Consider the following 72089-nt stretch of genomic DNA (forward strand, 5'->3'; position numbering starts at 1 on the left):
AAAAAATATTTAGTTATGTAGATAATATTATAACATGTTACCTAATGTCTTAATACATATTTTTAAATAATGAATTTATAACGGTGTAGGAAAACCAACGTGGTTGTCCGACATACATCCCGCGGGTCAGAATCCAGCCCGCGAATGGTTTCTATCCGTCTTGCCAACCTATCCTAGCTTGTGCCTATGGTAGTAAAAAAAAATGCAGGTGAATTATACAAATGGTTCAGTGAGAAAGTAAGAAAAAAGCAGGGTTGTCCATTACTCGAAAAGGCTGTACACTCCCGATTAAACATATATACATTAAGAATTTCAAGCGAAAAGAAAACACACCCACGCCCTAAATGCAATAAGCTGGAGAAATAATATACAGTTTGCCACTTCATACAAATTTATAAAGAAAAGTCTCTTTAAATACTTAAATTACTTTACAAATTTTAAAAGAAAATTTCAAAATAGAAAATATATATAAATCTTTAAGTGCATATAAAATGATACATATTTAAAGCCACATAAATTAAAACAAAGAAATGATATTGACAAAACATTGATTTTTTTTTTGTTGTTGTTAGGTAAGTTGAGTCTGTTGCTAAATAGGGATCATTTTGTTTAACAATTACAATGTGTGAAGTGTCGAATTTTGAATTACATAAATTTTAAAGTTTAATGCATTTAGCAATTGAAGTCTTATCACAGTTAAGCCAGAGAAGTCTTTGTGAAAGGTCACTTCGAACTTTCGTCGTTCATCTCCCCCCATGTCAGTGTAAACTTCAAAGGAACAATATTTCCGACCAGTGAAATTGACCGGGGTATCTTAAAACGGTCCTTAGAAGTAAACATTTCAGCTACCGGCCCTAACCACTTGGTAGGAACCTATGTCCACTTAACATATTTTCAAAGGGAATATTGTCACGTACTGTCGTACACAGATTCTGAGCTATCTAAATCTGATGAAAGAAATTATTTCTTTGGGAAATTTTAGGGACCCTTGCCTACGATTGGGTTGAATAAATTAGGGCGTACACTTTAGAGCGATCTGACTTTAAAGTGACGACCCTAGTGTAAATTCTTTAGTCTGGAAACGTCCTAGAAGAGGAAACTTTGTCTCGACTCCGTGGAGGCCTCAGATTAGTGCTTTCCTCGTCAAACAATAAAGGGACCGGTTGGTCGTCGTGTAAAAGGAAAGGCATGTTTAGCGCTAGGACGCGAAATCCAGAAAGAAAAGCAGCGACGAGGAACAGCTTTCGGAGAAAAGGACGAGACAGTCCGAAGACAGGAGTACGGGAAAAGAAAAAAAGAAGGACGAGGTCAGAGTAAAAGGACCAGGAAGTCCATGAAGGGGCAGAACCTAGAGTATGGAAGGCTGAACTAGGATACATTGATATACGGTCAAAGTGAATGAAAGTGATGCAATCAATCGTAGACATTACGCTCTCTTCACCTCTCGTTATGATGATGTAATAAATCCAAATTGGACACACCTGTTAAATTCTACTTATATAATCTAACTTGAATTTGAATTACCGTTTTAATTTGTTCTGATTAAATTTTGTTATTTTCTTGTCAAAAGGGGGCTCTTATTATTCTGTTTCTCCCCAGTATTCTCGCTCAGTTCTCTGTTGAAATTCCATTCTTCTTTCACTCCCGCCCGGCTATAATATCGAGGGAGGTCATCCTCTGGATAACGCAGCCAAACCCAATTAAACACCCCTCTTTATAAGAGGGCGACGTTACACAATGGTATTTCATTAGAATTGCAAACCATAGACCCATGATGTCACAGCAATAGTTCATTGCCAATGCAGAACATATACCCATAAAGCCACGACTATAATTTATTGATAGTAAAGACCATAGGTCCATAATGTCATGGTAATAGTTCAATCGTAATGCAGACCATAGGTCCAAATTGCCATGGCAATATTTTGTTGGAAATGTAGACCATTGGTCCATAATAGTTTTGCCCGTCACCCCTGCCGGGGTAAAGGCCACCCACAAAAGATCGCCAGAGGCTTCTGTCCTGTGCCATCCCTTGAAGCTGACTCCAGGTGTGACCCATCTTAGTGGTGTCCGCCTCAAGGTCGCGTCGCCAGGTGTTTCTTGGTCGTCCCCTTCTCCGCTTGCCTTGAGGGTTCCATTTCAATGCCTGTCTGGTAATGTTGGTTGGCGGCTTACGTAGGGTGTGTCTTATCTAACCCCACCTTCTCTTCTTGATCTCGTCCTGTACCGGAAGCTGGGAGGTTCTTTGCCACAGGTTGGTGTTGCTGATGGTGTCTGGCCAGCGGATCTGGAGAATTCTTCTAGGCAGCTGTTGCTGAAGGTCTGAACTCTCTTTACGGTCGACTTGGTGGTTCTCCAGGTCTCTGCTCCCTACAGTATACATTGTCCTCACATTCCATGTTGCGATGTTAATTCTTCTGTTTGATAGAAGGGTGGTCTGCTTTATGGCTTCTGCGGGCTCGCGGATTTCACCACATAGCATCATAAATCTTCCAGAAGAAGACCCTTCCTCCCTCAGGCTTTCAGTGTCTGGTTTTTCTTCTGTTGGCGTTTTTGTAGCCAGTTGGGTTTTTACATGGCAATAGTTTATTGGTAATATAGACCATAGGTCCATAATGCCATGGCAATATTTCACTGGTAATGCAGACCATAGGTCCATAATGCCATGACAATAGTTTATTGGTAATATAGACCATAAGTCCATAATGACATGGCAATAGTTTATTGCCAATGTAGACCATTGGTCCACAATGCCATGACAATAGTTTATTGGTAATATGATCCAATTGTACAGGAACCGACAATGCTCCAAAATTCGAAGACAAAATGTTTGTTTTGTTGTATTTATTGCTTTATTTTGCATCTCACTCTCTTTCTTTTTTAGTCAAGTACAGTTCCAAAATTTCTGGTCCTCCACAGTAAAACCTGAACAAATATCACTTTGGCGTAATTAAAGTGTGTTTGTGGAGATGTATTTTAAAAAAAAAAATACGTCGGTCAAAATTGTGTATACCGGTAGGATATTTCTCAGCACGTACCGTGATATCTTAAGCACAATATTACAGATTATTACTCAGATGTTTGGACAAACAGCCAGAAAATGCTACATACTGTGACTTAAAAAGAGTAACGTGGTACAATGACTTAATATGAGTAACGCGGAACAATGGCTTAATAATAGTAACGCGGAACAATGACTTAATAATAGTAACGTGGTACAATGTATATAGTCGCTGCGCAAAACCATGGGCGGGTAAACAATTAAAACTATCACCGCATGACATCCTATTTGGTATTTTACTTGATAAAGAAAATATTTCATTAACTTTAAGCTATGAAGTAAACTTTGTAAGATATCTCATAAATTGATATATATCGTCGCTGCTCAAAACCATGGGTGGGTAAACAATCCAAATTATTATCATCGCATGACAAATCGTTTTGTATTTATCTGATAAAGAAAATATATCATAAACGTTAAGATATGAAGTATACTTTGTAAGATAGTTAATTTTGTAAGAAATATTTTATGTAACTCCTTGTATATCCCATATTTTCTAAGATATTTCATCAACTTCATATAAACTATTTTACATACAGTTTTAATTAACATTAATTATGAACGTTGCAATATATCATATATAATTGTTTCATATAATATATATATATATATATATATATATATATATATATATATATATATATATATATATATATATATATATATGAATGATATGTGAATTAACTCTGTTCATAAAATATTTAACTTATTTTTTTGTGATATCGCCTATAATTCATCTAACTTGAATCCTAACATCACTATTTGACGAAATGTGATTTTGTTTTGTCCATTCTTGTTTTTGTAATTTTCTGTTGATTTCTTCCTTGGTATATATATATTTTTTAATATTCTGTCTTTTTTACTTAAATAGTTGCTCACAATAAATCGTCTGCGTGAAAACCGGAATAAAAATAAATAACACGTCAGTGTAATTAAAGTTTTTGTTGAGATATATCTAAATATATGTGGGTCAAACTTAGATAAATAGGCATTCATCTCCACGGGATGCTGTTACAAGTAGACTTTTCTCGGCATGTGAATAGGATAATATGAGCGAACACTCATAGACTTGATGAAATTCATTGTTCCTACCAGCACTCAGAAATTGTAGCATACTGTGACCAAACAAGAATATTTGTATTATTTGGACAATGAAATGATAGGATGATATTCTAATTATTATCTGTCTATATTTCACCGTAAATTGACCATTTATTTCACTGACGTACACAGAGAGAGAGAGAGAGAGAGAGAGAGAGAGAGAGAGAGAGAGATTGAGCAAATGAAGAATATTTTGTCTGACTCTAAGATGTAGCGTATCACGACCTTCATTTAACCCCCGTTTCAAGATGGCTGCCTGCAGAGGAAAGTCACTGTTAACCGTAAGTTAAATTATGTACACTAATTTTAAGCATACAATAATGTTTGGGGGATTTGTATAAAAATAATTACTGATTAATCTTTTGAATATTTTTCCATCCTCAGCGACAGGCATGGAGACTCTTCCAGAGAAATTTCAGCCAAACGACTCCCGTGGCAGCACAGGTCAGTTTCATTTTCAATTTGTTCTTCTGCGCTATTTATCAGGCTTAACCAACATAGCCCATGGATAGAAAACAGAATATCGTTTATTCACTATTAATTTAACAAGTCTCTTGAATGCAATATTATCAATGAAGAGCTATTTCACTTTGTTGCCTGAGTTGTACCCAGCGCAAGTTCACATGCACTTAGTCATTCAAAGTAAGACGTCTCCCCCGTGTTTATTTAGGTCGCCTAAAAGGGTTAGGATTATGCGACCTAAAAATACACAGATACAAGTGGAGGAGGACTAACCTGCATTTAGAATGTACTCATTGGTGCATTGTTTAAAATTAAATTTGTGTTCATGAAAATTTCTCAGGATAGCAGTGAAATTGTAAATAAAGTTACAAAATGTCAATACAAATTAAAAATGTACATAAGTAGAAAAGAAATAATTATCCTATTCTAAGAAGATTTATACACTGTAAACTTTTTCAATAAACATACAATATCATAAATTAATCAGGTGGATATAAACAGTATTGCCTTTTCAATCATTTTACATTTTAAATTTAATTGTAAATAAATTGAAAACATAAAATTAGTGTTTGCACATACTTTTGACAGCACTGGTACTTAATTTTTCTAATATTTCTTTTGTATTTTGACCAAGAATATTATTTCTGAAAAGATTACATTATCAATGACTGTTATTATTTGATAATTGTTTGGTCTTAATAGACATTTAAAGCAGTATACCTATCTCGTTTATCTGGTGTGACAAGTACCAGCAGTATGATAGAGTTCTCAAGGGAAGTAATTTGTTGATAACTTTTGAGGAGGTTTGGATGGTGGATATTGTGCACCTTGGTTAGCAGAAAACCGCAGCATTTTGATCAAAATAAAGTGTGCTATACATGCAGATAAATGTTTGAGTTTACTTAAAAACTATGTTCTTTTCAGTTCTATTGTATAGAAATGGAGTATGAAAATGTTCAAGTTTGGTCTTCATTAGAAAAATATAAATTATGATTTTAGAGTGCTTTTTTAATGTACTTACCCTTTGTTGCAAAGGTAATGATTGATTGCCTCATTCCACGCTTTCCTTCTGATTAATACTACATGTATTTCAGATTTTTTGTTTGTTTTAGACATGTGGGTTTTCAGTGATTTTCCTATATGGCATCCTAAATTCACCTAAATTTTTCTCAGCATGTATAACTTGTGCATTACAGTAAATAATCAAAATTAGGTATCTGGTACTTAAAGTTTATATTTATATGTTTCATTCATTCCATTTCAGACATGTAGTACTGAAAAATATTTATACAATTTGGATAAACAGTGTAGTTTGCATTGTGGTAGGTACAAATGGGCATAACAGGGAAACCACTGAAGTTGATACTATGGCATTTAAACATTTTTGTTCAGTAAATTCACCATGCATGACATCTGAATAATCTTATGCAAACATAATGTCACAAAGTTAGCATGGTCGTGAATATTAAACATTTGAAAGTTAAATCTGTTTAGGGCTTTACAAAATCATAGATTTCCTATACATGTACAAGATTTAAGTATGTGAAGTAATCCCATTCATACCATATCCAGTTCTGATCCCTTTTGTTTGTACTTTTCAATCATAAATGAATAATGTCTACAAACCTTCTGCTTCACAGTTTAATGCAAGCAGAACTGGTGATATGAGTGGTTCTCTTCGATAATTTATTTTAGTCTTGCCTGTGAAGGGGAGTACAATTATTGCCAAATTTGTGAGCTTTATTTTGGTGTGGGTTCATAGATTAATAGTTATAAGGGTAAGTTGATTGATCCTGTCATCCCTTCCGATTCATAAAATGTGTTTTCTGTTGCATTGTAACTACACAAACTTTGTATTCTCTTGTATTTTGACTTGACAAAACTGTTGTATCACTACTGAACAAATTTTGTATGCCCTAGTATTTTAACAATGCAGACTTTGTACACTGTTGTATCATGACTAGAAAAACTTTATATGCTCTTGTATTGTGACTAGACAAACTTTATATGCTGTTGTATTATTACTAGACAAACTTTGTATGCTGTTTTATCATGACTAAACAAACTTTATATGCTTTTGTATTGTGACTAGTCACTTTGTATGATGTTGTATCATGACTAGACAAACTTTGTATGCTATTGTATCATGACTGAACAAACTTTCTTTGGTACTGTATCATCACTGAACAGACTTTGTATGCCATTGCATAATGACTAGACAAACTTTGGATGCTGTTGTATCATGACTGAGCAAACAGTGTATGCTATTGTATCATCGCTGAATAAACTTTGTTGTATCTTACTCTTGTATCATGACTTGACAAACTTTGTATGCAGTTGTATCATGACTAAGCAAACTTTTTATGCTCTGGTTTATGACTAGACAAACGTTGTATGCTGTTGTATCATTTCAGTTAGAAAATATTTAAACATTAATATATTTGTTTGTTACTTCTAATTATGCTGTCTCTAAAATTTGAACAAGCAGTTGACAGTACGTGATGCCCTGAATGCTGCCATTGATGAGGAGATTAAAAGAGATCCTCGTGTCTTCTTGATGGGGGAAGAGGTTGCACATTATGATGGTGCTTACAAGGTTATACATATTTCTTAATTATCAGTTGGAATTTAAGTGATGAATTTGCTTCGTAGATAGTCGTAACATTTTTTCAGATGTTTTATCCCAATAAGTTTCTATTTGTCTTAAGTTATTGTTGTGATAGTTAATCAGAATAATGTAAAATTGGGTGGAAAATTCAAGCAACAAAGGTAATTTCATGATAAGTTTTCATAATCACAAATAGACAATTGATATATATGTTTTTTTAACTTCTGCACATTTTGGAACAAAATCTTCCTCGTTGAGTTAATTATGGGAATAAAAGCTTCCTGTTAATATAGACTTTCAATGTTTAGTACAATCCAAGTTTCAGTTACCTGGCATTTAAAAAAATGTGCCATTAAATGTTTTGACTTTCCTGGATATAAACAACTTAACCTTTTAGAATTATATTGCCCATGAAAATACATGTAATATAGAAAATGTCTTCCACCAATTAGAATTGATAGTTGATGTGTTGTAATCAAGTGATCATAGATCTTTTTTTTTAATCCATTCCAGAAATTGCAGTTATTGTACATGAAGTTTTGAAGTTGAAGATGATTGACACCTTTCTAGGAGATCATAAAATTTTTAGCTTGACTTTGAGATTGGGGTTTTATGCAAAGCTATAAAAAATGTTACCGAAATCTTTTACATCTGAATGATACAAAACTCAGTCTCAAATTCAAACTTGGAAAAATCATGATTATCAGGTCTGGAGTTGAAAAAAAAACACACCTGACTGTCAGTGCTAAAGAATTTCAGCAAATGATAACACTTAACCTACTAGTTTAGTTTGACATATTTGAAGTTTGAAAATTTCAAGGAAATTTTTTACACCATGTATGAGTTGTTGTTGTTGTGGGGTTTAACGCCATTTTTCAGCACATGATTGGCTATATATGGTGGCCAGTATTAATGGTGGAGGAAGAACCCGGGAAAATCCCGGAAAGAACCACCGACCCACGAGAAGCTACTGGCATGCTTTCTCACATATCTACATTGGTTGAATCTGAGACTCAAACCGGTGCAGACAGAGGTGAGATGGCAGTGATCTGTAACGGCGAACGCTTTAGACCACTCGGCCACTTGGGGCCCCCATATATGAGTTGATTGAAATAATAGTTCCATAGAGAGAGATCGACTAATGCAGCCTGATTGTGTTGGTTGCCAGCTTGCTTGGCTGAATATATTTCATTCAGGGCTCAGTTTGATATGTTTTAATCAAATTTATTAAAATGTTTCAACCTGAATTCTACCAAACAAGGATGTTTTAGACTACCATTAATCTCCTCAGTCTCTTCTTTCAGGTCAGCAAAAATCTGTGGAAAAAGTATGGTGATGGTAGAATCATCGACACACCAATCACAGAGGTATTTTCTTTTTTTTTGTACCTCCCTTAATAATGGGGACTAAGATAAGTTACTTTCCATGAATCCAGTAGGTGGCATCAAAAGAAAACCCGATTTCTCTAACACTTTCTTTACCAACACAATTTTGTTACTTTCTATAATACTTTCTTTAGCAGCACAGTTTTGTTAGTTTCTATCACACTTTCTTTGTCAATACAATTTGTTACTTTTTCTAACACTTTCTTTAGCAGTACAGTTTTGTTAATTTCTGTAACACTTTCTTTACCAACAGAGTTTAGTCAAAGTAAAGACTGCATTTTGTCCACACTATTTGAATGGTAGGTTTCATTTTAAGTCTGAAAAACAGTAATAAGGACCAAGATTGAGATCAAGTGCAATGATTATTGCATAACACAAATTCCAGAAACAAATACTGTAAAAAAAATCATTTGCTTATGCCAGCCCTGTTCTGTGGAATGAACTTCTTAAAGCAATTAGATCAGATTATAATCTAAATGTGTTAAAAACAAAATTGTATGATTGCTATCTCGAAAGGCAGTTTTCATTGTAAATGTTGAAGTGCATGAACTCCAGTTGATTCTGTTAATGTATTTCATATACACTTTATTTAAGCTTTATTTCCTCGTTTTGTTTTCTTTATTTTTTTCTTGTATTTACAATAGTTTGTTCATCGTGATGAGAAAAGTATAAAACTGAGATAGCCTCATTTAAAGTTTAAACAAATGATGCCTATCAAATATGGTCACCATTATTATATAGTATTAAAAAATAGAAAATCTTTTAAATGACTTTTCCAAAACTGCTAAATAGAATTTGAGCAAACTTGATAGAAAGCACCCTTGTATGAAGATCTCACATTTGTATGAAGATCTCACACTTGTATAAATGACACATCTGCTATGAATTATGAATTATGATAAATGTTGCTAAATAAAGAAAAACCTGTAACTAACTTTATTAAAAATAAATTAACAGAATTTGCCCAAATTTGACATAAAACATCATGGCTTTGAGAGCTTTCAAGTTTGTACAATGATACTAATCTGCCATCAACTCTGGCTGCCATTAATAAATATACAAAATAATGTTTTAGCGAAATTTACAATTAAAGCATGTGAAGTACAGTAAAAGCTGTGATGAGGACTAATAAAATCTTTGGGTTGTGATTATGCTGAGTTGTCCCTATTTGCTAAAAATATTTACAGAACTATAGGCTTAATACATTGCGTTAAATAAGTTACATAATTAATTAAATAATCCATTTTAGAAATTAAAATTGAAGCTGAAGAAAAATACCAAATGTAATTATGGATAAGAGTAACTGGGAAAAATATAAGTATATGAAATCTTGAGGAATGAATTTGTATTGTGTCAAAACCTCATGGACCTGCTGGGTGTCTACATGACAAAATCTGACAAGTCACTAGGCAAACTACATTTAAAGCAGGTTTATCCTATCCAACCCAGAAATGATGTACATCTCGTATGCACACCAGTAATTTTTGACAAAATACCTTTATATGGGCTCAGCCCAATCCATCCTGGTATTGTTTCTTCTTTTGTGATGTACAACACTAACCTTGCTTTCATAGCCCAACAAAACTATCCCAAGCCACAGCTTACTTAAAAATAGTATTGTTATATTAAAATATCTTAACTATTTTTTTGTATTATATTATTACATGTATATGCATTATTTTATGGCATTTCATGTTTTAAATGCCATTAATCGGAAATGAATTGAAGTTTATATTTTGTATTTGGAAAAAAGAAAAAAAGAACTTGATATGCTTTTATCCAGAAGCACTTCAAAATGTAAGTACCACAGTCAAGATAATTGAACTGTTCTAATTGACTGGATGATGACCACAGAAATTTTCCATTCATACAAATTCAGGATTTTCTAAATGTTTTGAGCAGATTGCATTTTTATTTGTTTAGAGATAACAATATTAGACATCACACTTATCAAGATGCTTTCTGTTTGTCCCATTGTATTTTTGCATCTGCTGGATGCAGACTAGAATGCAGAATTTAAATATGGCTACCTTTGCATGCTGTTTGATAATCATAGTTGCTTCAGATTTACAGGAAATTATATAAAATGGAAATTACTGAAGTAATTATATTGTGAATGCCTATCAAATTGTCATATAGCCATAATGTTATTGAGCAATACAGACAAGGTCTTTTTACAAAGGAATATAACGAGTTCATGCAACCATTGTTCACTTTGAGTAATGGGCAGCGAAAAAAATTAGTAACAAATATAATTCTTATTCCGATCAACCAGTCTTTTAACATGAAGCTGGAAACACATATATTATTATTCCTGGGCAACTAAAAACGTGGATACTGAGTGCTGCAAACTTTTCTTTCCACTTCCCATTTTCATACATTTTTGAATTTGCTTTCACAAGCTTTCATGTCAGTTACCATGGTGAGCATTATCAGTACTGCTTGAGCTTCATGTTGTTGTTGTTATATTATTATTATTATTGCTGTTGTTGTGGGTAGTGTTATTGTTGAAATTATTGTTGCTTGGTAAATGTAATGAATATTTAAATTTGTTATTTTCTTGTTTTTAAAAAATTGTCCTTTATAACTGTTCAAGGCTTTGAAATTTTATATTTTTGCATCGAAGAAAAGAAAAATCTGATTCTAAAAAGCGATCTCCAAGATAATGAGAGATACATAAATGCTAGAAATTTCAAAGTGATCTCAGTTTCGTAGATGCCATGTTGAAAATATAAGAAATAAATATTTTAATGCATTAGTGTGAGATAAACATTTAGAACAGTTTAAAGAAAGAAATACAATCTATTTGAAATTTTTATTTTTGATGATAGCTAAAATTGGCATTCATTTAAATGTAAGCAAAATTTTACATTAAAGTACCAGCATAGTTTAAGAGAATTAAAATGCTATTTCATGTTTAGGATTTAAATTAGTTAAAGATTAGAGATAACCCACAGTGATCAGGATCTAGATGTGAAACAACTGTACTGAAGGCACTTGTTGCTGAGAGTGAAATATCTCTCATTTTATTATTTTGTTCTTCCAGTTGTTTGATCCAGTTATTTGGACTGTATCATCTTTTTTTCAGCTTTCATTTGATGTCAAAGACATGTCATACTTCAAATTGATAAGTTGGTTCAACATGCAGAGTTCATAAAATGTCCATTTAATGGATACCCTTTCCTCCTGATTTTTTGATCACTCATTGGACAATTCGTACCAGTGATGTGTTCTCATGAATACATGACTTATTAGCTGCACACTTATCAGTTAATTCCTATGATTCTGGATAATTAATGTTTGTTTGTACCTTATGGAACAGTGGATCTTCAGTAGCTATTCTAATTAGAAGTCAAATGTATATTTCACTGTGGTCAATCAAAGCTAAACCCTGTTCATATTTTCTCTCTTTCAGATGGGCTTTGCAGGTCTAGCTGTTGGTGCAGCCATGGTAATTTCTTAGCTGCTTATATACAATAGGGTTTGTTCTAGAACTGAACATTAAAGGGCTGGTTACCCTCCATTTGAAGATGGGGTGGGGATTCATCAGGTTACAGGTGGATGTTGATTGGTTGTATGGGTTTAGCACTATTTTGCAGTACATGATAGGCTATAAAGCGTGACCAGTATATTTAGTGATGAAAGAGCCTGAGAAGAACCACTGACCCATGGGAAGCTACTGGCAAGCTTTCTCATATATTCATGATGTCTGAGCTGAGACTCAAACCCATGCAGACAGAGATGAGATGTCAGTAATCTGCATAGGTGAGTACCATAGACCATTTGGCAACCCACTGCTTCCAGGAGGGTGTTAATGAAGAAATAATTGTTAAGTTTGCAAAATGCATTCAGTTATTTTTTTCAGCTTTATTTCTTTTAAATTATTGTGAATCCAGTGATAACATGTCCCTGATAGTGTAAACATTCTGTGGTGATCTCATTCCCCCATTACATCATTGTTGATTGAAGTTTTATCAGTTGGTTGTTACAAACATGTTGGATGTTGTATTATACTGTTCTAGACTTTATTGAGTTAAATACATTGTTTTTACTGAGCTGTTAATATGATACAGGATGATGTGAAGTGGAGGCCAATATCTGTATTTCACAACTCACTGAATCAGACTATCTGAGTAAAATGGAAGCCCATAATTGAACTTGTATATCCATACAAGTAGAATATGTTGTTATATAGACCTTAAATCACTATGAGGCAACCAAAACTAGTGGTTTTATATGTAATTCTACTCTTAGGAGGAACCAAGTACATGTACATTGAATAATTGTTGAGTGCATGTGACATTTTCAACCAATCCAAATTCAGAATAATTTTTCTTAAGTAGTTAAATATTCATTTGTGAATAATGCACATCCCAATCTGCCATCCCGTGGCTTTTTCTTGGATCTGATGGCTTATTATTGGATAGCAGATCTGCTGTCCTGTGATTGATGGCTTATTATTGGATAGCAGATCTGCTGTCCTGTGATTGATGACTTATTATTGGACAGCAGATCTGCCTTCCTATGATTGATGGCTTATTATTGGATAGCAGATCTGCCGTCCTGTGATTGAAGGCTTATTATTGGATAGCAGATCTGCCGTCCTATGATTGATGGCTTATTATTGGATAGCAGATCTGCTGTCTTGCGATTGATGGCTTATTATTGGATAGCAGATCTCCTGTCCAGTGATTGATGGCTTATTACTGGATAGCAGATCTGCTGTCCTGTGATTGATGACTTATTATCAGACAGCGTATTAGGCATCCTGTGATCTGATGGCTTATTGGGTAGCAGATCTACCAGCCCATGATCTGATGTCTTAATATGGGAATAACTGATCAGTATATGGTATTAAAAAAAAGAAGAAAACAAAAAATACTTGAAATAACAACAGAAATAACTTTCTTTTTCATCATCTCTTTTAATAATAACTGGTTTGACTCAATTCTTCAGGAACTATCAAGAATTTATCCACATACAGAGCTTCAGTCACATCTTCTGTTTTATATAACAAGCTGTTTATTGATAAAGTCATTTCTGAAAAACTTAATTTATGTTATTTGGTTATTGGTTCCAAAATCATGTTCATTGAGATAAATGAAAAACTAATCTTTATTATAGAATCTTGATTCTTGAACAATTTATCATTTTGTTTCAAATTATTGATTTTGCTGTTTGTATGAAATACTTTTTAATTTCAGGCTGGCTTGAGGCCTATCTGTGAGTTTATGACATTCAACTTTTCTATGCAAGCCATAGATCAGGTAGGTTGAAATGTTGGCTTACTTATCGAATATACTCACTTATAATATGAGTCCATCTGCAAACTGCACATATCCAGATCTACCGTCTCATGCGCAGCAGATCTAGATCTGTGCAGTTTGTAAGGAGTAATCAGTAGAACAAATGGCATAGACCCTGATCTGCAGGTGCATTATGAAACAGCAGATAAGGATCTTTGTTGTTTGTATTTTGACTTGATTTATAAACGAGTTTTTATGGTATCTTCTTATTCAGCACATTATTGTCACATCTGCAAATGCACAGTATATTCTTTGCTTTATGCTTTGTGAGCATGAAGGAGGGAGAACTGCCCAAAAATTTTCAGGATTCCATTTGCATATTGAATTCTTGATATCAAGATAATTAAGTTCATAAGTTTCTTTTCAAAAATCTTTATTGTTCGGTCTGAAAATCAAATGTACAATATAGTGATTGCATGAGTCTACATTTTATACTTATTATTTATTTTCATTACATGAGAATCTGTGTTAATTATAGACTGCACCACTGACCTGTATTTTTCATCTTTGGAACAAAAGAGTTGCAAGACCCTAGAAATTAAAGGGAAAAGGTCATCGTTGTTGATTCAGCTTGAATGTTTTGAGTGCACTTAAGGCTGGCGTAATGTGTGATTCTTGCCAAAGAAGCATCATGTGATTAATTTCATTGGCTGAAAGAATGGTTATACTGATTTTAAGTAATTTGGGCACTGATTAAGATCAAGTAGTCAATTACGGATGGAAAAGTAAACAAGAGAAAATGAAATCTTCAGGAAAATCACTGCTACACTTTTTTCCCAAGCTCCGTGCCAAATAAATGTTGACTTGAGTCGCCAGAGTCAGATTCTAAAGAGTGATGGCTACTCCAGCATGAGAATTTGAAGTCTCGTTATAGAAGGCCTATGGATGGGGAGGGTGATAATGGAACGTATTTGAATTTGATTGCATAAAACAAGAGACAGGTAAAGGCTATTTGTAACCCCATTTTTTAAAAACATTTTAAACACCTCATTTGTTCACCATAATATGGTCCCTTGGATCCCACATTTATTATTTCTATAATGAACTTTAGAGGAATAATTCATAGCAATAATAACAGAAAAGTTCAGTCTCCTGCAGCAATAACCTAATTACATTTTCGTGTATGTGCCAGTAAGGAGTAAAAATATCTGATACTAGGTTTGAGTTTATTTATATTGGTTCTCATCGTTTGATTATTTCTGCACTTTTTCTGATATTTCAGTCCTGTCTGTCTCTGTATCTGTCAATTATTGTTGTACACATTCTGCAGTAGAGTTGTCTGCCCACATTTTAGGCATTCTGTTGATCACCCATTACTTTTGGTGGATTCCACATAGTGAGTGACTAGAAGGCATAGGACTTGAAAAGTTTAGTGACCAAAAAACATGCAGAAGCATTGTAAAATTGAAATAATTTTGGCATAAAAACTGATTATACTAAATAATAAACAGAAATGAAGAATGAAAGTGATGTCTGTAAGCAATTGATCCCTTTAGTTAGGTTTCATTCATCAGAAATTAACAAATGGATTTACTTGGAAGAATTCTTGTGACATTAACATAAAAACAAACAAATGATAATATTTTGAATACTTTACACTTTGGGGATATTAAATATTTGACTTTTATGCTTATGTGGCAAATTCATTTATTTTGCGTTTCATGGATGGTTGTAAATATGGAGAGGGTCTGTACAGTGTGACTTATTATAACTATAATGGTATCAGCAGTGAAAGATGTTTATGAATTATGAATGATGCTTTTTGAGCTGAATTTAACAGCCATAGTTTTTGCCATTTAAGTGCAGTCCATGCTCTCCAGAGACACATATACCACAAAAACCCACACCCTACTCAGTGATGTAAGGGATTTTTGCATGCCATAAATGTATGGTGATTCTCATTTATTTTACTGTTATTTTTTTTCATATTGAGAAGTCTATTGAATTTTCCATCATTTTATTCTCTGAATATTTAACTGCATAATATTGTACAACAAAAAAAGAGGGCCATATGGCTTACTAAGAACAAAGCACAGCATACAATTCTAGCAGTCTTAAACCTCTGTATTTTTGGATTTCTATTGAAGAGAAATGTGAAATAAAATTTAAATTAAAGTAAAATGGTGATCAGCATAATAATAATTACTGTCAATCAAAATAGTATAGAAGCCTTTTAAAAAAAAGAAGATTTGGTGTTGTTAGTTTTTGATAAGGTAAGGATAATTTGGTTAACTTAACAGTTTCATTTATGCATATATTATCAAGGAAATGAATACATAATATTCAACTATCTTCACGTTTTGTTCAACTGCAGTATAAAATTTTTTAGCATTGGGAATGCATGTTGGTAATGTTAATATTTTTGACATCAGCAAAACAAAGACATTTAAAACAACAGTGGAATTCATCGAATAAATTATCCAAGCTACATAAAAAAACATTTCTTAATTGGTTTCCACTGTTGAATAAGTGACAATATTCTATATTTAGTCTGTGATTGATGCATCTGAATCTACATATGTATACACAAAGTGACTGATGTATAATGAAAAATATGTATAATGAACAACATAGTTCAGAACAGATAACTGAGAAATCACTGATTGAAGAATGGATGTGTTTTTCTCCTTGTAGCCAGAATTCCATGTAAAGCTGTTAAGAGAGGTGATAACTGGTATGATTTTTCATAAGGATAAGAAGATCACAACAAAGGTTTCACATTCTGGATACAGCCAAAAGGGTTAAGTTGAGTTAGTGATAGTTAATAGGTGGCCAAAGTATTTTTTTTAATTGGTTATGTTTGTGGTGGCTTACATTTCTGAACAGCATTAAATGACATGAATAAATTGATTGTCTCCCTCGCTATAAACATATCCATATCCACTTCAGCTTGTGGATATGCCTGAGGTTTTAGCACACCAATAAATAATACACCAACAAATTAGACTGTTGGGTTAAGCTTACCAAGACCGTATTGTAATATTTACTGCTACATAGAAGTTCTCAACTTTACAAGGTACTTTCTGTTCATTCCAGGTCATTAACTCTGCAGCCAAAACATATTACATGTCAGCAGGCATGGTAAGTCTTCTGTTCCAACAGTATCATTATTTATTCACATTGGGTTTAATATCTTTTGATCTCCCTGTGATGTATATACAGGGAGATATAGCTGTCTGCTTGTCTATCTGTAATCCATCAGCCTGTCTGTATACATTTTGATTTGCAGATCTTAACTTTTTAGCTGATATTTCAACCAGCCTTGGTACACATCAAGTGAGTTTAAAAGAGGTGACTTTTGATACTTAGAATTTTCTGCGTTCAGTATTTTTTGTGTTACCATCCAAACAAACTTGCATAAGTAGTACATAAATCAGAGCGCATGGCTGTAAGTAGTATATGAATTAAGAGTGATTGTCCTTAGGGACCATCATAAGTAATATACAAATTTAGAGTGATGAACCATATGGTCTTTTCAGTAGGTATATGTACATATGCACCGGACCAGGGAGATATCCAGTCCTATCCAATCCTTAGATGTCTTTTGTCTCTAAATGTTTTCTTTGCAAAAAGAGAATAATTGCAGAATCATCATGTTTATGATTTTTCTCATGATACTTAGAGCATTTCAGATAGTGCAGAAAAACACGCATTTCAATTAGCTGTCACCTTAGCAGAATGTGTAAAAGTTCGTAAGAAAATATAATTTAGAAAAAGATAGGTTACATGTTACAATACACAGGAAATTCACTTTTATATATCCTGATAAATGGCAGCAAAAACAGATTAGTCCATCCAGCCTATCTTTTGTTAGTTAAAAAAACCCACTTGGCTGATTAAAATGCAAATGACACTGAAAATAGAAACTGTCTAGATGATCTCTTAGGGCTCATTTTGGAAGCCAACTAATTATAAAGTGAGTGTAAAACACCCATTAGCCTTCTACAAATTTACATTAGTCACCCCAATTCAATGCTAATTATTTATCCTATCATCCATTTCAGAAACTGATAGCATATATCAGTGTAGTTTACTGATCATTTAATAACCACTTCTGTGCTTTATCAGTGGTTTTGTATCTTGTCTACATGGATTGAATTTGAAGGCCACACTTCCAGTGTGCCACATAGCGAAATATTTTATATTCAGTTTTGATTGGTGGTAATTGTTCAGTTCCAGGGTCAAACAATAACTACCAATCAGAACTATGTTTTGTTTGTTCACTACATGACACACCAAATGTGTTGACATCCAAACTTAGTCCAAAAAGATACAATGCAAAATAGAAACTTCATTCAAAAGTGGATTTTAAATGTTCTGTAAAGTACTTAAACTTTTGATAGGGAACAAATTTGGAATGTCTCCTTCTATGTTGGTATCTGTAATCAGCAACTGAACGTGCTTACTGAATTAAAAAGAACAAATTAGCACAGAATCAGCAAGGAGGCAGATTCCATACTGCACAAGTTACAAGTTATAGCCAGCTTGTTAATTTGTAGAAGATGAGCGATGTTGTCATTAATTTCCTTTTTTCACTGACAGAAATGAGTGCCTGTGGCATTAGTACTTGTTTTGCAAATGCTGGAAGTACAGTTTGAAGATTTTTAAAATATTCATGCAGTGCAGAACAAGGGGCATGTTAGCCAAGATGAGTCCTGCATCTTATAAATTGTAGCAGCCTGAAATGGCCTAAAAGGGTAAATTAAAAAAACTAACAACTAATGGGTATTCATTTTGGAAGTATGTTTTTAATATCTTGTCTAGGATGACAGTGGCATATGAATAGATCACATAAGTCTATATCTGTCTGTAATTTTCATACTGGAAATAAAACTATGTCAACATAAATGGCCCCACCCTACAGCTGACAGACTTTCTAAATATGAAAAGACTGACATGTATAGGCTGTGTATCTTGAATCATATTGATACACAGCAGAGGTGTAGCTTTTCACCCCTACTATTCCATGTTAATATTTGTGTGTTTTAGGTCCCAGTTCCCATTGTATTTCGAGGACCAAATGGGTCGGCAGTGGGAGTAGCAGCTCAGCATTCTCAGTGCTATGCAGCATGGTATGGCCATTGTCCTGGGCTGAAGGTTATCTCCCCTTGGTCAGCAGAAGACTGCAAAGGGTTGCTCAAATCAGCTATCAGAGATCCTAATCCAGGTACACAAAAAAGAAAAAACTTAGCAATGATGTGTACCCATTTGTAATATTGATAAAATTAAAAATATTTGACATGAAGAATGCTTGCAGATATTCTGTTCTTAACCTTTCCATTCTTTTTTATTTACATTGAAAAGAATTGACTTTTCAGTATATTAATGGCTGCCACATTATCAATTCCTCAAAAATGCTGTGTCTGGAAATAAGCATGCTTCTTTTAGTAATTGCAAACTGGTGTATAGTAAGAATGATGGATCAATTTCATACTTATTGCATTGATAGATGGAAAGAATTGAGTTAATATTGTAGAGAAAATGTGGAAACAGGTTACACACATAATAAGTTATCCATATTCAGATGAGTTTTGTGAGACTGTTGGAAATCTTGATAACTTGTAAAAATATAAAGCCTAATTTGTTTTTAAATTAATGGTCACAACATCTGGATTATACATGCATGTGATAAATATTTTACTCTTATTTTATTTTGTACAATGTGATTCCCTTGCTTGATTTTTTATGAAGATAAATGCAAGAGATGGCAGTGTTGATGTTCAAGTTTTTGATGAAGTCATTCTTTGCTTATAACTCAAAAAAATGCAAGACTCAGCAGAACCTTTGTTTTTGTGTCAGTCTCTCTGATTTTCTCTTGAATTGTATGATTTCTTTTCTTTTTTTCTTTTTTTGTTTTAGTTGTATTCCTGGAGAATGAGGTTATGTATGGTCACCCATTTGAAATGTCGGAAGAGGCTATGTCTGAGAATTTCCTTCTTCCCATAGGAAAAGCCAAAATAGAAAGAGCAGGTAATAGTCAGAGTACAAACCTGAGTATGGTTATTGTCCCATTTGGTCAATGTGAGGGGGTAAATGATTAAGACGCTTTCTCCCTCTATCATTGTATCTCTGCAACAATTCAAGCTGGTAAACTCTTTGGCATCCGTAGTTTTGGTTAAATTATAACCAAACTTGGTGTGAAGTTTCATCCCAGCAAGCAGTGAATGAGTTTGATAATGAGTAAATTGTATCTTTGTTTTACATATTTTAGAATGTTATTGTTGACTTATTCAAGCTTATTAACACTTGAGCATCCAGACCTTTACCTTTCCAAACTTAAAGTCCAAGTGAGCATGTAGATGCCCATCATAATAATCCATCTGCTTCCATCAGAAGTTGCTTATTATCAATTTAGAAACTTTATTTCTTAACATATTTTGATCATAATGTGTTTCTGGTCAGCCAACTGTCCCTGTTTCTTGTTGCAGTTCTAGCACTTCTTTCCCTCTTGGTAAAAAGGACCTTCCCCAATATATATATATATTGTTGTTGTTGTAGGGTTTAACGCCATTTTTCAGCACACAATAGGCTATACATGGCGGCCAGTATTAATGGTGGAGGAAGAACCCAGGGAAAACCCCAGAAAAAGAACCACTGACCCATGAGAAGCTACTGGCAAGCTTTCTCACATATCCACATTAGCCAAATCTGAGACTCGAACCCACGCAGACAGAGGTGAGATGGCAGTGATCCATAACGGAGAGCACTTTAGACTACTTGGCCACTGGGGGCCCCCTATATATATATATATATATATATATATATATATATATATATATATATATATATATATATATATATGTATATATGTTTTTAAAAACATTACCTGCCTACCCTAATTTTAAAACCAGTGCAATAGGAAACATACATATTGGGGGGGGGGAGGGGGGCATACAAGTTGCATTTATGTATGTTGATGAAGCATGCCTTAGCAGAGAGCAGCTTAAGAGGCATCACTTCTATACAGATTGTTATCATAGTTTATGAGATCAGTTTTGAATGATGACATTTATGGATATTAATGAGGTGATTGGTAACCTGATTGGTCAAGCTTGTAGCCACCCCAGAGGCTGTATTTCTGTACATATTTTAATTAAACTTGATATGTTTTACAGTATCAGTAAGATCACCGATGATGTCGATAATGAGCAATATCAGCGTATATTAAAGCAATGACTTATGTCTGATTGGCTGACTTTATTACCAATCAGGAGGCCTATTTATTTTCAGGTGCTGATCATCCTTGAAAACCAAACCATATCAATACCAACTTCTTAAATGAATATGAAAACTGGCATCTGTTGTAATCAACCATATTTAATGGAAATATACACTTATTTAAACAAGGTTACAAAACTAAAATAAAAGATTTACAAATAAACATTGACTGTTGTGTATATTGTGTCCAAAAGATACAATATAAGATGATTTTTTCAGCAGTAAGCTTCATAGTTGCTTGTTAAGTTTCATCAGGGCTTGTCAGCTGTCATAGCTAAATTCCACACAGAAAGGTACCACAATGGAGGAGAATACCACTGGGTATTTAATGGTTGATTTCCTTTTTTAAAAAGTGGGTCCTGGACAAAAATTAGGTACATATTTAAGGAATAGGGAGGGGCCTGTTTTTATCTACATGTTTCATCTGGATTTGATAAGGGGCCAAAATTGGCACTTATTCTGCCTTGCTCATTCAGATGTTATGTATATTTGTTTTAATTTATATTTGATTTAATTTAATTGTTCATAAGTTTTAAAATCTTTTTATTTTTAATTTCATTACATGTCAAAGTAATGTAATTTTGTTTACTAGGAATATGATATTTTCCAGAAATTAGATTGACCGGACTGTTAGTTGAAAACAACTAAAAATAGAACTTTGTATCTTTTTGCTGACCTAGTTCCTGGCCTTGATTGAGAATCAAGTAAACAACTTCTTTTCTTTATTTATTTTTATTGTGGGATACATAGATGAAGATTGAGGCTGTACTTGAATACGTGACCTTAAACATGTAAATAGTTTCTATCCTGTTCTGGAATGTGATCATGTGACCCTCATATGGGTATCTATTTTGCGTCTTCTTTGACTGTATAGCCTTTGTCATAGAGAAATTATTTTGTTGAGCATTTACCCTGAAAGTTTTTATTTGTGACCAGTTTGGAGTTACATTTTAATTTGTATTCAAATTATTTGGTCTTTAAGAGATTAATTCTTTTTCCTGGAAATATTTGAGTGCTCGTACAGAATTCTTGGACAAAAGACTTTTCTTGAAATTTTGGAAATTCAAACACTGGAATATTATGTTCTGTGGATAAACAAAGAACTGTAAACCCAACAGCACAATACTAGGTACAGTATACGTCATCACCTTCCATTTTGGAATTTTCGTTGGGACTCGAACTTGAATTCATTAGAACATTTCATTACAAGGACTTCTAAAATTTAATTCGTGGATTATTCTTGGATTATTTCTGGATTTGGTTTCTTAAAACTATAAGTTCTTATTTTTTCATTTTTACATTGTTTTTCCAGGGAAATACATTGTTACATTTTTCAAAGCCTGTTGTTTTCAATCTTTCTTTGATACTGTTTATTAGAGCTTAAACATGTAACATAAGACAGCTGTTAGAGAATCTGTTCATGTGTTGCAGTTTAAGGTTCATATTAATTTGGCCACATTCTTGCATGTATATATTATGTTTTTACAGCCATATTGTAAGAGTCGGCACAGTGGTACCTGACTATAAGGTTACCTCACTATTAGCTTATTATATCACTTCTGTATCTTCCATTGACAGTGTTGAATAGAAGATTCAATTTGTGTGTGTGTGTATATATATATATATATATATATATATATATATATATATATATTTTTGTGTGTGTGTATATATATATATATATATATATATATATATATATTTTTATTTTTTGTTCTTCAGGAAATCATATAACGTTAGTGGCTCACTCCAGATCAGTTGGTATCTGTTTGGATGCTGCAAAAGAATTGGCAGGAATTGGCGTTGAATGTGAAGTAAGCATATTTATTTACTGTTGGACCATAAAGATATTGTACAGTTTTAAGTCGTCATAAATTTTGATACATATAGATTTGATAGGTTTCCAATTTAATTTAGATTTTGTTTACTTATTTGTGTATATAATTGCTAGTATTGAAAAACAAAACAAATCTGCTATAAAATTTGAATTCTTTTGTCTGAGGTTCATGTATTGAATGCATCAACTAAGGGATGAAACACTTCACTAAACACATGAATACACATGCAAGACTTGTGCATCACAAAATTTAATCTTATTATGTCTCCCCAGCCCCACCAGAATGGAGAGAGACATATTGAAATCATTGTCAGTCTGTCTCATTCAACTTGTAAGCTAACTATTCAGACAAATCAGATCAAACTCTAGTAACTTTAATCTTATTTTCAAGAATACAAGGTCATACTTTGTGTTAAGAAAAGCAACATCAGCTTGTAAGCAACATATCTCACCAGATGGGACCAAATTTAATAATACTGGTGCTGAGAGGTGCAGGGATGAGGTAGGGGGAGTCAGGAAATGAATGTTTTTTTATATGACCTTGACTAAATTTGCAAGGTTGCAACAGTGACATATGTCACATCAACAATGTCAAACAATAATTACAACAAAATATTTAGCTATGACAGAAGCATTTATTTTACTATACTGAGCATACTTAAATGATCCCAAAATCTTTTAGGTTCCTGGTGACTATAATCTAATTTTCAAGGTCACAAGACACGTTTTGATTTACATTTATTTTGTTCTTAGCATTCTTGCACAATTTACTGCGATACAAATTACACATTTTTAGTGGATAAATTGAACTTGTCCCATAGTGTTCCGTTGTATCTTTATTTTCAGTAAAATCTTATTGTACATATAAGACCATTTGCAATGTGTTTTGTTGTTGTGGGGTTTAATGCCATTTTTCAGTACACAATAGGCTATGCATGACGGCCAGTGTTAATGGTGGAGGAAGAACCCAGGAAGAACCACTGACCCACAAGAAGCTACTGGCAAGCTTTCTCACATATCCATATTGGCCGAATCCTAGACTCAAACCCACGCAGACATAGGTGAGACCACTCGGTCACTCAGGGCCCTGCAATATGTTTTAAAAGGTGCATAAATAATAGTAGCCTATATTACTTGCAATAATGTGATGTGTCCAGACTATTAGTTGTGGTCACTAAGTTATCAAGACATTTAATTGTATCACTCAAGTCATGTGGCAAGCATTTCATTGTTAAAGATTATCTTGTGCTTCTATTGTACTCCAGTTAAGTGAATACTTTAGAATTAAAGAATATTTATAAATAAATTCAGACTAATTTTATTTGCCCTAACTAACTGCACAGACCCAGATTGGTCAGAGAATTATCTGACAGCAGATCTGGGTGTGTGCAGTTTGCAGTTGGACTTGTCTTATAAGTAAGCATATAGGCTGATTAAACATAAAGAACACAGAATAAAAATTGGGGATAATTCCATTGCTTGTATCCCAAATTAAAATTTGGGTTAAAAATAAACAATGAAAGATGCGATTTTCTTTTGCTTAAGGTGTGAAGCAAATGTAAATGAAAACTCGTTATTTAGTTGTCTATAAGCATTTTTATTTCACATCCAGTGTATCTGTACAAATAAGAACTTGTGATAATGAATAAAGAATCATTTATTATTTAAGAAACTAGTACAAATCTATTGCAGTAATTTAATGTTCATGGTTTTGATGATGTAATGTCTAATAAGTTTAAGTAAATAACAAAATAATAGGGAGAACTACATGAATCTGAGAAGGGCCCCATGAACATGACCCAGGGGACCTTCATGGTCCGTTTCTTGGAAAGCTAAGAAAATGTTGGTCCCATGTGTCTTCTTTTATAGAAGAGATTCACAGTAACTAAATTGCTAACCCTGACAGTTATCAACATCAAAAGATGACATTTGTCATTATAAATGGTTTCCAGGATATCTTACACACAAGTGAACATTCCTTTGTCCAAGATATCTTAACATGCAGTATTTTGAATTAAATCCAAAATAAACCTAAATGTTCTATCACAAGTCCAGAAGAATATAGTATTCCAAATTAATTCCAGATCAATATCTGCTGAGGTACCAATAGACTTGAATGTGCTGAAGTGCCAACAGTCTTGATGTATCATAATGGCTGTGATGGTTGCACGCATTGGGGTGGGGTTCTTCCAATATATTTTAATTATGATGAAAGTTCCACCCGGGCTCGTGGGGTTAGAAAGTTAAATTAGTGACGAGGTAGATTTACAGCTCTGAGCCCCCAGTCAGCAATGCCAACGGTTAAATTATAGAGAACATGAAGATGAAATTCAATTAATAACAATTTAATAAATTCAATAATTTAAAACAATAAACTCTCAATCACCCGTCTTTCCCTCGACCAAATGACAGACTAATTCATCCCGTGATTTACAGTGTGAGTTCGATTTTCCCCTGTCCTTGTGTCTTCTCATCTCTTTCTTTCCCACTAATACCTTCCTTTCTTCCATTCCTCCAACACCTCCTTCGACTCCGTTTCCCTCTCGACTATCTCCTCCTCCAATTTCGCTCCCAATTTCCTCTTCCTCCCTTCTCTCCCTTTTTCCTCCTAGACTTCAACTTCTCCTGACTTCTCTCCTTTCTTCTCCTTTCCTCCGTCTCTGTATCTGAGACTACGGAACCAAACTGTAACTGGTCTGTCCCTCAAAGCTTCCTGTGAAAAACCACATGGTGTTAACATATGCTTTATCGAATCTCACCTCACACTAGATCAACAATTAATCATCAGATAAGGCTATTACGGTTTCTGTCACGCATGCGTACACATAAAAATTCCCACACACTTCTTGCAGGGTAAACAATGGCGTAATAACACGGTATCAGCGAATTGTCATACAGACATAAATACATTGCATCACATCAGTATATACACATATATATTTAATCTCATTGTACTACAGTATGACAACAATCAGACGCATGTCTGTACATTACACTCCACAAGCGTACACAAATATTCAACAATGGCAAAATCTATAATCACATGAACACACGTGCTAGTCTACTATAAAATACCCACATAGCGAATTACAATATTAACTCTTACGACGGCTAGCAACCTATATAATTCTTTACAAATATCAACTCATTTCTTCAAAATATGCAAACATATTAACACCACAAAGTAATTCTTCGTACTACGATTCTAGTAATAATAAAGTATACATACGACCTACAATTAAAAATGCAGTCGCATTCTGCAAAGACCGAACAACTAGCTCACTGACCTTATTTGAAGCTGTCTGTACTTAGAATTTCCTGTTCTAAGATATTCCCACCAATAACGAATGGCTGTTCGGAGTTACGCTATCCTCCTCTGAGCAATCTCTTTAGCGAACTAATTCTTGCCGGAAGACACAGAGATATCATTCTAGCCAAATCAGGGTCTCTCCCCTATCTCGATTCTGATTGGGTGGCGCTGTGACCCTGTCCAGTCGTCTTAGCGGCCAGTTCAACCTGGCTGTCTGTCTGCAGGGAAAAGAAGTTAAGACACTCCCACTTCTTTGTGCAACTTCTTTTCATCTGGACAAACGTTTCCACATCTAGGTGATAATTGACTATCTGGCGGTCTCACAGCTCCTAGGTCTGGCTCTCCACTTCTAGCCACGGCAAGGGATTAGCGCTAGCCTGCAGCAGTGTTTAACATCAAACAATGGCTTGTCAGAATTACCTTGATTATACATGTTTCAAACTGGGGCTACTCTTGGTCGGGGTAAACGTGACAATGGCATTGTCCAGAATGTCTTTGCATGAATTCACAATAATCCCAAAATAGTATTTAGTCCAAAGAGACATATGAGTACTTTGTAATTCCAGTAAGAAATTTAAATGATTCCTCTCAAATTAAATCTAAACAAAACATTAAATTATTCTGCAAACTGAACATAAAATAAGAACAGAAATAGGAATTAAAAATCTTCTTCACTTCTCTCCTTATACACATCAGCGCAACTATATTAACATTCTATCGCAACTCATCCCCGTGTGACATATTTCATGATATATCCCAGTGTGATACATATCACAATACTTAATCATACCAAAGGGAAACTACCCCAGACTGGACACAAGTTCATGATCATGGCTGTAAACAACTTATTTATAGCATCACTATTCCAAATAGAATCTATGACTTTGGACAATAATTAGCAATGTAATATGTTGTTTATAATTGATCATTACAATCTGCAGCCATGGATAAAAATTAAACACACCATATAGATATATGTAATGGTATGTTTATTTTTTACAGCTCCTTAAGTTTGTTCATTTAATTGTATAGCTCTTGGCTAATGAGAATCAGTGGTAATGTAGTTCAGGTTTATAGATACTGGGTTTGATTGAAAAGTAATGCAAATTTCCATTTGTATTATTGATTTTTGACCAAAGCATTTATTCATTGAAATTCTGATCTGTATCATCGATAAGAACAAAGGATTTATTTAATTAAAATATAATCAAGATAAGTACCAATTTGTATGATTGATAAGAACAGTGACATTTTTCATTTGTATCATTAATAAGAACAAAGGATCTGTGCATTGAATAAAGATAGAGTGAGTCTATTTTAGTATTGTCCCTTCATTTTTAGCATGTGTAAAGTAAAACTGCTATAGAAATCATTGGAAAAATTGTTACTTAAATCATATTTTAATATTTTGTGTCATTTTCGTCATTTAAATCTTTACTGTTATGTGTTTGACTTTGTATAGGTCATTAACATGAGGACCATCCGACCTATGGATGAGGAGACTATAGTGAAATCAGTAATGAAGACAAACCACCTGGTAACAGTAGAAGGTGGATGGCCTCAGTTTGGTGTCGGAGCAGAAATCTGTGCAAGGATTATGGAAGGTAAGATACAACCAATTCTGTTATTTGTTTGGTTTTCTTCATACAATTTTGATACCATTTCCTTTCAGGATATACATTAGAGAGTGGAATATTCACATCTCTTTCAATGTTGACTTTTGTGGTGGAAGGCTCTTCCATATTAAGCTCATCCTAGGCTCTGTATGTCAATATATACATCTGCCATTAAGGTGATGATTATGGGTAAAAGTGTGCCTGACCTAAGAAAGAGTTATTTTTAAAAAATTGATGCAAAAAATACTTCCAATTTATGGATTACCATGAAGAAACATCTTCATAGAAAGCTTTGAATATTTGCTCTCAGACACTAGAGTTACATATAATTACTCTATTATTACCAAATGCTTATTCACAGAATTTCATTTTTAATATTCTGAAAAGTCATTGTGATGGAAACTTTAGCAATAACCCAAATGTCTCATTAATTTAAAGAAAATTTGGAAATTTATTTAGATAAGCTTTGAAACTTTAATTTACAGATAAATTATGAAATTGGACAAATTAATAGTCCTAAAATGAGAACAAATTTTTCTAGTTAGGCAACATCATCAATTTTAAGTACACATCAGTTTCGTTTTCAGCCTCATGATATATTGTCACTAACTAAAAAAATATACTTGAGAGTGTTATGACTATTGTTGCTGTATTACAAAAATTTTAATGAATAAACTAAAATATGTCATTTGCAAAATAAGGTTTATCACTTACAGGTATACTGAGCGGAATTTTTATTATTGATCAGCTAATTATTGTAATTATTTATTAATTTGTTACTAAATTTATTTGTGTGTTAAGGATTTATTCATTTATTAACATAATTATTTGATATTATCACAAAGATTTCAAAGAATTAGTGAATTAAGAAGTGTAAATAAAAGTGAAAGTATGAAAGTTGAGACTTATTCTAGCTGTCCTATTTGGTAAGACAAAAACTTAAGTGAAAATTTATTTTGAAGTCAGTTTGTTGTAATTCGATAAATAATTCAGAAAACAGAACTGTGACATGAACAGTTGAAGAAAAGAAAAGTCATCATGAATTACTGTCTTGGATTATGAAAGGAACTAATCAGACAAAGTTATATGGAGAACAAAACCAAATTATGACAATAGTTGAATTTTATAGGTTTAACCAGATATTGTTTCACATTAATGGATTGTTAAATACTTGAGCAAATAAGTTACATTTGTACCAGTACAGTTCCTATAGTAATGCGTACTATGTTAACAGTGAAATATCACTTCATATGAATATAGAAATGTATATTTTGCTAGTTAGATGACCTCTTGTCTGTCATCCAATGTCCATCCATCGGTTACTCTGTTACTGCTAATTCTCCCAACTGCTTGGAGGACTGCCATGAAACTTCATCCACACATTCATCCCATGGTCCGTAATGAAAATGGTGCTGCTCAGACATCCAGTATGGCTAGCACAGCAGCCATCTTGAAAATCTTGTTATCACTAGTCCTGCAGAACAGATGATCATATCAACATGGGGCTTTCAAAAAGGATTCTTTGATGTCCAGATGGACCTTAATAAACATGGAGACAATCTCATGTCCAATATGGTTATCATGGCAGCAATCTTGAAGATCTTGTTATTGCTACAGAAGTCATATTTGCATGGGATTTTCAGCAGAATTGTTACGATGATTATTTGGACCTAAATGAAATTAGTGCCACCTGGACATACAGTTTGGACCCCAGTGATCAGCTTGAAAACTTTATTAATGCTACTCTACGTGAATGGATAATTATATCAGCATGGGGTTTTAATGATATGTAACTAGTCCTAAATGAAAATGGTGACAATCTGATGTCCAGTAAGGCCACCACAGCAGCCATCCAGAAAATCTTATTGCTACTCCTGATGAATCAACACAGGGTTTTCATAGGAAGGCTTCTTACGATGTGTGGTTTGTTCTAAATAAATTTGTGGCAATCTGATAACCAATATGGTGTTGAAAATCTTGGGTGTATTTATGTAGTATGTAGTAATGTTTTACAGTATCACAGCAAATAACGGCAACATGTGCCAGCTAATGGTAAAGTTCACAAAGCTTAAAAAAAAATGAATTGCACACAAAGATGCACGATACTACTTATCCTATCACCATTGCATTTTTACCTAAACTTCATAGGATGAAAATGGTGAAGTGATAACTAGTACGGTTGCAAAGGCAGCCATCTTGTAAGTCCTTCCATTGCAACTCTTCTTAAATGTAAAGTCATATTGATGTGGGGTTTTCACCAGAAGATTAATTATGATACATAGATTGGTTCTGAACCAAAATGGTGCTAATCTAACCTCAGATATTTCAGCCACAATGAACATGTTGAAAATCTTGTCACTAATCCTCTTGAATGGATTGTCTTATAAAGAATATCAAGCTGTTTTCAACACTCAGCAATTTCAAAGATGAAATAGTCATATTGTAAATTGTTGGTAATAATTTTTGGACAGTATACCATCAGTTCCTTTGAAGGTCTTTTCGATTTATCTAATAGCCATAACACAAATTTCATAAAACCAAGGTGGTTGTATGGTGGAATTTTACTGTACATTGAATTCTGATCTAACTTGGTTTTAATTTTCCTTAGCAGATGTATTATTTATGCTCAACTAATCATCTTCCATTTGCTTTTCAGGTCCATCATTCAACTACCTTGATGCTCCAGTCCTGAGGGTCACTGGTGCGGATGTCCCAATGCCCTATGCTAAAAACTTGGAAGACAATGCTAACCCTCAGGCTGGCAACATAATTAGATCTGTCAAAAAGTCACTGAATATTAAATAACATCATTTATGTCCAGGATAGATATGTGCTCTCCTATGCCATTGTTTGAGTAATACTGCAGCAGTTGAGTGAACTGTTTTTGTGTCTGATCAGGGTTTTCTTCATAAACACACCGTTAGTGAGAGCTGTTATACTACAGCTAGTATTAACTTAGGGATTCTCTAAAGCAATATACTGTCATTCCATGCACTAAACAGTAATCCATATGTCAATATATTTTATACTTTATTATTGTTGTAGTATCTATTTTCAAATAACTACTGGATACAGTGTAACACTAATATTAATGACTCCACACTCAAGTAAATAACTGGTTAGAAAGTTGTATTTGTCCATAAAATGTTACATCAAGCTGTCACAGTCTGGAACTGGCCACCAATTTTAAAAAACATCCTGGAGTATATAGCTGAATTTCCACTTTTCTTTTTTTATAAATTGGTGTTTTTTTTTTATCAACATGCTTTGAATATTTTCATTCTTTTCCTGTCACATTCCTACTTCAGGGAAGCTTGTTTGTTTATTTTAAGAGGTGGTGGTTTGAATTCTTTATTTTGAAACTTCTTGAAGGGAAAGGATTAAATGTTAATGAATTAAGCTTTATTTATTTGTGTTTTCACTAAATATTATCTTGCACTTATTTCAGTACTCATGATTGAAATTTACCTCTACAGTATCGAGTAGGCTGACAAAGTGGTTTACCAAAACTGTGATATGCACAAGTTTTTTTAGGATCTGTTAAAATAGAATGAATGGCTGACTGCAGCTTTTAAAATTAGTGCATGATGGATGACAGGAATGATGAAACTGAAAATAAATTAGAAATGTACCAGTCTTTTATCAGGAAGTATCTGATTGTTTTTACTCACTAGCAGTTTGTTGTTTTTTTCTTTCTTTCCATCCTTGCATCTCATCTCATTGCTTTATTGGCATGAAGTTATTTATCCATTTCAAGTCTATAACATGCTGTCTAATCTCAGTTGCTAAGAAAGCACATTTCTTTAATGATATACACTTTTCTATATTTAGCTTTATTTGTCTTTTGGCTCTGGAAAAGCGAGTCTAGCCATGTAAAGGGACATAACTCAAATTTTAATTCTTAGTTAAATTATACTCTTAATTCCCATGGTTTTGTTTGATAGTTCTTTGTGGATCATTTCAATACAAAATGATTGTCAGCAATAATTGCTTCAGTATTTTCTCCCAAAAATTTTTTTTATGAATTTTTATTCAATGAAAATGAGAGAAAAAGTCGAAGAGAAGGGAAGATGAAAATAATTAAATTTAGATCACATTTTTTTTTTGTTGGGGTGGGGGATATTGGTTTTTGCTCATGATCATGAAAGAGGAACATGATTATCATATATTCCACAATTCATATTCTTCTCTTTGTTCCAGTTTAATGTGCTGTATTTACCTTAACCTTCAAGCCTTCAGTAATCACAGTCATAATCCAGGAGAGTTCATGGGATAGCCTGTTGTCTCTAGTCTTTCCCTCCATTACCACAAGTTTGTTATTGCTGCTCCATCTAAACTGCTTGGAGAATTTCCATCAAACTTTACACAGATATTCAACCCAAGATCTAGTTGGTCCTAAATAAAAATGGTGCTGCTCAGACATCCAGTATGGCTCTCACAGCAGCCATCTTGAAAATCTTGTTCATGCTATTCCTCCTGAATAGATTGCCATACCAGCATGGGGTTTTCACTGGAATACCTCTTATGAAATATAATTGGTCCTTTATGAAAATGGTGCCAATCTAATATTCAGTATAGCTGCCATGGGAGTCATATTGAAGGTCTTGTTATTGCTACTATACTTAAATGGAAAGTCATAATGATATGGTTTTCACCTTAAGACTTCCTTCAAATGTATTGTTGGTCCTAATGAAAATGGTGCCACGTGGACTTCAGTGTAACCACCGCAGTGGCCATCTTGAAATGTTGTTATCACTACTCAACCTATATAGATAGTTATATCAGCATTGGGTTTTCACAACAATATTTCTTATACTATCTAGTTGGTCCTGATTGAAAATGGTGCTGATTTGACACTCCAGTATGGACCACTACAGCAGCCTTCTTGACAACCTTGTTATTGCTGCTTTACCTGATCATAAAGTCTTATCTTACTTTGAAAACCTTGTCCTTTAAAAATACCAGGAAGGGTTTCAACACACAGTTAAAAAAAAGAAATGGCATCATTTCCTGGAATTCTTTTCAGCCCGTAGAGCAACAGTGGACGTGTGTTTAACTTTAATTTTTTAGGTCTGCACTAATTTTTAACATTTGCTTTATTTATGGTCTTGTTTAACTGTGCACTAGAAAGCATACATTACTTTTTTTTAATATAACATACCTTTTAATCATGAATAAAGCCCTTATTTTTGGAAGAAAGTATTTTTAACCAATTCAACATTAAATCAAGTCTAATTCTTTATTGATCATTTTGACACAGAAATTACATTACCCCATCATGTTTGAGGAATTATGAGAAAGTTTTTAACCAAATTTAATATAATTCCAAGGTTCTTAACAGAAATTAATTTGTAACAGTTTACTGGATTATAGACTTGTACTTCAAGACCTTAATGCGAATTAATACTTAATGGATATTTTTATAGGTAACATCACATCAGGAATGATAACCCAAACAACCAGCATTAATTAAGTACCTTGGATATGCTGTCTGGTATGAATTATCCAACATTTGATTTCATTTTATTTAAAAGTTCATATATTCAGCTGCAATATTTAAAATCCAGATAATTATGTTGTTATCATTGTTTTGTTGACAATCTATACTTTATCAAGTCTATGACCAGATATACTGTTATCTCATACTATGAGAATAATTTAGGATAATAACAGTTGAACATTTAAAGTAATGTATTCAAGGTCATTTGGCACCATGGAAACAAATATAAGTTTATAAGCCACTTGTTGGGTTGGGAAGTCTAAAACTTTTTGTAAGACCCATCATGACATGTGTGCATATAGTGTAACTTAACATTATCCATCTGTTCGTCCATTGCTCCTTGAGGTTAGGTAATTTCCAGCTCTGTGGCGGGGCATCTGTGTTCTGTGATCACATTTATTTCTATTTTAACAATGTAAAACAGTATTCATTTTGAAAAAAATTCTTTCAAATGGAACCTATAGTCAGATCTGTAAGTAGTGACCACATATAGAAAAATTTAAACTAGCCTTTCTACACGAGCGACCTTTGTATGCAGGTTCATTTTTCAAAGTTAATTATTGAACAAATACCATGCACAGAATATTATTATTGTTATTCCTGTTAATGTTCTATTCAACAAAATCTTAAAATGTATATGTTGTTTTCTTCCAATGCTGTGTTCTACACAAGAGTACTGTATCCTGCTCACCTTATTCCATTTAATAAATTATATCCTGCTCACCTTCATCCATTCTATAAATTAAATTATCACTGACTCATAAACAAAACCCAAATTCAATGATCTTGGGTTATAATGTGCTCCATGAGCAAGCATTAATTTCACTACTAGTTGACAGTTCACATTACAGTGAAACAGACAGTTCACATTACAGTGAAACAGAACTGTTGTTGTTGTTGATCTAGGGTTTAACGCTATTTTTCAGCACAAGATAGGCTATACATGGCGGCCAGTATAACTGGTGGAGGAAGAACCCTGGAAAACCCAGGGAAGAACCACCGACCCACAAGAAGCTACTGGTGGGCTTTTCCCACGTACCCACGCTAGCCTAGCCTTGGACTCGCACCCACGCAGACAGAGGTGAGATGGCATTGATCCGGAACGGTGAGCGCTTTAGACCACTCGGCCACTCGGGGCCCCGAAACAGAACTGACATTCGGTCAGTTTATATAATCATGCGTAGAAACAACTGTTCACACTTAAAACCAAATGCATTGACTCTTCTTCCTTTGTTGATAATAACTTCCAAGCTTTCAAGTCTGACATCTCGACACATTGAGTTACATTGGCATTGTGACTGAATTGTGATGAGTATATGCAAGATGAAAAGGTTTACTCATTGATTTGCGTTATACCTTTATCTAAACAATGATATAAAAGTTTAATTTGTATGCATAGTGAACTCACTGTTCTAGTGACAGCTTCAAGTGGGTAAAAACCATTATTTGGTTAGGAAACACCGGGCTGTGGACAGTGGCAACGATGTGACATATACATGACTTTTATAGAGGAAATTACCAGGGGGAGAGTATAGTGACCAGGTGATCATTAGGACATATATGACTGAACTTGCCTTAATGGAATTATCAAATATATTCTCACTCCGGTAAGAGATATCACAAGTCCTAGAGAAAATCAGTGATTAGGATCAAGGATTAGAAGTTAAGAATTTTTAAATTTGGTGCTTTTTGTTCCTTTAGGTATCATGATAGTGATTAAATCTCTTATATTTCCTGCCTTTGTTCTACATTTTTGATGAAATCCACTGCATTAGTTATAAGTTTGATGCACAAAGACTGTCTTATGTTAGACACTTACTTGGACACATTGAAAAAAGATAGCATTTTTTAAAAATAGTTGCATTTTAATGAAATGACTGGAATTATGTGTAGGCGACTTTTCTGGTACTGATTAAGTCACACCTGTTTACTCTGTCATTCTATGCAAAAAGCCTACAAGAACTAGATGAACATATTACCATACTTTCTGTTTGGGCATGAATGCTGCTCTCTGTTGAATTTAAGTGACATTCTTTACTAGTTAGCAAATCTGATAAAATCAGAGAAAAAAAAGAGTTTCTTTGGGATTACAGAAAGATGCAATAACAGCTGTTTGACCTAATTAGTGTTGAGATACCTATGCTGAATTCATTTCGTTTGTATTCATATAAACGTTTTGTGCATCCGTGATATTTGCACCATTTTGAGTGTGAATTCTAGTGCACTGTCCTTATCTGTTGAAGGTTGAAACTTTAGTAAATTTTTGCAGTTTTTAGATTGTTGGAGAAATTGTAGATCTGTTGGAATACTCGAGAGCACAAAACATAAATGTCGACATCAAACTTTGTTCCGAATATGCATGACTTTGTATTTTTGTATATCTTATTTTAATACTTGTATGAATATGCAACTTAATGCCATTATTGAATCACTATCAAACAGTATGAATCTCACTGACCTGGCATTGAATTGGTTCAATTCTTTAAACACCTCCCCCAGTCCATGGACAGTAGTCTGTAAATACAATGAAATGCTATTAATTAGACATGTATACATGTTATTGATGATATAAAGAAGTGAACTTATATATATAAAAGCAATCATTCATTCATTCAACAGGAAAACAGTAAAAGATATGCTTCCTATATTCCTTCTAATGCTTTTGTATCTGTAAAACATCTGTTGAAAACACATCTTGATGTGGAGTGTCTGCAGAGGCAGATTTCACTGAAGATTTAAATATGGGACTAAGTCAATCAGTTTAAGATCAACGCATGCACCAGGTTCTCATGAAATGGATAGTGTTATGGACATTTTGAAAAATTGCAAATTCATAATTGTTATGGGTTACTTCATAGATTATATCAGTGCAATGGTGCTTCAATTACATAATCCTGAAAGATATATTGAAGTGATTTCAAAACGTGTTCAACAATTTTTATAAATACTTTGATACACCTTCATGATACTATGCAGTGATACACTTTAATGACATGGTATACATTGATACACTTTTATGACACTATACATTGCTACAGTTTAATGACACACTATACATTGATACACTTTAACAACGCACTTTACATTGATACACTATGACACATTATACATTGATATGCTTTAACGACACTTTATATTGATACACTATGACACATTATACATTGATATACTTTAATGACACTATCCACTGATACACTTTGATCACTATATATTGATAAACTATGACATGCTATTCATTGATAAATTTTATTACACTATACATTGAGACTATAATGTCACTATACATTGATGCACTGTCACTATGCATTGATACACTATGTCACTATACATTGAGACTATAATGTCACTATACATTGATACACTTTAGTGACATTATACATTGATATAATTTAATTACACTATACATTGAGACACTTTAATGTCACTATACATTGATGCACTGTGACTATACATTGATACACTATGTCACTATACATTGAGACTATAATGTCACTATACATTGATACACTTTAGTGACATTATACATTGATATAATTTAATTACACTATGCATTGAGACACTATAATGTCACTATACATTAATACACTTTAGTGACATACATTGATATACTTCAATTAAACTACACATTAAGACACTATAATGTCACTATACACTGATACACTTTAGTGACATTATACATTGATATTAACTACACACTATACACTGATATACTTTAATGATACACTCACTATACAGAGACTTAGTCGATTTCTGTAATGTGGTTGAATTTACAAAATTTTAAAGTGAATGTTTTGTGAGCACTTTTAGCTATCAAATTTGTTAATTTTATTTTGTTCGATCTCTTTTCTGCATGTTTCATGATTATGTCAGTCTTGCAGATTTGTTTTTGTGTGTAGGTATTGTATATGCATGTATAGAAGTAGTTTAAATCATGAAGAGTGGCAGATTATATAACAATTGCATCCAATTGTTTAGTTACAAGAATACTTACAAAGTATAATGAACTGAAGCCAAAAGAGCTGTGGCAATGATACTGAAGTGTAAAGAAGACAAAAGTATGTATCTATTACTGATTTTTTTCTTGAATGAAAAAATAAATTTAGTATATAGACAGAATTATGGACTTGTTAACTTTTTCATTAACCTTTGATTTGTTACAAATCACACTTTTCTTGCATTCATGGTTTATAATAATGTTCACATTTCTTGTGCCGTGTTACAAAGAAATGTATTAATAGTATAATTAATGCCATTTATTGCGTAGCAATTAAGGCAGTTGCATGAATGAATAAATAAATTGTAAACTGTCAAAGAAATAGAAAACATATTTGAACAGAACTTGTGTAAATTATCAATGTTTGCCCATATACTGCCAGGGTCTATCAGTTGATAAACCCGTCTTGAGGACTGTAGCTGTTGATTTTTTGACTGTCATACAGACATAATATTGGTTGTTGTCATTGTGTGCTGCATGTTCTAGTTGAATATTGGCAGGGTTTATACCAGTTCTGGTCAGTTTGATGCTTCCATTGCAAACTACTGTTTTTTTTTGTAGCAGGTTGTTGAGTCCCTTGCTGAAGATCGTTCCCACCTGCCCTGTTTTCCATTAGTATTGGGTGCCACATCTTGTATGTTTTCTGGTTTGTTGGAAAGACCCAGTTTTCTTTGTCTCTTATTTGATCAGATAGCAGTCCATTGGGGCAGTTGTGCTCTGATGTATTCAGTGTGATGTTTCTTTAAATATGTTACCCAATCATAATACTTAGGAGAACTATTACTACCTTGTAAACCCCTCCCTCCCAGATACTACTTTTAGCTTAAGGGAAATAGTTTCCCAAGTATATTTCATTTTATTTCATTTAGATATTGTGAATGTTAATAATAATAATAATAATGAGGACTTTGTTTTGTGCCTAATCTTTAGAAGTTCTAAGCACTTTACAACATTAGACAACACCTATAACATAAAACATATATATAATGATATTATTACAAAAAACGAACAAAAACCATGAAATTAGAAAACAGAAAATGTGATGAAAATATTTAAGATAGGAAACATTATTAGGTCTTTACGTTTGTTCTTGCAGTCGCAATAAGTGCGTTTTAAGAGCACTCTTGAATGGGATCACTGTATCTTTTTGTATAAGTTCAGTGGGCTGTTCATTCCATGTTGCTGGGCCCTGGTATGCAAAAGAACATTGTCCATATGACTTCGTTTTCGTAGTGGGAATAATGAATATATGATTGTCAGAAGAGGAGTGTAAGTATCTTGCTGATGTGTACACATGGGCGAGGTTGGGTATTATTTTGTTTGTCGAATTTATGGAATGACCTTTTAACCAATGTCTGTCCATTAATGTGCTTCTGAACAGGTTAATTCGAATTAATGCCAATTTTTCAGAGTCTTTTGTGTGGTTTTTTGGCAATCTTTACTATTAAGTATTAACAGCTTGGAATTGATTCTTTGTATCTTGGAGTTTTGATATATCTAAACAATAGCTCAGATGAGTTCAATAACCAATCCTCTTTGACCCTTGGACCCAGGTCAAAGGTCATTTGCCTTTTGCATTTCATTAAGGATATACATGTGCAAATGTATATTGGCTAAACTTTGAATTTAGTAGTAGCTTGTCAACATTAGGCAAGTTTGATAATCACCACTCTGCAACATTGGTTTTAATAGCAGCAACACATTACCTCTATATTACATTACATTGCTGGTGCTTTTCATGGCACCATATCCCAGCCCAACATGAATTATATCCTCTAATTAATAATAGGAGGCAGAGAAGAAGAAATAAACATAGTTCCAGTCTGATACCTTAGTTACTTCCATCATTCGGAATATCATTCTTTTCATTGGACTTTATTTAGTTATTATGCATCTCTGAGTGATTTGAGATTTTCGCTATATATACATCTTTTATTTTGCATAATTGCCATTAATAATATCCATTTATGTGTAACAATTTATTGTTTCTCTCAGTCCCGTTTATGTTTTACATTTATCTGTGCCCCCTTTTGTGCAAGACGTGTTTCTACCTTTGTATCCCCTCATTTGGTAACTGGTGTTCGGGTAGATATTGCCTCAAAATATATTTGCTCAGTTTGTTGATGTGTTTTTCTTTCAGTCTTTCAGCGTGTCACAGTGAGTTGTCAAATGTGGTCAAAAGAACACTTGCCTCACCTACTTGGCATTTGCTCAGTGCACTTGCATGATGGATCTCCTTTATGTGTCTTATGGTCGATCAGTTGACAATTTTGGCAGAAAGCCACCACTCCTATTGTGTCAATGAGAAGGAAGCTGCATTCGTTTCATCTTCTCAGAGGCACTTTCCCATTCCATGGAAGTTTACCACACCTGTTAGAAAGTTCTGCCTTTTTCAGTGCAAGGAAAGTCATCTTCAACTCACTTCTTTAGGCCTGTGCCAAAATAAAAGGGTCTACATCAACAGACAAGTGGAATTCCCTGCATAGAGACTTCATGAGTAGGTCTCCATTGCCTCTATAGTCACAGGTTGGTGATAGGTAAACAGACCCCAATCAGCAGTCAGGCATCAGATATCACCATATGTCTGTCACCAGTCACATTGCACCAGGTTTAGGCACTGGTCAGGGTGACAATTACCAGTCGCCAGGTTCTTATAGCTAGTTTTTATCTATCACCATTGGACTTCGTTCCTTGCCCAATCAAACATGTCCCCCTCTAAGAAAGAGACCTGTTCAAAAGCCCCCATTATGTTTTCATTTAATCTATACAGAGCTTGTGGACTTCCACCTAGTGGTGAACCTGGAAAGTCGGCTTTGTACCCCGATGGCACCATGGATGATTTTCTCATGGATTGGCGGACCAGGGGCAGGCTCTAAGCCTTTTTGTCCTCTCCTTTCTTGCCATGTTCCTTTCCCATTATTAAATTAGGTGTAGGACTAGACCAGACTAGGCCTCTTTTCAGAGGCTTTGTCTGATCCAACGAATGATGCACAAATTCTCGCCACAATAACGAACAAATGGGAGGTCTCCATAGACCTCCAGATGCTTAAATACACATCGTGGTATATGAGAAAGCATGCAAGCAACTTTCCCTGTGTCAATAGTTCTTTCGTGTTTTTCGGTTATTCCTCCACCAGATAAACTGGCCGCCATTTATAGCTTATCGGGTGCAGAAAATGGCATCAAAACACAAAACCAAAAAACCTACACATCTCCATATTTCCACCTCCAATGAAATTCATGCAGTTTTGTCTGGGCATTGCTATTTTTCAATGTTGTGCTGTTACCTTTAAACTAGCTTTCATTCAGAACCTTTACAGGGGAGATGGGAGTAATAGCAAGCAGCTCAATTAAGATCATTAGGGTTCACATCATCCAACATCGAGAACAAGAGTGTACAATAATTCTTTTTTCTATATTCATCTTTCTTCTGGTTGCACTGAATGTGGCAGCAGCTCTTGTTCCCCCTTGGAAGACTTCATACAAGGCATTTCTAGTTTATGCTGCTAACAAACTGGAGACCTCACATGGAACCCAGGTCAGCTCGGATTCTTTTTGGGATCAAAATTTGATCACCACCTCAGTTGGCAGATAAAGCGTAACATGTTTCTGGATATAGTTCTGAGACATGCTCCAGAGCTTAGCTTTTTCATGTGTACCAGCACCTCAAAGTTGGGCATGGCTGACCTCCTACAGCCTGAAGGGGTATTCCTTCAGGTCTTATGGTATCAGTAGGAATCTTCCCTTCATATAAACAATCTGTAAATGCGGACATTTAGAGCTGTACTGATCTTAGACCAGAAGTGCATATGGGATGGCCTGTTTTCTTTCGTCTGTGCGCAAGTTTGCTATCGTAATCCTCTGAAACTACTTGGATGATTGCCATAAAACATTATACCCATGTTCATCGCAGGCCTATTTGGTCCAAAATGACAATTGTGCTTCTCGAACATCCATTGTGGTTGCTACAGCAGTCAACTTGAAATTTGTGTCGCTATTCCTCTTTTATGGATGGTCATATAAAGATGTAAGATGTAGTTTTCACTAAAATATTTCTTATGATGCTTAAGGTTCTAATGGTTCATTTGGAACATCCAACATTGATGTCACAATGGCCATCTCGAAAATCTTGTTTTTTTACTGATACTCCTTCTGATTGGATGGCCATAACAACATTTGGTTTTCATTAAGAGGCTTATTACGACATTCAGTTGCTCATAAATTAAAATGGTGTCGATCTGAACTTCGATGCGTAGCCCATGGCTGCCATCTTGACTAAAATTGTTATCACTACTGTACCTAAGCGGAAAGTAGTATTGTCATGGGATTTCACATAAACGGAAAGTCGTATTGTCGTGGGATTTCACCAGAAGTTTTAGGATGTTTAGTTACTTCGAAATGAAAATGGTGTCGCCCGGACATCCACTATGACCACCACAGCGACCATCTTGAATCTTTTGTTATTGTACCTGAATGGATAGTCATTTCAACATGAGATTTTCATTTCAAGATTGTCGTGATATCTGGTTGGTCCTAAATGACATCCAATATGGCCACAACAGCAGTCATCTTCCAAACTTATATTTGCTACTCCTGAACGAAAAGCCATATTAGTATGTGATTTTCACTTGAAGACTTCATATGGTGTCTTGTTTGTCGTAAGCAAAAGTGGTGTCGATTTGATATTCAATATGGCCGACACAGTGACCATGTTGAAAGTTTTACCATTACTAATAGATGTAGAGTCATATTCTTATGATAAAGCATGGCCACCATAGCAGCCATCTTGGTATTTCTGCGCCTCCTAAATGGAGGTTATATCGGCATTGGGTTTTCACTAGATAAATTATCATATCTTATTGGCCCTAACTGAAAATGGCGCCGATCTGATCTCGTATATGGCTGCCATAATGAATAAATTCTATTGAATGGATGGTTTTGTTATCATGGGTTATATACCAAAAGTCTTCAAAAGGTGTCAAGCTTGTCCTAAATGAAAGTCTTGGTGACAACCTTACATCTAATCTGCCGCCATACTTGCTAATTTGATACTCCTAGTGAATATGAGGGATGGCTTCAACACTCAACACAATTCTAAAGGATAAACGGTCTTATCCTGAACTCCTGGTAATTCTTTTCGGCCAGTACTGCGTCAGTCCCTTCAAGGGACACTTGTTCTAGCACTGCATGGTTGCGTCAAATATATGAGATTTGGACGCGTTATCATCGGTTAGTTCCGCAGAGGTCTTGGAGGCACTCGTGCACCTTCACTTTGTTTGGATGTCTGGAACCTCATCCGATGGACAACATTGGAGGGGATTACTCACAGTCCGCTATATTTCAGTCAAGAGAAATATCCTGACGGAGAGCCTGTTCATATAGGGATGGGCGGTCCACACAGACTGACATCGGTACCAACTGGTAGCAGAGAGGTTTAAGCTGCGGGAGAGGCCAATGGTAGCGGTGCTTGCAACAAGGTTGAACAACAAGCTACCAAATGATTCTTCTCCATTTCCACACCAGAGTGCATGGGCGCTACACGCCTTCAGCCTGAAGTGGGATCGATTGTATTCCTACGCTTTCCCACCTTTCAGAATAAACCCTGAAATTCTTCGCACTGTCAAGACTTTTATGCCACGACTCAGCCAGATAGTACGCCCGAACTGTCATGCTTCAACGATCTCACTGACTTGTTGGTGGGCGCTCACAAGGAATTGCCACTATGGAGGGATGTACTGTTGCGGCGCAGAGGTTCCCTTCTCAATAGAACCCATAGATTCTCCACCTTGACACATGGCTCCTATCAAATCATCTATCCGACAAGATTCGTTTATGAGCATGATGCAGACCATCACCCAGACTAGAATGTAATTGACCAAGTGGCCATTATTCTTTAATTGGTGCGGTAAGTAAAGCGTTGATTTTATTTTTTCCCTTCGACCACTGTTGCATATATTATTCTGTTTATTTTTGAAGATAAAGACTGCTCAGTCTCAACCATTAAGGGCTATATAGCAGGGTTTTTGCACCAGAGTAATTATGACATCCATGTCACACGAGGGCAATTACATATACACATTAAGCCCAATTGTGTCCGCTCAGCAAGTTGTCAAGCCATCCATCAGTTTACAGGAGAACATCCTACTGACAACAGATGGTATGTTCACTCCGACAGTCACGGAGATATCAGCTTCCCTCCTGGCTCGAAAAACCCGCTTGGCAAAAATAACATAATACATTACTTCTTTTACATTTTTCATGGGTGGGGTGGGGGTGGTGCAACTACTGCTTACCTGTTATTATTATCAATTTTCCACTCTCTCTCCTCTCTGATGCTGCTTCAGTATCGGTAGAAGTCAAGAATGATGAAAGTAACTAAGACATCAGGCGTGGAGTATATATATATATATATATATATATATATATATATATATATATATATATATATATATATATATATATATATATATATATATATATATATATATATATATATATATATATATATATATATATATATATATATATATATTTTAATTTATTTTTTGGGTTCTAAGCCTCCAAATAATAAGAGGGGTGGGGAATTTACTTTGGACTACAGACTTGCGGCAGGAAAAGTAAAAGGACAGTAATAAGATAGTAATGGGTTTTAAAGACAACTATAATTAATCAGCAACATTTTTAGTGAGTGAAAACTAGACGCCATAAGAAGTCTATTAATGAAATCCCGATGTTTGAATGACCGTCCACTCAGGAGGAGTAGCGCTAACGGGATTTTTAAGGATGTCCACCCAAGTGATCATATTGGAGGTTCAAGGTTGGACATACAGGATGTCAGATCGACACCAATTTAAGTTATTCCCTAAACTTTATAAAAATATATTCATCACCAGAAGATGCTGATATGGACAAATCACTTTGTCCCGGCAATTTGGTTAGCGTCATTGTTCTTTTTATTTTTTTCGTTCTTGGATGCTTAATGCATTGTATGAGAATAACCGTTTTTGACAGACTGCCATAATTCTTGGTAAATATTACGGTCATCACCTGTTGCGCTTATTGGCAAACCACTTTGCTCTCGCAATTTTTAAAATAAAATATTTATTGCCTTTTATTGTAAGCTTAATGAATCTTATGTCACAATTTCGTCAGCGCAAATAGTCTCATCATTTGTACGGATTGTCACGAAACTTTTAAAACAGTGTCGTCATCACCTGACCATGTGCTTATCAACAAATCAGTTTACCCAGCGATTGTTCTTATTGCTTATTTTGCACTTTATGTTGTGTACATTAATGCCGCATATGACATAGTATCGTTCGCGCAGCTACTTGCGATGTTTCTGATGGATTGCCATTTAACTTGGTCAATATTATGATCATAACTTAAGCTATGTGTATCGTTAACTTACTGTTCCTGCAATTTTGTTAGAGTTATTGCCCTGTTTGACTTTCATTTTAACGCAGTATATGACAGACAGCAACTTCTGAGTAAAATTAGTCTCAGATTGACATGAAAGTTGAGAAATGTTATGATCACCATGTAAAGATTCGCAGATGCACAAATCATTGTACTCGTTACATTTTTGTTAGAGCTATTGGCCTTTTATACATGGAATCTGATTCGTGAACACAACTAGTCTCACAGTTTTCATTGGCTCATTTTGAAACTTTGTATATCTTATGGTCAACATTTGAAGATGCTCACTTTGTTCTCATCAGTTCTGTGTGTTTTAGCCCTTCGTGTGCGGCATTTGAATGCAGTGCAAGATTTCATCTAGAGAAAGCAATTCATCTTGCATATTTTATGTACTGCTGTGAAACTTAATACATGTTATCGACATCATTTGAAGATGCACATGTTGACAAATCTTTGTGCTTCCATTATTTTTTTAAGAATTATTGCCCTCTTTTTACAAATGGCTGCATGCAATGTATGACAAGAGTTTTGTGAATGCAGCGACAGTGGCGTCACTAGGGTTGGTGTCACCCCGTGAGGTAAATCATGGTGTCACCCCCATGGATCTCCTTCCGTAACAGACCATACAGAATCCTTAGTAATGTCGTTTTGGTGCCATCCCCTCTGATGGTGTCACCCGATGCGGTTCGCAACCTCCGCACCCCATATTGAGGCTGCTGTGCAGCAACTCTTGCAGTTTTTAATGGATTGCTGTGAAAACGTGTGCATGTTATGAATATCATCAAAATATATTCATATTGACATTTTACTCGCACTATTTTCAGACGAGTTATGTGGTTTGTTTTAAAAACGATAGACTTATCTCCATCGTGGGATAAGGGTTGTATGCTCTAGAGGCAAGTGTACATTTACGTGAGCAAATTGCTCATAATCCCTCTAGCTTATCACTGAAAACACACGTGACTTGGAGATATAGCATTGACTTTTTAATGATGAAAAGGTTCCTGATATAGAGCCGTGGTGTAGCTAGGATATTTTGGCTTCTATGCAAAGCTTACCGATGGGTCCCTGCCTAATCTATAGTGTAAAAACAAAAATATAATTCGTGGGTGCCTATGCTTTGCATGCTCTTACTGTATGGTAGCTACCCCTGATTTGGAGACATGGTGTTACTTTTTTCACCAATGAAAGATTTATCTAGAAGAATATGCATAAGCATCAGAATTCGGTTAACCTACTGAGAAATAAAATGGCTTGATTTCCATGCACCATATATTCTTAGGAGACAAGAAAAAGAAGTGATTTATTGATCAAATCATATTTTGAGACTTAAAAACTTGATGATGATTGTTTTCATTAGAAACTCACGGTTCTGTGTGCATTCAGCTTTTTATTTGTTGTTTTTCTTTCCTTTTTAGTTTTTGGATAAATTATCATTCAATATACGAGAGACTGGTGGCCATAAAATACTCTTAGGGATATTGACCAATATGTGGCAATTAGATCAGTTTGATCATCTATTGGCCACTACATCAGGTTCGGTGTCAAAGGGCATATATTGCACTTTTGTATTACATTAATCTTATGAATAAGTTAACACTAGCACATAATGGACTAGACCAAACTTAGTTTCTTTGTTTGTTTGTTCATAAATGGATACAGGACGTATTAAAGTTACCAAGGGGAATATTTACCAATTTTGTTCTCGAGATCAAAATCAATTTAAATAGTCGCGTCATCATTGTTGTACTTTTCCAGGATCCAAAATGCACGTTAGCAAGTGGAAAACTTGCCACCTGCTTTAGCGATGTGATTCCCGATCAATAAACAAAAGAAAAGAAAAAACAAAATAAACAGAAAATGTTTCCTGCCAAGAATTTTAGAAAAAGAATTCCCAGTAATAACTAAGCCATTTTATTACCTGGTTTTAAAAAAAAACAGTAGTAAAATTTCATTTCTGCTAATTATATTACGGTTTTTAAATCGACCCAAATATGAATAATCTGACAAGAAATAAAAATTAAAAATGTAGACAAATTGTAATACCTATGAGATACCTTGTGCAGTTTAGTAGTGTAGAATAGGCCCGATGTGCCCTCCTGAGTGTATTAAGAGGTGACCCATCACCAAAAGGGTGCGAATTCGAATCCTACCATTGGGTCAAAGTCGGATTGGCTACTATGGTGATACGGTGTGGCGGACCGCATGTGGCCCGCACGCCGCGTGTTTGAGACCCCCTGGTCTATACTGTTACCCGTTCTTCCTACAGTTTCTAACGGACACGTCAACCATGAGCTGTCGGCGCATTATTCGACATCGAAGTGAGAACTGTGCTGTTCACCATTAAATCAGTGCTGTCCACAATTCTCCATCTGCTTTCCTGCCTTTTGATGGCCAGCTGTTACAAAATAACTGTTAAATGTTTTGAACTGTTAACTTTTTAGTGAAGTTATAGCAAAGTAGCAGCTTAGGAAACATTTCTACCTATTAATAATTACTGCCACGTAATCCGGGGACCAATAGCCGTTATACATAATATACATTATCATAATATTCATAATGTAAAGCTATACTGCGCTCATTTCTCCAAAATGCATAATGTAATGACCTGGAATGATGTACTAGTGGAATAAAGTGTTTGGTACCAAAATAATAAAACAGTCAGAACTAAACATAGGGGAATAATATTCATGATTCCAGGAAAGATAAGGACCGAGTCCTTACCTCAAAATGTTCAGATGCCAAAAATATCATACAACTAGTGTTTCGGTCTTTTATTGTGTTCGCTGAGACGAGGATATTAAAAAGGAAAATAATAGTCAAACAGAAGATTCAACAAATTCGCAGAACCATACATACAAATGGTATTGGAATATACATACAGATGGTATTGGAATTGATTGCTAACTACATGAATAACAAGGACTGTTCGCAATTACATACACTGATATGTCTAACAATTACATACACTGGTATGTCTAACAATTACATACACTGGTATGTCTAACAATTACATATACTGGTATGTCTACCAATTACATACACTGGTATGTCTACCAATTACATACACTGGTATGTCTACCAATTACATACACTGGTATGTCTAACAATTACATACACTGGTATGTCTAACAATTACATACACTGGTATGTCTACCAATTACATACACTGGTATGTCTACCAATTACATACACTGGTATGTCTAACAATTACATACACTGGTATGTCTACCAATTACATACACTGGTATGTCTACCAATTACATACACTGGTATGTCTACCAATTACATACACTGGTATGTCTAACAATTAGTTCTTATACTGATATTTGAATCTCGTACTTTATCCTTAGTTCTTTTCTTTTCCTTTCAATTTTAGGCTGCAATGTTTTATAAATTTTCTTTTTGTTCTACTGATATATACAGTTCCTCGAATTTCATCGTCTATTATTAACTCCTCAAATAGGGTAAGAAAACAAGTCGACTTGTCCTGCCAACGATAATGCCACTCAAATAAAGATATAGGTCTGATATGCCACCATATCCAATTTAAATCTTTTAATGCTTAGTTTTCTTCTTTATCATGACTATCAGTTCTATTTCATCGCCTCCACCGAATCCAATTTAAATTTGTTTGTGATGAAGCGTGTGAGAGAAGATAACAACATTAAGGAGGAAAGTAAGAATTTGAGCATAACGAATAACGCTGGAAAACGATTTGTTGATGCAGGCCACATAAGTGACAATTCTATTGAAAATAACAATATGTTCATATGATCTAACATGCATAAGGTTATTTACAAACTTACTTTAACATAATATGTGATAAACTACTTAGTTTAAATTCAGACCTGAATGTAAATTTGTGACCATCAAACTAAAAAGCAATCCATTTGGGAGCTGAGACCGCCATAACACAGGAACCATGCAAGTCACCCACTTTGCATGGGGCCTGTGCAGCCCAGAAATGGGAATACCAATATCTGCACAAGGAATTAAGAATTGGTCTAACTTTTCCTTACAGGTGTTATAGTTTGATTCCAACATCAGAAAGTCATCTAAAACACGTACCATGTGGCCAATGCCCAAACTGTGTCCCGCAACCCACCGTAATGCAGTGCTTAAATATTCAAAGATTTGACAACTGGAGCTGCGTAATAATCTAGGTCATTCCAAGAGAAGCCAAACATATGATACTGAGTCGGGCAGAGTGGAACAATTCTGAACGCACTAGCTATATCAGTTTTTGCCATAACACAACCTCTACCAAGTTTTTTAATGATTGCAATAGCGTGTTCCTCAGTTTGATATTGAACAACACTTTTTCCCGAGGACATACCATCATTTATAGAAGCCCGTGAGGATGTGATAAATGGTGAATCATGCGAAAAGTACCAGCTGTTTTCTTTGGAACCAAGCCAAGGGGTGGTATATGAAATAGTGAGAAAGGGTGGCTCTTGAAAGGCCCCGCAAACCTGCCAGGATCAAGTTCTTTGTCTATTTTGTCTTGAACAATCTGTGGATTTTGTATGGCTGATTTTAGATTATGTGATTGAATGGGGACAGAACACTCGTGCCCCACATTAAATCCAAATGTAAATCCATGTATCAAAATTTGTATCTTGGCAGTGTTGTTCCCTTTCAACCAGTGTTTTAACCTTTCAGCTTTAACAGGAGTAGGAAGCTTACTGTTTTCGCAGGACCCCTTTCCATAGCTGGCTGTGTTGTAGAGAGTTTGCTGTAGGTCCTTGGGACTGAGTAGATTTGTAGCCACCACGAAAGGGCTGCAAGCTGTCAGGTCTAGCCTGTTTTGGGGCATATTTTGGCAACAATTTGAATGGGTGTTGAATGGGTAGATCTTTTAATGCTTAGTTTTGTTCTTTATCATGACTATCAGTTCTATTTCATCGCCTCCCTTTAAACTTAATAAATTCCGGTGTCTTGCAAAACCAAACACGTTTATTTAGGCGTTATTGGATTGCGGAGATCATACAAGATTTACTTACCTCATAAACTAAAGAGCTTGACAACATGCTGAACTACACACTATCGAACTGAAAATTTGACAACAAAGTGCTCAAAGAACAGATGTTAATTTCCGTTATTCATAAACAGTCATTAACACATCGTTTATGAAAATAATTACTTATTTCAGATTACAGCCAAGATGTATATTAGACTGAGCTTAATAAATCTTGAAAATTAACACTGTATTGGGGCATAGTCTTTGGAACTATTTGTTACTGTTTACGTATATACGTGTCCTTGAGTTGGTCGGCGTAGGGATAATATTTAAAAAAAGGACAGTAAATCGTCAGATAACAAAGGGGCTTTATTAACGGCGTTGGTGCGACTCCATTAACAAAACGGACTACTTACAATGTCCTTGATAACTCGACTAGTCTAAATACTGGAGGAAATGGTTTAGGATTTAAAAAAATATTTTGTCATGTTTAATAGATATTTCGTTTCCGTCATTTTCTTTCATCTATTTTGCAATCAGAAATAAAATGTAATCGAATCTTTAGGTCCTTAATATATTCCCTTGATTTGTACATGAGCAGATAAGAATGAAAACTGGGACACTGGTAGCTTTTGCAAATACGCACGGTCATTATAAGAAGGCAAAGAGGCTGAAACAGCATACTTTAATATCCATTGAAACAAATATCCAATGAAACAAAACTATTCGTTGACGAACTAAGAAATGGATCTCTCTCTCTCTCTCTCTCTCTCTCTCTCTCATATTTCTCAGAGTAACCGAAAAGCGTTCCTCCTACTCAGCAAATCGTCTACACTTTGTCTCCGCCTGACATATCCATGCACGTTATGGCGTAGCCTACATACAAAGAATTACCGTCTTGATAGATAATGTTTCAACATCCAACACATAAGTAATAACAGTGTTGTTATAATACACAGTCCCGTCTGGGTAGACGTGCCGTTACAAAGATTATCGCTGCAGTGACAAGCTGTTCCCGGCCCATCTATCCCTTGTCTATCAGCAATATTCTGATCTGTGCACTTTTTCTCCATTGGCCTGGGCCAGCAGCCCCTCGTAATGTCTGCAGAGAAGAAAAGAAATAAATTTGCATTGCATTGTATTATTGGTACCGCTGCTGTCACCACAGAAAAAAAGATAGCTAAATCACGTTGTCTATTACCTTACACAATATTTCAAATTATAGGAATTATATATGGAGAATCTTACATTGGTGTTCATTTAATAAAGTTTATTGAACAAGCTGAGTAGTGTCTATCTATGCGAGCTTCGTCGAGCAAACGATTTAAATTATTCGAGTCGTTTATCAATTTTCGTTTTAAATTAGTACAACATGGGATTCAATTCATCACTTGATGAAAAATATTGATTGTATTATATACTTAAATGTGAATGATAACGACTTTTTGGCGAAATAATTTTCATATTCTTTTTTCATTCCTATATTTTCACATGTGAGAAACATATCCTTATATTTTCACATGTGAAAAATATATCCTTATTTAGACGGAAATTTCTTCTCCACAAATAAGAAACACATTTTATTCGATCACTTCTTCTGTTTCTATGATGGGGGGGGGGGGGGGCTATAAAATAGGGAAAATTAATGCTGCCAGAGCAGACAATAGCAGTTTTGAAAGTGCAATGAATGAATTACCAAATATATAAATGAAAAAAAAGTTGTTGGCTCTTCCTTACAATTTCTCGCTGAAGTCCAGGAAGTGAAAATGTATATATATATATATATATATATATATATATATATATATATATATATATATATATATATATATATATATATATATATATATATCATAACGCAAATAACAATCCTTTCAAGTGCACTGGATTCAGCAAGGGATCACGTGTCAGGGATTGATTAAGATAAATGCAATAAACTGACAACGAACAGTGTGAAACTAGTATCTAATTAGCATGAGCGCTTTCGACTCTTAATGAAGGCAAATACAAAACATAGACAAAACAAACAAATAAAACAGAAAAACAGTTATGTTTGCGAAACTTTACATGGCTGTTTCTACAGGAATTAAACCTTTTAGCTTTATTATGTTTCAACTAGTTTGTTTCAGCTTGTTGCTGATATTGAAAAATATTTGAATTGACCTATAAATTGATAAGCCATAACGACATATGTTTTTTTATATAAATTTATGTAAGCGCAAATTATATATCCCGGATATTTCATAGTTATAGTAGTCATAGACTATTAACCAAATTTAGAGAATTATTTAAAAGAAAATGTGTCGGCTGCTAAAGATTATTTTATTTGTGCATGGTTCTCTTTTTCTAGTCTTCTTCGTTTAAACCGCTTGGTTTCAATGTTTTAAGGCGGCGTATCTAGTAAGATTCCTTTTCTTCCCTGGTTTGGGAACTCCAGTTGGGGTTGTGAGCTCTATAATCCATATTACATCAAACAATTATATACTAAACTAAAGGGAATTAAAAGTTCTTTTAAGAATATCTAAGATATATAAGGTCTTTGTTAAACAGCCAGTAAAACCAGTGAGGAAATTTGTTTTTTTAAAATATATGTAAGATACGAACATGTAGAGCGCCACCCTGGCTGCTGGTTTAACTGAAATGTTTCGAACGAAAAAGGAATAGTGGGCACGATATGTGAGAAACATAGTAGCTTCCCGTGGGTCGTTGATTCTTCCTGGGATTTTTTCTGATTTCTTAGGACTATTTGGGATTTAATTGACAATACTGTAAGTTCTTTTTAAATATTCACTATGTATTCTATGGAAATAAATTATTTGTTTAATTTTACAAAACTTGTTCGTTTCACTCTTTTCTGGTACTTAGTTTAAGACCATAGAGTAGTAACAATACGAAAACCCCAGTAGAGGCCCCCAGTGCGGGCGTTTTGTTAAAGAACCTCTAGAAGAAAAAGCGGTTGGAACTTTGAGGTCTCTGATGACTTATATAATTAATTAATTAATTAATTAATTAATTAATAAATAATAATAATAATAATAATAATAATAATAATAATAATAATAATAATATCATGTCCAACCCAGTGACATTATCCTGACACCAGGCCGACCAGTTCTAACACTAACCTCTATATGCTGAATGCCAAGCAAGGTATCTGTTAGTACCATTTTTAGAAGTCTTTGGTATGACTCAGTCGGGATTCGAACCATCGACCTCCCGCATCCAAGGCGGACGCTCTAACCACTTAGGCGACAGAGCGGTCAATAATAATATTAATAATAATGGTTGTTGCTGCATGATCATTAATTTATATGCCTTCCATTTTCAAATTTGATGCTTTAACTTTAGGAGCAATTTTTTTTTTATGTCCCCATTCCTAGTAGGGAATTAACACTTTTTTAAAAAAAGTCCGGATTTTGCAACAGCGATGTAACTGATAGTTTGCCAAGTTTATAAATGTTGAAAAATAATAAATTGGTATTGTATGGCATGCTGTCTTCGTATCTTTAAATATGTTCACGAATAAATTTAAAACATTAAGTCCTGGTGTACGATAGTTACCGTTTTCGTCGATGCATTTCTGTTGTCTCTTTCTCAGTAATTAAATTATAATTATTAGATGATATGCGAGAATGGACAAGAGAGGTTTCGAAGATCGGGGCGACAAAAAGGGTATTGGTAGAGAAGTCGAGAGCTCTTTTAACCCTGTAAGTCCCCCACCCTATGAGGTATATGGCATCATGGTAGAAAATTGTCCAACTCATTTATTATATAACCATGGCTTTCTTTCCGATCTATCTTATGATTAGCTTTTGTTTCTCCATCTGTCACATGTATTTCTCTAGCATTCCTCTTGACCCATATTTTTTTGCATCAGCGCGAAATTCTTGAATTATCAAGATTACTTACAATGACTAGCGAAGACGTTTTCTCAAAAGAAGACCATCTTATATTAGTTCTGATGTTTTTACCTTCTTGAAGAGAAGGCCGAGAAGAACAGAGACTCTTTATTGTCTCAGGTAGAATGGTACTGAATATTTAGCAACATTCTCTATCCACTCAAGATCGAGAAAAATCTCAAAACATTTTAGGCCAAAGAGAAACCCGAACTGCTGGGACATCATGCCGCAGACATGTAGCATGATGTCCCACCCAGTCACATTATCCTGACACCAGGCCGACCAGTCCTAACACTAACCTCTTAATGCTGAGCGCCAAGTGAGGCAGCTGTTAGTACCATTTTTTAAAATCTTTGGTATGACACGGCCGGGGATCGAACCCACGACCTCCCGCATCCGATGCGGACGCTCCAACCTTCTGGTTAGGTGAAAATGAACTTGATTTGGGACAAGGTCAGCTACAAAATACAATTTTACGTAACCCACAGGATATAATGGATAAGTAAAATGACATTTAATGAAAATTAAATGCAATAACTCTGTACTTACCTAAGGGTGTATGCAATCAAAGTGACACAGACACACACACATGCATACATACATACATACATACATACATACATACATACATACATTTCTTGTTTTGTTAATAAAGATGTGATTTTATTGGGATGAAATTTCGTTGTTACGTTGTTTACTGCAACACCCAATCAAGAACACCTTTTTCATGCTAAATTTAACTCTGTAGCTATTCGCCATCCATGGAGAAGAAAACCAGTTTTAATCTAATCCTCAGCAATGACTTTTAAACAGTATCTATCCACATCTTGACTAAGTTTAAAAAGAATCTAATAGTATCCGAGAAAGAAAAAAAAATGGATAACAGATCTCAATAACTTTTAGTAGTACATTTGCAAAAGCCACGATAACCGGTTCACACCAAAAATTTATATTAGGATCACGTTTCTGAATTGAACTTCTGACCCTTATGTTTTGTCAATGATGGAAACTTGATGTAAGTAACACTAAAAAGATGCGATAATCAGCTTGAATATTAATTAAGAAAAAAATACACCGATACGTAAAATCCAGCTAAGAAAAATGGTAAATATGAAAGTTTTTCAGGGTGATATGCAGTTTCAATAAGGCCATATTGCTGAATCAATTATACGTAGATGTAATAGTTGCATATTCACATTTTATGTACCTAAAAATATGCATCCAAACAATAACGCTGAATGAACCAAGGATACGTAGTTTTGTACGTGATCATGCATTTCTTGAGTCCCCACATGTAGAAATCATCCACCAGAAATCACAAGGTCTACAGTCTACTCGTCCCTGACTTCGCCTTCATTGTGAGGTCGAATAATGGCGTGATGGACAGTCGATAAATGTCTTCCTGTGAAGTTTTTTAATCATACAATTTATAAAATTCAATAAACTGGACAATACGATGCAATCGTTCTTTCTGAATCAGAATGGTTTGAAAACCATGAAGAAGTCCACACTGGCATTTCATCAAATGACCCAAAATGTATTTGGGGATGGCGGCTGCGTGGATTCAGTTGGAGAAAAAAATCCAGCCCTCAAATCGCTTGAAAAAATCTTCCTTTGATTTATGGTGTCTAAAAATATTGTATTCAAGATATTAATTTTTAAAGTAAAAGAAAACATATTCCAGTCCGAAAATAAAGTGGCCCCACTCCACCCCCATCGCGAAAATTAAATGGTCGGTCCACAACTTTTAGATGATGGTAATTTGCACCCACCCCCCTTTCTAAGTCAGCAAATGAAATGTATGCTGGATGATTAGTATAATAAGGTGACTGGAAACGTGAAATTGATTCTGAAGTAATTGTATGAATAAAATCAACGATCCTTCTATAAAAACAGCTCTTGGCTGTCGTTGGTTCTTCCAACATTCATTAATTATATACGACTTTCCCCCAGCAAATTTACCCCTGTATTAAACTTGTGTAACACACAGGCAGTTGCGTCAAGCACACTCTGGTCTACCGTCCCATAGTTTTCTGGGGGTATCCGGGTTTATATAGTTTCTTTAAACAGAGAAAGCTGATCTAGCGGCACATATATATATATATGTGTGTGTGTGTGTGTGTGTGTGTGTGTGTGTTTGCGGGTCATACACGAGCAAATAGTTTTAAAAAATGCCGTGGCCACGGGAGTAACTACAAATATTCTGAATGCAAACACTATAGCGACGAAGTTCCTTGTAACACGATATACACGCAATCACAAATCATGTTGTGCAATAAAGTTACAAAAAGAGGTTATGACTTTCATACATTTGCGGCCCTAAACTTCACCGTTATTGCATATAGTGGGAACCCCTATTGTAATAATTCTTATAATATACAACGTTATATAAATAGGGGCAGCCAAGACATACACACCATTCACGGACACGGGGCACATGATGGATGAGAACTGAGTCAGTTTGCATCCAAACAAAAATGACGGAATTCAATGTTTAAATTTCAATACATACGTTACGGAAGTATACGTGTATTCATGGAACATTAATGAACCCGCAACAGTGACCTAAATGCAAAACTTAACAAATGTGTGACGGACAGACGGACAGACAATAGCAATACTTATGCCACTTCAACATTCGCAGCGTGGCAGAAAAAAATATAGAAAAACACTAATGACACTCTTATAAAAGTCTCCAATAAATGAGAATTTGTGCAATAATCAAACCAAATATAATTAGACTGGGTATGTATCCATGTTTGTATTATATACATGGAGAAATATTTAAAAGAGTGACCATTCCATGACCGTAATTTTCGTATGATTCCTGACAACCCCACCATACCTCCATTTTGTGATTTCGCCTTGTAACAGGATCCAGAGCAATCGAATGAATAAATTCCTTCCTTGTCTTTGTCGAACGGATCTCTGCATTTCGGATCAATCGTTCCACAGGAATAGCATTTAAGGGCCATAACTGAAAAAGTAAATACACTTTAGATAGCGCAATTTAAAATAGTTAATCTGAATGACGTTTTCGCTTGTTTAGAACCCTAAATTCTTTATTTTAAAAAAGTAATACACGTTTCAGCTAATTTGAGAAAACATGTCAAAAACGGCCATAAAGAACCCGTTTTAAATGTTTCTGCTATATACCAAATCAATGGTGTTGTCTAAGCTTCTCATTTGGTTCGTCTTCATTCGTGCCAGAAGAAGTAAATAACATATGCTCATATATTTGCACACACACACACACATATATATATATATATATATATATATATATATATATATATATATATATATATATATATATATATATATATATATATATATATATATATATATATATATATATATATATATATTTGCAACCGCGGATCCAGGAATATTGACGGGGGTGGGTTGGTAGTGGTGATGAAACAAGCAGATAAGGGGTCTTTGGGATGGAACCCCTGGTTGGGGCACAGGGGGCGAAGCCGCAGGAAGCTTGTGCATTTTAAGCGTTTCCAAGGTGAAAACAAGAACCTTTCGGTTTGATACAACTGAGCGAAACATGAATATCTCCCATTCAGCGCGCATGTCATTACGACTATATTGATACGTATTCGCTCTCTCCGTCGCTTCGTAGTTCCCCCACCTCCTTTGGCCTTTATATTTGATGAAAGATAAAATCATTTTTACCACTATTTTAAATTTTATTTATGAATGCCCTTCGCCGGTCCATATATTTTGCCACCCGGTGTGGTAATGATGTGTCGCCGTATGAGTCAGTCAGGGCAGTCATATTTGGAATAATAAAAGCAAGACACGCATATATTCGTACAGTTTCTCTATTGCTTCATATCAAGACAACACTATCTCTTTATTTCAAGCGATAGCATGAACATTTCTTAACCATAACCAAGTATATATATATACACTGTTGATACTAAATTCCAAATACATGTACACTATTGATACTAAATTCCAAATACATGTACACTATTAATACTAAATTCCAAATACATGTACACTATTGATACTAAATTCCAAATACATTTGCACTATTGATACCAAAGTTCAAATGCGTGTTGTTACGCATATTTAATTTAATTGTTTGTTTAATAGTTTTAAACTTTAAATTTTTTTTCATTGCATGCTATTGTAATGTAACATTGTATGCTGGACTTGACCTTGTCCAAATCTGAGTTCATTTCTGATTGACCAGATTGTCTTTTTTATTTCTTTTTATATAAACAACTAATACATAACTAAATTATTCTCTATGCGCATGGCTTAATATCAGGATCTTTATAAATAGAAGAAATAAATATGTTTATTCGGGTCAGGGTTTTGGACTTTCCTAAGTGAATTTTACTTGAATTGTTTCTTCTTTTTTTGTCTTCAGAAAATGATAAAGTGACCTGAGGTCAAGTAGAGAACTATATACTCTTGTGATTGTGAGGACTTGGTCATTCGTGATTTAACATCTAGTACTTCCTAGTTGTATTATGTTGTGACAAGTTGGGCTGAATTTGATTTTCTTCAAATTATTGAATTCAAGTGATTATTTGTTCTAGAAATACAAAAGTGCTCTGATCAAAGTCTTGATTAGAGACCTTCACTTAAATTTATAATATATTCAAACCTGTAATTATATTACTGTGATTCAACAAAAGACTGCTGACACATCATCACTCCATAACAGACACGTCATCGCCTTCAGTTTTGGATTTCAACTGGACTTGTAGTGAGTTTTATTCAGGACTTTAAATTACTAGGACTTGTGTCTGATCTAATTCTTTGATTATTTGGGGATTTAATTCGCAGTACCGTAAGTTTTTTTTCTTCTTCTCATTTTCACTTTGTATTCTAGATAAATAAATATATTTGTTAATTTTTACAAAGCTTGTTGTCTTTCACTCTTTTCTGTTTTTTACTTTAAGAAAATTTACAATACATGTACACTATTGATTTGTGTGTGATTTGGATTTTTTAACGTAGCTTTAACAATTTTTCAGTCATATTGCTAGGATATCTGCAGTGTGGCAGTTAATAGTGATGTCTAGCACTGGGATATCGTGCCGCAGACATGTAGCATGATGTCCCACCCAGTCATATTATCATGACACCAGGCCGACCAGTCCTAACACTAATCTGTTAATGCTGAGCGCCAAGCGAGGCAGCCATTAGTACCATTTTTAAAAGTCTTTGGTATGACTCAACCGGGGATCGAACCCACGACCTCCTGCATCCAAGGCGGACGCTCTCACCATTAAGCCACCGGAGCGGTACACTGTTGATACTAATTCCATTTATATTTACACTATTGATACTAATTCCATTTACATTTACCCTACTGATACTAAATTAGAAATACATGTACAATATTGATACAAAATTCCAAATACATTTACACTATTGATACTAAATTCCAAATACATTTACACTGTTGATACTAAATTCCAAATACATGTACACTATTGATACTAAATTCCAGATACATGTACACTGTTGATACTAAATTCCAAATACATTTACACTATTGATACTAAATTCCAAATACATTTACACTATCGATATTAAATGCCATATACATTTACACTATCGATACTGAATTCCAAATATATATACACTATTGATACTAAATTCCAAATACATTTACACCATTGATACTAAATTCAAAAATTGTAGAGAGAAAGAGAGTGAGTACATAACATGGTAATGGAGAGATTGTATAGCAACAGCTGCGTGTTCAGGCATAAATAATCACCTTTTGTCCTCGAAGCCTTTGTTGGTTTCTTTTTTCATGCCTTGTGGGGAAAAATATTTAGTTAATTCCAACGCGAAAGCTATATAAATTTAAATGATATTTTTCACATACCTCTATTTGTGCATAGAAAAAGGATGATCCCGACAGTGAAAATAAGCATTTTCGAACAATCCATGTCACTTTGTTTTGTTTCCACTGGCTTACGACTATTATTCATCGACCTGCGACGCGATGATTACACATTGCTCGTTTTGACTACGCCTCTTGTTGAAAAGAAGACCTCGCCACCTTGCGTCCTATCAGGTGACAGAATATAATCGCCGCTTATTGGTTATTGCAAATATAACATGATCTTTAACAAGCTGATGGGGTGGGAGACACTGATAAAGACAACTATGTTTGATCACAAAATTTCAGTATAGCCAAGCCCCACTCTTAACAACCGGAGCCTTTGAAAAAGGAGAGAGTAGAGGAGAGATGAGAAAGATAGTACTATATCTGGCTTTGAATGTAAACTTTGACAGGTAGACGCAAACCTGTCTAGCGGGTCAATAATTCGAACGTACACGAGTACCTACGAGTCTGCAATAGAACGGTACACGTGTCTTTCTTTTTTGTTAATTAGACAATCGTCAATTTAGGAGGAAAAATGTTGTGTTTTCATTCGTGACTTAGTTATGTAAACTTTTGTGTGTCGACTTCATGTCAAGTCAAATTATTATTTATTCCATAAACGTTATGCCTCATAACCTATATACGATATGTTATAATCGTTACCTTAGTAGTTATACTCGTTATAATCGTTATAATATACGATATATATATATATATATATATATATATATATATATATATATATATATATATATATATATATATATATATATATATATATATATACGATATGTTATAATCGTTACCTTAGTAGAAGTTATCTTACATGCTTTTAAAATATCTTATGCACTAAATTAATTAGGAAATCGCATCTAGTTTAAAAGATATCTTATAAAATGCGTGGGATCTAATTTTAAGTATAAAACATATGGTACAAAACATACAGTATATCAACATATTTTATAAAACATACAATATATCTTATATTATCGGCAATTTTGTAAGATATCTAATAAAATTTGTGGGATATCTTATAAAGCGTATATAATATCTTATATAGTTGATAACATATTTTTTTAAACAAAAACTTATTTGAGTTGCCATGCACGTGCTGTATTTTGTTACTACAATGTTACCAATTAACTAGCTGTAAAGACACTTTGTCCATGTTGACTTGCAAGCCAGAAAAAGCATCTTTGAAGCTACACGATAATTATTCGACAGAATTGATGGTTAAAGTCCCAGTTTTGCAGTGTTGTTGAAATTTAATAATTAACGTTACAAAGTTGACCGTGTCTAAAACATTAAATGGATAAGAGGTTCAAGTTAAAAATAAGCTCTAACAAATTTACCGGACACGAGAATGAACATGTTTGACAAATTTTGTCCAAAAAGGATACAAAAATGGTCTTGTTTTCTTTGATAGGCTCTTACGAAAGATGTTGTGGGAAACTGTTTTATGTATACACACAAAATTAAACAATAAACAATATCACAATTTAACGAATTCTCATTACATCGTTTCCACAGAAGGCCATAGTTTAGTTACACGTTGTCTATTATATTTCACTTGGACATTTGCTAGGTATTAACTTGTGCTTCTTATTGATCTATTTTCACATTTTAGACTCGTTAATTGATAGGTACATATCCGTAATAACTGGAACATAATCTAGTATATGTACTGTTAACTACCGTCTGTACTTGCTTTTAAGACGAGACCAACTGCAAACTATACAGACCCAGATTTGCCATCGCATAATGCGCCGGCAAATCTGGATCTTTTTAATTTGTTAGAAGTAATCAGCACAGCAAAGAACATATACCTTAATCTGCATGCACATTATGCTACGGCAGGTTTGGAACTTGGTTGTCAGCAGTCTGACTCGACTTATAAGCGAGTCAAACAGACGCTAGTGGATTTGTTTTAATCTGCTATCTACTACAACAAAATATTTTCCCAAATGATTTAATGTATCTCTGTAACTTTAAGATTTTTTTTCACGATTTGTTGAAATGTAAAGTAATTATAAATTCCAACAAGTTTAGTTTTTAATCAGGCTGTACGCTTGTAAAATGTAGAGCTATAGAAGAGTTCACATTTGCGTTAGTTTGAAATGAAATGTATGAAAGAAGAAATTTTTTTTTATAGCAAAAGACAAATTATTTGATAAGTTTCATAATTTCATTTTAAACGATCACGAATATAAGATTCTGTTTTGTCTCAAGACGATGCCCTGATTTTATTTTAATGAAAGCAGCAGAATGGTTTAGAGAAATGATTTTTTAAATACCTTAATATGTTTCAGTTCTTATGCATTTATTTGCATAAAGTTCGGAAGTCATTTGTGACTTCATGCTGTGTTATTACACCTGTTACATATCTTAAAATTATGATATATTATAATAATTTAAATAACACAGTAGTCACGTGATAAATTTTAATTTGCTCGTTTATGAATTTTTGAGTTGCCATCTTTAACGTTTCGGCTGTTTGTGTCAAATATGAGGTGCTCGTTATATCAAGATTCTACTTCGCGTCACGTGTTCCACCAGAGACATTGCGTTATCAAAATGCTGGGCACACATGGCAAAGTGTCTGACTATGGGATTCATCCTAAATTCTGATTAATATCTCCGGATCTATACATATTCATCCAAATGTTTAGCTTTTTACTGGAGGAAATATAGTTTGCATTTACAGTGATATTTTATGTAATGTATTATTGGTTAATTATTATGAAAAAAATGGTTCCATTAGTCCCATTCCTCTGCCTTTCACAAAAATCTAACTACTTTGACTGGAACATTTTAGTGTGGAAGATCTAGTCTAGTTCCGCGCACCCTCCGAATAGCCCTCGAATCCGCTAGTGCACGTTTCAGCATCACATTTGGCGTGAGTGACAGAGGCATTGATATCAGTACTTCTTGTAACTGTGATCAGCAGTGGTTAAGTCAATAATTCTCTATTTCTTCCTTAAGTATTAAAGACACTCAGAAAGAGGCTATTTTTTTCGAGTCGATATGCCTTTATGCAACAGGCAGTACCACGCACTGCCGCATAACACTGGGGTTACATTGCCTTTTGTGCACACACACACACACACACACAGTTAAGTCACAGGTGCTCTACACAAGCTTGATGCTGAGAGAAAAAAAAAACAATAATCTAAAGGAAAAAATCATACAGAGTAACAAAAATACCTTAGATTACCCACATGACCAGTTCTGACATAGGATCCTCTCTATCATAATATATGAGAGAAGGTACGGAACTTCCAAATACTTCATTCCACCCATGACCATCGATTTCCTTCTGCTATTTCCGTTTTTTTAAGACACACGACCATACTATATGGCTTGTTTTACTCCTGAGATACCTTTATATCCATCAAGCCATTATTGATAGAAAGACACAGGAAAAGACAAGATATTTCAAAGAAAGAAGACTCACAGAAAGAGTAGTGACTCGAAAAAGAAAATTATCTTTTATGGGTACAACACATTTATTCAATTACATACACGATCTTTACGACCTCTGCTTTAGTCTAAGCATTATCCATATAATACATAACAATTGGACATGTAACAAACATATTTACAAGTTATGTACATATTCATCTGTATATCCAAATGCAAAGTACTTTACACATTTCTCATTACTCAACACATTTAATTTTATAAACTCCCAAATCCCATTTCCACCATGATCACTCCATACTTCAGAGTCTTTATACAAATCATAAGTATTATTCCTATATTCCACACGTTTATCCGTGTAAAATCTGAGCATATTTCCTTTCCATGTACTACTTTTAGCCTTTCGCCACATGTAAAGCCATAAACTTTCGCTGTCTTTTCTCTTCCACCTTTCAATTCACTCAGCTTCACATCACAAACGGTGCTGTTAAACTCTGATACAATTACTGAATTAACATTAAACTCTAACTTCTACTTCCTCACCTTTTTCACAAAACAAATACTCAGCCTCATTCTGATTCTACTTCATTACGCGCACGTTGAAGTAAATCTTCAAATAACATAATATATCTACAAACTTCTCCAGTAAATTCAATAGGCTACCTGGAGAGAATATCATGCCGTTGTCGAGCTGTCAAATCTGGTCTTGACAAGTACAGGCTCCAAAAGAAAGTTCTAACAAATATGAATCGAATATATTTGTTCACTTGATCTACCTTTCTCCTATGCACAAGATCATCTTTATTCACTAGCTTGGACTTCTCCTCTCCCCTTAACTTGTAATGAAACTCGCTGATATGATCTTGTGTTTCCATTCATATCTTAGGGAAACAAACCACTTCATATACAACGTTTACAATTACATTTCATAAAGGAATGCCATTTTCTTGCACTCTACATTAAAAAAAAATACCAAACAAATAAGACAAAGTTCACGTTTCTCTCTTTATCCGTCACATACGTTGTTTAAAATCTGGTCAGCTACCAGTTGTGTTCCTACGTAGATTTTTTTATCATGTACATCTTTTTAGTGTTCGTTTAACCAACAAGCTACACACATCGTCTCAAGCATCCAAAGTCACTAAAGTTTTACAAATCTTTTCTTCATGTAGTAGAGAGTGAGACGTATCGAGATTAAATCGCAAAGCTTTGAACGGAGTGAGTATCTCGTGCATATTTAACGGAGCCAACATAATGTCTTTGTAGGCACTGTTCGTAAAAAGTCCGCAAGGAATCGGCTGGTAAACGATATCCCAAAAAGGAAGTTACTAAGACACACACTACACGTCGACCCCAATTCATGGGAAACAGTTCTTGTAATAAATGTTGGTATACATTGATTTCATTCCACGGAATATGTTGTATCACCACTGATAAAGGCCGTTGTATAGTAGTCCGTTTTTATACCTCTTTTGTGTCGGAGGCAATAAGTGTAGTTTCTGAACAGTGATGATCGTATTTCAGTCGCAAATCTAAATGGTTTAGTCACTAACTTGCACATCACAACACACGGTTCAGAAGTTTCCTCTTGAACTAAGTTCACTGTGTAAAAATGTTTGGTAATCCTCTAACTCTTCCTCTGGAACTCGTTGCAGTATGTTTACCTTGTAGTAAATACAATCAGTAACAAGCCAATCCTTCCACCCACACGTAGCTTATGAATTTCTGACCACTGGAACACTTTCATCTGAATCAGTCCTCTTATAGCATTCAGATACCAGTGGTTTAAACATCCGTGACGTGACGGATGCAGTTGTTCTTTGCGTTTCACTTGTAGTTTGACCAGCTCTCGGTAAATGTGTTCTCTCACTCCATAGGCAACCCACGAATGTTCTCTTGTAAAATATTCATGATCATGTCAGTATTTATACCCATGTTGGGATCGCTTTTACTTGTCCTTTTTTATTTGATATCTTCTCCTAGAGCGAAAGTAATGGACATAGTGAATAATTTCTGACCACTGCCATTTAGGGTAACGGTCAAGAATGGTAAAAAAAATCTTCTGATATAAACGGTTTAAAGCGGAATAATCGGATGAATGCAGACTTGATCCAGAGTATCTGACGAGTTCGTTGACTCTTGTCAATTTCTCAACACTAACGTTCCTCAGTCACCAATTGAGATTTTTCTCTGGCAAGTTCCTGCCAAAGTTCCTTGTATACTTCTCTTGCAATTCGTTTGGAACTCCTTGAATATTATTTTTTTTAATGGAGTTTAAATACCTGTCTGGGTCTTGTCCAACGTTTGACTCCTAGCCAAGCTGGTTTCTTAAACGACATGGTATGCCACGTCAATGATTAGGGTCCCACTAAAGGTAGGTAGTGACAATGCGGAGACCATCTAGCATGTTCCAGGTAAGCCGAATCTTTTTGCTCACTCGTGAAGTGACTCACCACAACTGAAGCATTCGACTTTATTCCCTTCGCTTAAGTAGAAAAATCCAGCTCTTGCTAATTCTTCGTAGGTTCTGCCAGATATTTTGGCCGCTTTCCTTGGAAGATTTGGAATCGACCTTCAAAGTCGCAATATTCTGGCAGACGCACAGGGAATGAATATTCGTCGTTGACAGGTTCATTTCGATGAGGGTACCTTGGAATCAGCAGGAGTTTACATAGGGTTGGATGACATCTGTAGGGTGGTTTCACGTGGAGGATGACATTGACAACGAAAACCAGTAAAAAGTCCACGCATTCGTCAGGTTTGACACGCACATCATCAGTTTCCATGGTAGGTATGGTAGTAGTAGTCATAGCAAAGTTCCCATGATGTGGTACTGAATCGCTGAGGTCACATCGTTTGGAATCCCTGCAATCGCAAGGCAGAGCGTCGCACTCCACTTGAGAATCCCCGAACTTGAATGATGTCAGTTTAAACGTATTCATCTTTCTAGATTGGCGTTGGTAGCTACAAGGAAAGTATCAGTCTTGGATGGTTTCCCCTTTATATGCTGTTAATATCGGCGTGTCCGTACGGCAAAGTGAAGTGGTTGGGAAGCCGTACTCGCTTCTGGTACACGATTTGGCACAGCTTTTCCTAAGGTCGACTGACGATTTGGTGTGTGGGTAAACGTACAATCTTGTGCAGTTCGTAGGTGGTAACTTTAAAGTTTTCATCATGTCTAGACTGCAAGGCTTCTTTCAGTACGGCAAAGTTCACCACTCGACTAGTGCGATGATTGAGAGTCAATCATATAACTTTACACTCGGTGTGCACTTCTCCGCGTTGGTCCCAGTATTCGTAGCCGTACTTTCTAGGACCGTAACTATCAAAACTTAGAATCTTGTCGTCGGGGTGCTCGTCCGTCCAGGCTTGTAAACGGTTTCCTTCGATGTCAGGGTGACGTTGACCCAGGCGATCGATGTAGATGCAACTGTCTGTGTCAAAAAACAGGACGCGATCTTCTAAAGCTTCGTACATTTTTAAGCGAGCGTGGACTGTCACGTAAGCCGCAAATATGACATTTCCAAATTCGTCGGCTTCTACAAAGTCCAGTTCTTCTTCCTAACTGACTAAGATCAAGTCCTCCCGAAGGACGTCCACGTGTTTCATGTACTTGGTTTTGTCATGAATCATTTGTAAGTAGCGGGCAGGTTCTGTCAAATACTCCGTCTTGGTTAAACACGGTCGTGCCATTTTACTCCACAAGCAGTTTAACATCACTTTGGCAAACGATCGCCTGCCTTCGTTTTTCTCGATGTGGTCTAAAATGATACCTTCCTGCATCCAGTATTTCCCTTTGAATTTCTTTTGGTATTCGGGAGTGTGTCACGAGGAAGGAGAGCCGCTGGCTTCTTGTTTCAGTTTCAAAAAAGCATCCATGTAGTCTCGTTGCCCTTGTGGTATTTTTGTGTCTTGGGAAAGTGGTAAATTTCGTACACTTCTAACAGTTGGTATCCCATGTCCAGAGCTTTAAACTATTTCACGCTGACCCAAGTTCCCGTCAAGGCGCGTTCTTCATGGGTGTTCTGACAAGGTCGGACTTGGTTGCACGTTTCGGAACAAGTACGGCACGAGTGAATTATCAGTTTTCCTTGGCATTTGTGTGATAAAACGGGATGGTACAAGTCCGTGGGAGGCAATACTTTGCACTTGATCAATCCTTCGTAATGTCGAATATTATCCAGGTCTATATGTTCCGTCAGTATTTGTGGGTGCCCTTCGGGAAAGTGACAATATTTGCACACGTAAGGATACAGCGAACACACGTCCGAGTATTTGATTTCTTGTCCATTCTCCTCGTCGAATTGGTGCAGCAAACAGGTGGCATTCGTCCGTCTTCCCTACAAGCTGTCCCGTGGATTCAGTGGGTCCACCAGCATGTAACTTTCCATGATCCTTTTAAATTCGAGATCGGTTTTCAAACGATGATCGTATTCGTGTTCCCACATTTCCGCCATTTGGTATCCTTGCTGTTCTGACTTCAAACGCCGCTGACATGTGACATGGTACAAGTCGTCTATGGTTCGTTGTAAAAACTGATTTTTAGTGTCACGCTGAGGGTAGCGGAGTGGACGTTCGTGAAATAAGCATCCGTTAAACTCGTAAACGATCTGAGGATTTTCTAAGTCTCAGCCATCCACCGAATACGGTCTGATAGTCTTTTCGCCTCCTCCGTTACTGGCATGTTGAATCTATTTGTCTCCTTCTCGCACAGGTAAGGTAGCCAGCGTAGGGCTTTGACCGAGTATCGACGTTTGACAAAGTTCGTCGTTTGAGGGCTGATGACAGCCAGGGTGTTTTATAGCATGAATCGTTGGCGGTATACTTAGGAACACACTTTGCCAATGGTGCAGGTTTCTTTCAAAGGATCGATCCCTCCGTGCTCCATTAACAGTTCTCGAAAATTTCCACAGTAGCGCTGTAAAATGTCCACGTCGGAAGGACAATACTTTCACATCAGGGTGTGTCTTTGGATAGCCCCGCTTGCTGTAACACTCTTTCTACTTCACTTCATTGTCTGGCTCGGTCCGATTGTCGAATAGTTTTCCAGGCTCTTTTCCAGGCTTACGATGGCACTGGCTAAACATATCTGGTCTTGAGGGTTGATAATTCGGACAAGGCTTGTTTTGGTGCTGCGAAGGTCGTCTGAAACGTGGGTCATGAACAGTGTCGCTTTTCCATTGGCGATGTGAAACTTGTCGTTGGATTGTTGCACGTGTGGAATCTTGTCGATGACTTTGGAAGGTGTCATTTCTGCTGGGCTGCTAAACTCGATCCAAACGGGGGAGTTCAAACTCGTGATGAATGGAAAGTCTCAATCGATCGTCTGCTTTGGCTTCACATTGTCGTTTCAGAGTGGTTAACAAAGAATCCCACACCTCGGTGATAAACTCTTCTGCTTTCTCTAACGATACTTTGGACTTGAAATTTTTAAACTTCACCGTGTAAGCCGTAGCTCTAAATTTTCTAGAGGAGCGCTTTTCCGTCTCTCGAATGTGGTAGTACTTTTCAGGGTTTATTTGTGGTGAACTTTGGTTGGGCGTAGACTCACTCATGTTATCTTCAAAATCTCTGGCATGAATTTGAGCCAATACTTCAGCTACTGTGCGAGGCGATACATCACGTTTCTACCTCTTACTTTCTTTTCGTTTCTCCACGAACTGATGCGATCGTTTCATCTTGACTGCAAAAAGTCAAATGACTACATTTTAAATACCATGGAACCCTATATCCATGTCAGATTAGTGTCTTCCCTATAAAAAGTGTCAGTGTCTTCCCTCCCAGTATTCATTGCACTCTCAGACCGACCAGAACGATGGAAGAACCCACACAGATCGAACCTCAGAGCTTTGCGAGGTGTCATACGAAAGTTTTCTTCAGACACGCCGACGTGCTACTCCCCCTCCTTTCGAGATAAAAGTCAAGATACTTGCTATATCTGTCAGAAGAAAAGGCAATGGGCTACGGAATGTCCAGACCGTCAAGAAAGCAAGACAGGTGTCAGAAGAGACAAAAGTCAAGATACTGTTGTCATTGTCAAGAGAAATGACATTGGCCTTCAGTCCACCTTAAGAAACAACAGGACCATAAGGAAGAGAAGGGTTCCGAACAGGAAAAAATAGAAGAGGTACCCTCCCAAAACGAAGAACCCAGTCATGCTCAGAAAGAGAAAAAAGAGACGAAAAGAAGACAAGGAAAATGTGAGGAGGAAGAGGAGGAAACACCTGTAAAAGTGAAAAAATTATATTTAAAAAAAAACAGAGAGTGAACATAGACACAGAAGAAGTCTATGAACTTTTTAAAGTGTTGTGCTGTGAGTTGGATGGTACAATTTGTTACAGAATATACCAGATAGAAAACGTAAGTGTCTCTTGGCCTCGATTTTTTAGAATATGGACCCACACTCAAGTACTCACTCACACACGTATATAATGGGCAAAAACAGGGATTTTGAGTTTTAATTGATGTTGGCAAAATGCATGCTATCTCTTTTCGAGGGAAGTGGGTGGCTCTGAAAAGGACCGTTGAGTGTTTATGTTTTATTTTTTAAAACTCAGGAACTGGAAGTAATCAGCTTTTACTGCCTTAAGCCTTTGTCACGGACAAAGGTTACTTCTAGATTTGCTCCTTTCAATGATAATTTGGTAGAAATCACTACAGCTGGTGTCGCAGGTTGGGTTGTTTGGCTCGGGAATGTTTTTTCTTCTCTTGGGTCGTATTAAAGAAGTCTGATACATTTGGTTCAGACTCCTTAACTCTGCCAAAATGTCTAAGAGTACCGTCACCTTTTGACTTTCACTGTCCTCCTTCTCTCCTTAACATTGTTCCTTCTCTGCTGCTGATGCTTCTTCTTCCTGTCGTTTCCTTCTTTTTGCCACTTCTTCTCTCTGTTGCTGTTTCTTTTGAAGGAGAAAAGCATGTTCTGTTTCGTTCTTCCGTTGTAATATTTCTCCAATTCTTCTTTCTGTCTCTTTTTAAAATCTTTGACGTGTGGTAAACAAGGAACATGTGGCGAAGGTGCTGATACCGGTACAGATTCTTACGATGAAGAGAGAAAATCCACTTAATGCCAGTTAAAATCAGTCTCTTCTGGAACTAGGACTGTGTTGATTTTGGTAGCCGCTGTTATACCATCGCTTCTCGTCTTTATGGCTGTGCGCCCCAATTCATCGTCTTATTTGTTTCCGTCATATTTGAAATTGAATTGATTCACTGCGCACAGACGCTAGCGCACCTATATATGGAATGTGACATCACAAACAGCTCTCTTCGGATTGGAAGACAGACTTCACATTGTGACTGAATTTTGTAACGCGTGTTAGGATTGGTGAAAAAACTCAATCCGTTTCGATCCGCTCTTCCACTATAAATACTCGCTTTCACTTCATTCCCTTCCTTCAGCTGTTCTCATCACAATATGTGGACTAACATTGATTCATCTACCCTCGTATCGTCCATGCTGTTCCGTACGGACTTACCCATGTATGTTAGATCATCATGGACAATCATCTGGATCACCAATGCGAGCATTTGGAAAAGAAGAATATATGGGGAGAGACAAGGCTGTCTGAAGAGAGTCCTCATCTACGGTGCAAAAGTCAGAAGAAATTTATGGAAGAGAAGACATATGCGATGCCCTCCATGTTAACCAAATGATAACAAAATAAAAACTTTTCAATGCCACTCATATGCATCGAAAATATTAGCTTTCTTGCCTAAAATTGTTGTTCCTCTTCCTTCTGTGTGGATATAATATCTTAGGTTTTATTTTCTTCCCGTGTGTAGATAGTATATTTGGGGGGTTGTATGCGTGCGCGTCTGTTGTTCGAATAGTATATTATTGTGTGGATAGTAGAGTGTGTGTTTGTATGCGTTCGCGTACGTTTGTGTGGATAGCATATTTGTTTTTCTAATAATAAATATTGGGGTATTATTGATAATTGATATTGGATTTTTACCCTTTATGTTCTGTGTGGATAGTATAGTGTGCAGACATCACTATAATCTGGCATACTGCAGACATCGTAGCGATATGACTGAAACATTGATAAAGCTACGTTGAAATTCCTAATCACACACACACACACACACACACACACACACACAGTATATTGTGTATTGTATGCGGTCGCGTACGTTTGTGTGGAAAGTAGATATTGTTTTTTTTTAATAGTAAATATTTGGGTATTTTTGATAGTAGATATTGTTTTTTTCTCGTTCCCTCTGTGTGGTGTGCGTGTGTGTTTGTGTGTTTGTGTGTGTGTGTGTATTTTTTATTTGTATGCGTTCGCGTACGTTTGTGTAGATAGTTGCTATTGATTTTTTTTCATTCTCTTCTGTGTGGATAGTATATTTGGGGTTTGTTTTTTCCTCTTCCCGTGGCTAAAGGAATTGCTTAGCTGATAAATGTGTTTGCCTCTATACTTTGGTCCAGACAACCTACAATTTTATGTTATGCGAAAATATTAATACATCAGATTCATTAAAGCCCATATTGAATGTTGGTCATTATCGTCATTACAGCTCATTATTGTATTTCCTTGGAACCAGCTGCATTCCTTTAAGGCAATCACTAGCTTTATCATAAGTATTGTTTTTCTGGTTATGTCCCTGGCATGACCTTGATCCTCAGTGAAAGAGGAATGTGTAATCTTATTATATCCCTAATCCACTGGCATAACCTTGATCCTCTGTGAAAGAGGAATATGTAATCTTATTATATCCCTAATCCATTGGCATAACCTTGATCCTCAGTGAAAGAGGAATATGTAATCTTATTATATCCCTAATCCACTGGCATGACCTTGATCCTCAGTGAAAGAAGAATATGTAATCTTATTATATCCCTAATCCACTGGCATGACCTTGATCCTCAGTGAAAGAAGAATATGTAATCTTATTATATCCCTAATCCACTGGCATTACCTTGATCCTGAGTGAAAGAGAAATATGTAAAGCGTTTAGAATAAAATAAGTTTTACTTTTTTTAGCACAGTTTATGATGTCTTGACCTTGAAATGTATCAAGATCGAGGCGGTAAATATCCCCCAGTATTTACTGACGTAAACACCAGGAAAAAAATACTTACCACTGAAAAAATAAAATCAAAGCATTGACATGG

The 72089-nt window shown here is 35.2% G+C and overlaps 2 protein-coding genes across 2 annotated transcripts; one reads left to right on the top strand and one right to left on the bottom strand.

The window, feature by feature from the left end:
- The first annotated feature begins 4292 nt into the window (after positions 1-4292).
- On the top strand, positions 4293-37520 carry LOC149802242 (pyruvate dehydrogenase E1 component subunit beta, mitochondrial-like). The gene is made up of 12 exons (XM_089956666.1): positions 4293-4443; positions 4547-4606; positions 7113-7220; positions 8537-8599; positions 12033-12068; positions 13822-13884; positions 16960-17004; positions 18913-19090; positions 19783-19893; positions 22864-22955; positions 27751-27892; positions 30561-37520. The coding sequence occupies exons 1-12, from the start codon at positions 4411-4413 to the stop codon at positions 30707-30709; spliced, it is 1080 nt and encodes a 359-aa protein (XP_089812792.1). The 5' UTR covers positions 4293-4410; the 3' UTR covers positions 30710-37520.
- Positions 37521-47600: 10080 nt separating this feature from the next.
- LOC149802243 (uncharacterized) lies at positions 47601-59684 on the bottom strand. Its single transcript, XM_089954411.1, has 3 exons — positions 59546-59684; positions 56525-56656; positions 47601-50882 (listed from the first exon to the last, which is right to left on the bottom strand). The coding sequence occupies exons 1-3, from the start codon at positions 59649-59651 to the stop codon at positions 50671-50673; spliced, it is 450 nt and encodes a 149-aa protein (XP_089810537.1). The 5' UTR covers positions 59652-59684; the 3' UTR covers positions 47601-50670.
- Positions 59685-72089: the final 12405 nt, after the last annotated feature.

The sequence above is a fragment of the Sinohyriopsis cumingii genome, chromosome 4, assembly GCF_028554795.1.
Source record: "Sinohyriopsis cumingii isolate HCF-2022 chromosome 4, ASM2855479v2, whole genome shotgun sequence".
NCBI lineage: Eukaryota > Metazoa > Mollusca > Bivalvia > Unionida > Unionidae > Sinohyriopsis > Sinohyriopsis cumingii.

Bases quoted from the DNA above. Each gene is read 5' to 3' on its own strand.
- LOC149802242 (XM_089956666.1), top strand. From the start codon at position 4,411: ATGGCTGCCTGCAGAGGAAAGTCACTGTTAACC. The intron at 12,069-13,821 runs GTAATTTCTTAG...TTTTAATTTCAG, and splicing joins TAGCTGTTGGTGCAGCCATG to GCTGGCTTGAGGCCTATCTG. The intron at 27,893-30,560 runs GTAAGATACAAC...TTTGCTTTTCAG, and splicing joins CTGTGCAAGGATTATGGAAG to GTCCATCATTCAACTACCTT.
- LOC149802243 (XM_089954411.1), bottom strand. From the start codon at position 59,651: ATGAATAATAGTCGTAAGCCAGTGGAAACAAAACAAAGTGACATGGAT. The intron at 56,657-59,545 runs GTATGTGAAAAA...TTACTTTTTCAG, and splicing joins TTTTCTATGCACAAATAGAG to TTATGGCCCTTAAATGCTAT. The intron at 50,883-56,524 runs GTATGGTGGGGT...TCTTCTCTGCAG, and splicing joins GGCGAAATCACAAAATGGAG to ACATTACGAGGGGCTGCTGG.